Source organism: Lynx rufus, unplaced genomic scaffold (assembly GCF_022079265.1).
Source record: "Lynx rufus isolate CCGP_SWC_20201006 ecotype Redwood Valley unplaced genomic scaffold, mLynRuf1.p SCAF_21, whole genome shotgun sequence".
Taxonomy (NCBI): Eukaryota; Metazoa; Chordata; class Mammalia; order Carnivora; family Felidae; genus Lynx; species Lynx rufus.
The window spans coordinates 16,983,837-17,054,453 of NW_025814836.1; the positions used below are offsets into that span (position 1 = coordinate 16,983,837).

General features: G+C 49.7%; 1 protein-coding gene across 1 annotated transcript; it reads left to right on the forward strand.

Moving 5' to 3' along the window:
• Window positions 1-23,062: 23,062 nt before the first annotated feature.
• FAM174B (family with sequence similarity 174 member B) lies at window positions 23,063-45,723 on the forward strand. Its single transcript, XM_047086612.1, has 3 exons — window positions 23,063-23,424; window positions 45,140-45,271; window positions 45,453-45,723. Exons 1-3 carry the CDS (start codon window positions 23,063-23,065, stop codon window positions 45,721-45,723), a joined length of 765 nt encoding a protein of 254 aa, XP_046942568.1.
• The last annotated feature ends 24,894 nt before the right edge of the window (window positions 45,724-70,617 follow it).

Consider the following 70,617-nt stretch of genomic DNA (forward strand, 5'->3'; position numbering starts at 1 on the left):
GGCCTTTCCAGAACTAGACCATGTGCTCACATTTAAACCAATTGCTGGAAAAAGAGAATACTGGCCATGATTATTTTAGGAATGGACGTGTGACCTACGTTTATCTAATGAGATACAATTTGGGGACTTGTGTTAGAGCTCTTGGGTACTAAAGAATTGCTCTTCCCATTAGGGTTGCTGAGAGGGTAGGATCTCCCAGTTTGACGCTGGGGCTTTGGCCCACCATCTTGCCACCATGATATGCAGAGAGAACCTGCCAGAGAATGCATCCAGTGTGCAGGAAAGCAGAGGTAGGAGACAGAGTGGGATCTCAATGGTGACACGTTCCCTCCCTGAGCGAGGAAACTGCTGTCACTTGCTACTGGACTTCTCATAAAAGAAAACTGACTGTGGATATAATCCCATGCTAATGTAATCATAATTATTGCAATACAGGAGTATTGGAAATGAATATCTGTATTAGTTAGGATTCTTCTGAGAAATTAAGATGAGACATATCTTTCCTGTTGAATAGGGCAAGAGAGACAGATTTGTTGTAAGGAACTGGCTCATGACATTGTGGTGGCTGAAAAGTCTGACATTTGCAGGGCAAGCTGGAAGGCTGGGTGTTGAGGCAAGAGTTGATGTTGCAGTCTTGAGTCCAAGGCTGGAAACTCAGGGGGAATTTTTGTGTTGCACTCTGGAGGCAGAATTCCTTTTCTTTGGGGGACCTCAGTCTGGACTTAAGGTCTTCAACTGGTTGGATGAGGCCCACACTATAAAGGTTAATGCGTCTTACTCAAAATCTACTGATTTAAATGTTAATCTCACCTAGGGGTGCCTGGGTGGCTCAGTCGGTTAAGTATCCGACTTCAGCTCAGGTCATGATCTCACAGTTCGTGGGTTTGAGCTCTATGTTGGGCTCTGTGCTGACAGCTCAGAGCCTGGAGCCTGCTTCAGATTCTGTGTCTCACTCTCTCTCTGCCCCTCCCCCACTCACACCGTCTCTCAAAAATAAACATTAAAAAAAATAATAAATGTTAATCGCATCTAATACCTTCACAGCAACATCTACACCGATGTGTGGCCGAACAGCTGGACGCCATAGCCTAGTCAAGTTGATGCGTAAAAGTAACCATCATGGGGCACCTGGGTGGCTCAGTCAGTTCAGCGTCTGACTTTGGCTCAGGTCATGATCTCACGGTTAGTGAGTTCTAGCCCCGCATCAGGCTCTGTGCTGACAGCTCAGAGCCTGGAGCCTGCTTCGGATTCTGTCTTTCTCTCTCTCTCTCTCTGCCCCTCCCCTGCTCACGCTCTCTCTCTCTCTCAAAAATAAACGCTAACAAATCTTTTTAAAAAGTAATATAGGCTGTTATAGGCTGAGTTGTGTCCCTGCCCCTCCAGCCCCCAACTCATATGTTGAAGTCCTAACCTCCTGTACCTCATTATCTCCAACTGTACTTGGAAAGAATGTCTTTAAAGAGGTAATTTAGTTAAAATGAGGTCTTTAGGGTGGGTCCTAATTCATTATGACCGGTGTTGTTATGAGAGGATTTGGAAAAGACCTGTGCATGCACAGAGGAACAACTGAACCCCAAAGTGAATACAAAGTGAGGAGGCAGCCATCTGCCAGCGAAGGAGAGCAGCCTCAGAAGAAACCAGGCCTGCTGACACCTTGACCTTGGACTTCTGGCCTCCAGACTGTGAGACAGTACATTTCTGCTGTCGAAGCCTCCCACTCTGTGCTACTGTGATACAACAGTGAACTAATATAATATCAGACAGAACTGAGAAGAGCTGATCTTTTATGCAGGATTTCTTGGAGCAGCTATGAGGAGGTGAGGAGAACAGAAAATGGGGTTTGATATTCCAGACCCACTGGGTCCCCTCAGGGGTCCAGGTGACAGGAACTCTCTGCCAGGGAGGAGGGCTCACATTCTGGGGGTTCTGTGAATCCTGGCTGAATGGGAAGCCCCCTCCCACACACCCACCAGGTACTGGGAACCTGGGCTTGGAAAAATCTGGCGTCTCTGGGCTTAAGGCTGGGGCAGCCTCTTGCTTTCCAGAGTGGGAATTGCCTCTCCTTGCTGGGAGCTTAGGAGCAAGGGGCTTCTCCCCAGTCCAGGGCTGACCTTATGTGGGGAGGGACCCAGTAAATATTGCTCTCCCTGCCCACGTTTCCTGGGTGGGATTGGAGTCCACTAATTAGTTTCACATAGGTAAACAAGCATGGCAGACGTGTGTACGTTTGATTAGTCATTTACACCTTACTGAAATAAAAATGCAAATCTAGTTTGCTTAGTTACAACTAGCTAAAAAGTGCACAGGAAAGGAGGGCCTCACCTCCAATGGCCTTGTGATGGGAGAAGTCCCTATTCCTGAGGGGAGCATGCTGTCTCTCTGTGCAGCAACAGGGCCAGCCCTGGGCCCCACCATTCCCCAGCCTCAGCCTGACCCCTCTTGCTCTGTTCCCCAAGGTTCCCCATCTCCCCTTGTGCATCCTGTGGTGAGCTATTCAGAAATCTAGAGAACATTCAGGATGACCTTATATGGACGAAAAGAGGTTATGGGCTGAGGTTAAAAACCAAAGCCCAAAAAACATTCTCCTTCCCGGCTGGCCCAGAGCCCCCTGGGGGGATTTGTGGGAACTCTAATGGCGGCATGGAATGTTCCCTGAGCAGTCCTCAGGAAGGGGCATGTTCTGTGCCTCCTAGAGAGTTCTCATCTTGTTTAGTCTAAGAAACACCTCATGACAACAGCCTTCTTCTCTCTGTTCTGCATTAAGGAACCTGAAGCTCAGAGAGCCTGTGTTCAAGGTCAGTGCCTGGATCAGAATTCTCGGTCGGGTCTGCCCCCAAACCCTTCTGGGCTTCATCCTCTACCTAGAGTTGTTGTGAGAGGATCACAGAGCCACTGGAAGGTGGAGTCAGAGGATGGTAGACCTCAGGAAGGTGAGGTCTGGTGGGGATGGGTGGGGGGGGGAGGAGAGAGGGCTCAGTAGTGATGAAGTGACTTGGCCAAGGACCCATAGCTGTTAAGTGACAAAGTAGTCTCTACCTGTGTTGACAAAGCAGACTTGGAGCCCAGGCAGTGTCCCCCACTCCAAACTGCTGTTGCTGACCTCTGTATGACCAGGGCAGGACCTGACAGTGCCCCCAGATGATTCCGATCTGTCACCACAAGTTTCCAAACCAGGAAGGAAAAGATCATGGAGGACAGACAACAAAGACTGGAATGATTTTTGTCGTCTCTTAATTAGGTATAAAATAAAGCTAGATAAAACTGTTGATGCTTACAGCTCTTATACACCTGTAACCTCCCCCACCCCGCTCCAAAGTTATAAATTAAAAGCAAAAGGAAGTTCATAGGCACAACATCTAAATAAACGGTATTATTTTGATGGGATTTATGGTCAGGCTCTACTAAAAATAAATCACGATTGCTGGCTTAATAATGGAAAGACGTAGCCTCGGGTCTAGTTTCTGTATTTCCACTTCATATTCCCAATGCAGAGACTCTCTCTTCTCATAAGAATAGTCACAAATGGTATCAGTCGCACCCAAGCTGTATTTGCTAGTGCTGGTCAATCAGACACTGTATAACCACCAGTGAGCCAGTGAGCAATTCTCAACTGCTGATGGTAATGAGGTTTTAATGAAGTGAATCATTATTTTAATGATCTGTAGATCACTCACGTTCACTAAAAGATATGGTTAGCCTTACTAAAGTCTATTTTATTTTAGAGAGAGAGGGCATGAACTGGGGAGAGGGGCAGAGAGAGAGCATCTTAAGCAGGCTCCCTGCTCAGCTCGGAGCCTGATGTGGGGCTCGATCCCACGACCCTGGGATCATGAACTGAGCCGAAATCAAGAGTCAGATGCTCAACCCACTGAGCCACCCAGAAGCCCTAAAATCTACTTTAATTTTTTTTGACGTTTTTATTTATTTTTGAGACAGAGAGAGACAGAGCATGAGAGGGGGAGGGGCAGAGAGAGAGAGGGAGACACAGAATCTGAAACAGGCTCCAGGCTCTGAGCCATCAGCCCAGAGCCTGACGCAGGGCTCGAACTCACGGACTGTGAGATCGTGACCTGAGCCGAAGTCGGATGCTCAACCAACTGAGCCACCCAGGCGCCCCCCTAAAATCTACTTTAAATGGGAGGGGCGCCTGGGTGGCTCAGTCAGTTAAGCGTCTGACTTCGGCTCAGGTCACGATCTCACGGTTCATGGGGTCGAGCCCCACGTCAAGCTCTGGGCTGACGGCTCAGAGCCTGGAGCCTGCTTCAGATTCTGTTGTCTCCCTCTCTCTCTGCCCCGCCTCCACTCGTGCTCTGCCTGTCTCTCTCTTAAAAATAAACATTAATGAAAAAATTAAATGGGCTTTCTCTACCTAGGGTTTTGGATTGGGAAAAAAAAGTATCCTAAATGTATCTTCAGTGCTAATTAGCCGCTGCGAACATTACGAAAAGCCACACACAAACTGGCTTTGTTTCTACAGCTGATTTGACACTAAGGCTACTTCCTGGTCACTTTGAGTCTGTTTTGCTTCTACTGCCTGGTGCCATAGCAGGACGCAGTTTTCTGCCTTGCTCCCTCTGTTAAGACTATTCGGAATCTGTACGTGTGCATGGCCTTTATGTTACAAAGCACAAACCCGGGCACTCAGTTCCTGCAGTGGGTCTCTTAAGACGGGCCGACCAGAGGATGTGCAGTGGTCACATTTTAGATTATCAGCAAGTCGAAAAAGCCAACAAAGCTTTTCTCACGCCAAACTGGTTGGTCCCTGAGAAGATGTCTGTGGAGCCCCTTTTGAGAAATGCTGGCTGGAAAAGAAAACCATCTGTACCCTTAGGGTAGACACAGATAAAGTGACCTCTTTTCATTTCTTTCTGTTCCTGAGAGATCTTGAAGCTGTGAGGAGGCTGAGGGGAAGGGAGCAGCAGGGGCCAGGCCAAGGCTTTAGAACCAGGTAGGGTACCAGCCTGGGATGGGTAACAGGAGATGCCAACACCTGCTCCCCTCAGGTCAGCTGGAAATTCTCCAGTTCTTGCCCTGAGGACAAGGGAGGGGGACAAAGGGAATTAAGCCCTTTTGACTGCTGACAACAGCTACATTAGGGATAACTATTTGGAAAGACTCAGCCCAGCAATTAAGAGTTAAAGACTGAGGAACCTGGTGCCCTAAGGCAGAACTTCTCAACCTGGCCGCCTATTAGAATCTCCAGGGGAGCCCTTTAAAGGGGCTGATGTGCGGATTCATCACTGGAGATTTGAATTAATTGGTAAGGGGTTGGGCATCAGTCTTTGTAAAAGTTCCCTAGGGGGTCCTAATGTGCAGCCAAGGTGGCTGACCACTGTTTTAAGGGCTGCTTTTTTTTTCTGTGGCATAATTACACTTAAGGCCACCTGCATTCATTTATTTAATGGCAGGAAGGGAGCAGCCTTTATTGAACGCACTGTGTTAACTCTTTAAATAATAGTACATAGGACAATAGTAATAGCAGTTAGCATTTACTGAAAGCTTGTTATGTGCCGGGAGTTATTTGAACCACTTTACATCCATTTAATCTTTGCAACATCTCTATGAAATGGATATTATTATCTTCCATTGTACAAATGAGCAAACAGAGGCTCAGCGAGACCAAGAAATTTGCCTCGAATCATTTGGGGACAAACAAATAAATATATAAATGAAAGTAATAACTTGCCCAAGGTCATGCAGGAAGGGGGACAGGATTTGAGCCATGGCCAATAGCTCTTCTGCTGCCCCAATTAACTGTTATCTCAGTGAATACGTTTAGCAAATATTTATTGAATATGGACCATAAAATTATAAATGTGCCTGACACTAGTCTAGATGTTGGGGATATGAAGATAAGCAAGACAAAATTTGTGCTCTACAATCTTATCAGAAAGACAGCTAATTCCTAAACAATGTGATCGATGCTATCAGGGTGACCAAACGCCCCATTTGCGTAGGACTCTCTGGTTTTAGCACTAAAAGTCCTGCATTCTTCAAAACCCCTCAGTCCTGGGTGAGCTGGGAAGGTTGATCACCCTAACTGCCATAGAGGGGTGTAACTGGGCTGTAGTAAGTTTGCATGGGATGGTGGGGGGGGGGTGGTGTGTGAATGAGAGATGAGGAAAAGCTTCACAGAGGAGTCTATGTCTTATTTGTAGAATGATTAGGAGGGGAGAAGGGTAGAGAACATTTCTCCTAGAACTAGAGAATAGCTCAGACAATAGCCTGGAGGGGAGGGACAGCAAGTGGTTTAGTAGAGTTTAGGGTCCATGGGGTTGAGGGTAGATGAAGCTGGGGGTGGGAAAGCTGAGGCCAGGCTATGGGATTTGGTCTCTAGAGGCGGAGTTCACCTCCAGGGTTTCAGCAAAGGAGTATTATGCTCGATTTTGCATTTGTGAAGATAACTCTGGTTCTGAGAGTAGGGTTGAGGACTCACCTGAGGGGAGGAGTCTGGACTCTGAGGGACCAGTTTGGGAGATGATATGACACAGGTAGGATCTGAAGACAGGAAAGAATGACAACAATCATATCTAACGCCTACTGATGCCTTCACGTGTACCTGGCACCGGGATGAGCTCTTTACATGTGTTTTCTCATTTCATCCTGACAATGAACTCTTGAGTCATCTGCTATTTTTATGCCCACATTAGAGATCAGGAAATTCAGACTCAGGGTAAGTCAATTCAGTTTAAAAAGTCACACAAAGAGTAAATGGCAGAACCAAGACTCAAACTCTTGCCTTCTGAATTTAAATAGATATGCTTAACCACGGTGTTACCTGACATAAACTCAGTCATTATGTATTTGTTCATTCAGTGGAGTGACATTTACTGAATATTCACTCTGTGCCAGGCATATTTCTGTCTGGTGGGGATATAGCTGTGAACAAAACAGTCAGTTCTGATTTGATGGCTATTGCATTTGTGTGTGTGTGTGTGTGTGTGTTGGGAAGAGAGATAAGCAGATGAATGTGGGTGGCTTTGGAACTTCATTTTGAGGGAGTAGAGACAGGGTTTGGCAATGTGGCAGTGAGCAGGGGGAAGAGTATGGGAGCCCCCCAGGTTGCCAGTAGAGCTAGGGCGTTCCGGAGGCAGGAGAGGTTGGGGGTGGGAAGATGAGAATCCAATTTTGCACATTTTTGAGGTTTCTGGAATCAGAAGATCTTTTATTTTATTTTTTTAAGTTTAGTTATTTTGAGAGGGAGAGAGGGAGCATGAGCGAGGGGGGAGGGGCAGAGAGAGAGGGAGAGAGAGAGAATCTCAAAAAGACTCCACACCATCAGCTCGGAGCCCAACGTGGGACTTGAACTCATGAACTGCGAGATCATGACCTGAGCCCAAATCAAGAGTCAGACCCTTAACAGACTGAGTCACCCAGGTGCCCCTGGAATCAGAAGATCTTAAGAATGGTCATGGGGCACACGGAGAGGGTGGTTTAAAGCCGGGGCCATGGTTGAGGACCCGGGGAGAGGGTGCGGAATGAGGAGAGGTCTCGGGTGGAAGCCCTGAGGACTGGGCTACAGGCAGAGGTGCCAGATGCAGAGAGGGAGATGGAAGGTCACAGAGAAGATGGGACACCCGGAGAGAAAGAGGGCCAGGCCCTCCAGGGAGCAGAGACTTCCAAGGCAGGAAGCCCCAGCATCATTAAAGGCCACCTAGAGGTTCGGGGGAGGAATAGCAAGAGATATTGAGGGACGAAGGAGACAAGCAAAGTTCAGGGATTTTTTTTTTTTTTTTTTCGAAAGCAGGGGTGTCTAGCAGAGGACTGAAGATCCTGGAGAAAGTAGAGGCGGTTGGTGGAACAAAAGCCTTCGAGGACACAGAGGAGACGGGATCCAGGGTCAAGGTGGAGGCGGGCCACAGCCCTGAGACCCCAGGGGAGCCCGGAAAGGTGGAGAAGGATGCGGAGTAGCCCTTCTTGGGAAGCAGGTGGCAAAGTCATTTTGGAGAAAGAAGGGTCCAGAGTGGAGCCGGGGAGGCATCCACAGAGGGCTGCAGGTTGGGAATTCGCAGTGTGGGGTTTGGGAGAGATGCCACCTGGGTCCATCTCAAAACTTACCACTTCTCTGCCCCAGTCCTTCGAAGAGCTCTGCCTGGGAATCAAAACATGAACTTTTGCAAACGTGCAACCTAATTCGGGCCTCTGGCGGGAGGCTGATGATGCCAGTTGTGGGAATCACAGCAGGACAGGCCTGGAGGGGTGTCTCTGGACACAGGTGGGTGGGTTGGGGGGGGTGGCTCCCGCTTGGAAGTGCAGACCCTGAAACACCGAGACAATAGCTGATGTGTTCTCGTCAAGCAGGCTGGAGTTGGCCTCACGATGTTCGCTATTTATTTTATAAACAGCCCCCCAGAGGGTGAGCTGCCCCCCTCCTCACCCTCCACTTGGCTGGAGAAAGAAGTCTGTGGCTTGTTTAGTTCTGCCCAGCTGGTCTTCCCCTCTCAGAATCTTCATTTTGAGAAGAAAGCGAATGGATGTGACCTTGACGTGTATGAGACCAGCACGGCAGTGCAAGACGAGCCGTGGACAGACGGTGCAGCCCGGGCTCAGAGGTGGGGGCCCCCCCACATCACGCCCTTTGTGTCCTGTTGAAATCCCATAGAAAGTTCCTCACTGCGTGGTACCTTCTGTTGCAGCGTGATTGGCCGGGAAGGCGCCATCAGCCAATATTATGTCATCACTGGTTGTTGGGGGGTCTCCTAGGGGACACTGGAGAAACTTTGATAGAAATATTTCTCTTTGGCAACGGCCCACCGTTTCCATGGTTTGACAATACTAACCAGATGGAGGCCAGCAAAGGAGAAGCCGGCCTCGGGGAGAGAAGGCCCGCAGGCACTCGTGTCCAGCCCCGGGCAAGTTACATGACCTCATCAGGCCTCCGTTCTCTCTCTCTTTTTTTTACTGTTTATTTTTGAGAGAGAGAGAGAGACAGAGCACGAGTCGGGGAGGGGCAGAGAGAGAGGGAGACACAGAATCTGAAGCAGGCTCCAGGCTCTGAGCTGTCAGCATAGAACCTGACACAGGGCTTGAACTCACAATCTGTGACATCGTGAGCTGAGCCGAAGCCCGACGCTTAACCGACTGAACCAACCAGGCGCCCCTCTAATCTTTGAAATGGAACAACCACGAGAGCCCCACTTATCTTCCGGTGTTGTGAGAGTGAGTATTACAGAAGTTTGCACAATTTTGAGTTCTTTGGGTGAATCATGGTAAAGTCCCTTGGAGTATATATTTTAGGAACTAACGGAATAATAAACGAAGCAGAACTTAAATGTAATAATGTTAATTTTGCACGGGTCTCGTAAACTATCGTTGGCCGTTTGTAGAGGTCTAACTCATTTTAGTAAAGAGCCCTCTCACCTGATAGTAACAGCACATTTTTAAACATGCTATTAAAACATTTTTATCGCACGTCCTGGTAGCACAGACTGCTGTGTGGGGGAAAGTTGGATGTGAAATAACCTTTGCTTCATTCGTTTCCATCATACTTAATAGATCCAGGCCTATACTTTCATTTTCAAAATGTATCATTTTTATTGTTACAAGGCAATACATACCCATTTCAGAAAGATCAGAAAATGCAGACAAGAAACAAAGATACTTTTTTAAAAAAAATTATGTTTATTTATTTTTGAGAGAGAGAGAGAGAGAGAGACACACACACAGTGTGAGTGGGGGAAGGGCAGAGAGAGAGAGGGAGACACAGAATCCTAAGCAGGCTCCAGGCTCTGAGCTGTCAGCACAGAGCCCAACGTGGGGCGTGAACCCATGAACCGTGAGATCATGACTTGAGTCGAAGTCGGATGCTTCACTGACTGAGCCACCCAGGCACCCCAGCACTTTAGTATTTTAGATTGTTTTCTGTTTCTTTTTAAATAAAAGTGAGATCAAAACATGCATAGTTTGTAACCTGCTTTTAATATATTTATTATTTAATGTGTCCCTTAATATGTCAGGAACATATTTCAGGATAAAAGATTCCTCTACAGCATCATTTCGGGCACCTGGCTGGCTTCTGTTGGCAGAGCATGTGAGTCGTGACCTTGGGGTTGTGAGTTCAAGTCCCATTGGGTATAGCAATTACTTAAAAAAATAAAATCTTTAAAATTGTTACATATTATTCTACTGTCTGGACATTATTATTTATGTTCGCAAGCTGCTAGTGTTAGATATTTATGTTGTTTCTGTCTTTTTACAATCACTAACAATACTGCCACAGATGTTTTGGTTGCTAAATACCCAAGCTCATTCTTATTTCCTTACCACAAATTCCAAGAGGTGAAATCATGTAACATTTGAGATGTTTCACCTGTCGTCAGATTTAGAGACAATGGCTTCAGTAGGTATCCGTCAACTCAGTTGCTTTTTCGTGGTGCTGCGTTTCAGTCCTACCTAGTTGTGTGGATTAAACTTGATCAATGGAGCATATACCATGGGATGGAGTTTAATGGTTTGTACTCCTTTGGGCAGGCTCGAGAGTATCACCTTGCTGTAAAACACAGGATGGTGATTAGTACTTAACAAAACATTTTTAACTTATTTTTTGGAACAAGTAATAAACTCACATGGTTCAGTATTCCAAATGTGTGTAAGGGTATATCGTCACCGTTTTCTCTCTCGCCCAGGGTCCCAGTGATCCAGAGTCCCTCAGCATAGGTGGGATGTCCAACTGGTTCTGCTTTGCCTGGGACTTTCTGGCTTAGCCCTGAGAGTCCTGAGTTCCAGGAAAACCCTCAGTCACCAACCGAGTTGTTGGTTACCCTGTGTCACAGGCAACCAACATTATGAGTCTTTGTGTGTTCCCCTGAAGATAATATGGCAAGAGTAATCTTAGTATTTGAAAGATCATCACAGGTGGCAAAAATAAAGATCTTGTAAAAGACATGATGTCAAGGGGAAGGGAGGACCCATGGTCACACGGACGCCCAAATCTTATTGTCTGCCAGTTGTTTCTAAGCGTTTCCAACTCTGGAAATGCTGTCTCTGCAAAAGAACTCTCCCTGTCAGCCTTGGGAAAAAGGCTCACGTAAACATTAACAATCTGTGGCCCCGTTTTCCATAGCTGTGGCTGACCCTAGACTCCATTATCCTTTTGTTTATGATTTATTTTTTTTGTGGAGTTAAAAAAAGCATTTGTGTACCGGGGGCCTGGATTTTATAAATATGCTATTTGCCAAGTTGTCTTTTAGATTTCCCTCTGTGAATGTAACTGATTTGGGAAAGCCCGCATTCAGAGAAAGCATAACACTGCCCTTATCAAGTGTGAACTGAGAAAGACATCGGAAGGCCTTTTCCAGGCTAAAAATAGCCCCAGAACTCGGTGTATTTTAGCTTTGGGACTTTCACAAACTGTCTGGCAAACCAGCACATTATTATTTTATGAATAAGGCACCAACGTTCCTTTTAAATGTTCTGGCTTCAGGCTGTTTAACTTTTCGTGCAAAAAAAAAAGATGAATTATTTATAAAAATAGGCATGAATATCCTATGATAATATCCTCATTTCTAGCGGGGAGTAAAATGAGCTGCAGCTGGTGCTCTGTCAGCTCCCCCAGAGAGCTGAGTGGGGAGCAAGTCGAGGATGGGGACCGAGTGCCTGCTTCGGAAGGGGTTGCCCAGATGCAGCATGTTCTCCGGGAGGATGATCAAGTCTCCCAACTCACTCCTGCTCTCTCTCTCTTACCCTCCTTCGTCTCTCCATCTTTCTTACATCTGTTCTCCCCCTTCCTTCCCTCTTCTCTTCCCTCCCTTCCTTCTGTCCAAACTTCTTTCCTTTCCTTCCTTCCTCCCTCCCTCCCATGCTTCCTTCTCCCTCCCTCCCTCCCTCCCTCCCTTCCTCCCTCCCTCCCTCCCTCCCTTTCCTCCTTCCTTCCTTCCTTCCTTCCTTCCTTCCTTCCTTCCTTCCTTCCTAATTTCCTTCTTGAATCCTTCTTGACTTTCACCCTCCCTCCTTGTCACTCTGGCAAACTTCAGAAAGCAGAGTAAACTTGGTGGTGGGCAGAAGCTGTTTTATGGAGCTATTTGTATATGCGTTGTTTACCTGTCTCAACCTCAGTTTCCTCATCTGTGAAAGGAGGTGATCATTGTAATTTCTCCCTGGTCCTGTGCCGAGGTTTAAATGACACAACTACATTAAGTGCCTGAGCCCGAGGAAACAGTGATGAGGGTGTTAGCTGTTGGCAAAGCCTACCCTCTGGGGACCACACGGAATGGGGCATTCACGTGGCTGGGAAAGACAAGAGCAGGAGGTCACATTAGGAGAGGTTGGGTGAGGTGACCAACTTTTCTTGGTTTGTCCGGGACTAGCTTGACTTTAAAAGGCAAAATCCTGCCTGCTGAGTGCTCTCTGAGATGCTGGTGCCCTGGAGAGCTGGTCACCCTCCTGCGTTAGTTCGGATGCCCACTTTTATGTGCCCTCTCTTCTCAGCTGGAGTGTGGCAGTGCCAGAGCTGTGGCACGCATGCGGCCACCTGTCCTCCTGGTGACGAGGACACTGACTGCCCTGGCAAGTGGAGGGGAGGGGGAGAGCCACCTTGCATGCCCCTCCGTCCCTCCCGGCCACTTGGTTGTGGGGCACAGGGACAGAATGGCTGTGAAGCCAGCTCCCTGTCCCCCAGCAGGCCCTCCAGGCCTCCTAACCCACCCACGAGAAGCGGGAGGAAACCGTAAGAACTCAACGGTGAGAGAAGTATGATCCCTTTTATCACATGGGTGATGAAACTGTGCATAAAAGAGCTTATTGTTGACTCTGATTTGAGCGTGACATTTACTGGTATTCCAGGCGTGTGTTTTATACCATTGGCTGAGGCCTGTGCAACAGGGTTCCAGAAGCTTCTCCCACCACACCAGCATTACTCTCCTAAATGCACTCTGATACTCACAGCACGTTGGAGGCTCACAGGACATTTCTAATTGAGTAACAGACATCTGGAGGGGGTCTCAGACTTGATTAGGAGTCGGACAGACCGGGGGTAGGGATCGGGCTCTGCCCCTTGGTACCAACTGGTGTGGCTTCAGACAGTCGTCGGACCCCTCAGGGCTTCAGGTCCCCAGGGGGACCACAGGCCACAGAGGTTGCTGCGAGGATGGAAAGAGGGAGTGTGTGAAGTGGGTCTGGCACACAGCTAGCACTCTGTAAATGAGTTTCCTGTCCAAACTTCCCTAGCAGTGATTGTGTAGTACAGCCAAAACCTATTTATCGACTCTCCCTGACCCCTTTCTCTGAGGTCTGGAAACTTTGTTCACTAGTGATTAGATTAGTGGCCGATAGGTCTTGTCTGCGAATCGGAATGGCTTTCATTAAGGCCAAAGGCCACGTGTCCCATGCTTCTTCGCTCCCTGCAGCGCCTAGCTCATAACAGGAGCACACGCAAAAAAATCCATTGCCATGGAAAGAAGCTTCCAGATGACATGAGCTCTGCTGATGGAATAAGGAAAAGTGAAAGACTGGCCGAGACAGCACGGACTGCTCCCCTGGGTTTCTGGCCGAGGAGCGCCGGGCCTTCTCCAGTCCTTTGCTATGAGTGCCCTTCAGGAGGGTAGCTGGTCGCTGCTTCCCCAGCCTACAGGGGACCCCTCACCAGGCCAGACCTTTCTCCTACTGCCCGAGAACATGTGTCCCTCTCGAGTCCCTAAATTGAGAAGGCAGATGAGCCCCGGGTTCTTCATCTGTAAAACAGGGGCACCAATGCTTATTTACCCCTGGGGTTGGATGGTTCGGTGCAGCCATGCATGCAAAGCTCAATAAACAGTGGCCATTATTATCTGGAACTTCTTTATCCTCATGAAGTCTTTTGTTAAAAATTATTTTCAGTGCGCCTGGGTGGCTCAGTCTGTTAAGCATCTGACGTCGGCTCAGGTTGTGATCTCGTGGTTTGTGAGTTCAAGCCCCACGTCAGGCTGTCTGCTGTCAGCATAGAGCCCGCTTCTGATCCTCCGTCCACCCCTTCCTTGTCCCTCCTCTGCTCTCGCTCTTTCTCTCTCTCAAACATAAACATAAAAAAAATTATTTTCACTAACAGGCACCTGGCTGGCTCAGTCGGTGGAGCATGTGACTCTTAATCTCAGGGTTGTAAACTCAAGGCCCGTGTTGGGTATAGAGATTACCTAAAAATAAAACCTTGAAAAAAGAGAGAGAAAAATTATTTTCACTAAAGAGTGTTGGGGGTTGAGCAGCCCTGAGGTTCCCAAGCCCACCTTTCACGTTTTCCTCATACACACACTCTGAAGTGTGATCTCAGGTCATCTGCATACACGTGTTCCCAAAGTCATATTAAAAAGAATGATTGAGCTCAGGTCACGATCTCACGGTTTGTGAGTTCGAGCCCCGCGTCGGGCTCTGTGCTGACAGCTGGGAGCCTGGAGCCTGCTTTGGATTCTGTGACTCTCTCTTTCTCTCTGCCCCTCCCCTGCTCATGCTTTGTCTCTCTCTGTCTCTCAAAAAATAAATAAACGTTAAAAAAAAAAGAGTGATGTCTTGATCAGTTTTAGACAAAATCATTAAAATATATAGTGTATATTTTAAATGTAATAAATAATATATGAATACATAATTATATATTATTACACATAAAGATAACAAAATTAATATGTATTTATTTTAGAGACTAGAAAATTCTGGTACGGAAAGGAAGAAAATACAAACGCCCCACGACAACACCCTTAGGGATAGTTACTATTAATATGTTGGTTAAAAATTATATAGATGTATATTTTCCTTCAAACTTTTCTCTCTGGTGGCCTGAGGACTGAGATCTGTCTTCTGAAGGTTTAGGGTACTTGCCTGAGACTCACTGCCTCTGGGCTGATAGGGAAATAGGTGAGAGCAAATAGGTGAGACACGTCCAGAAGTTGTCTTGCTCTGAGGTCAAAGGTGGCATCCATGCTGTTACCTAAGGTAACTAGTTTTGCTTCTTAGCCCCTGACCCTGGAGGTGTCCCCAGCAGGAAATCAGAAACTCCCCTCCTTGGCTATTGGTGAGCCTTGAAGGTTGAGAAAACAATTTTCAGTTAAATATATTCTGCCATGTCAGCGCGCCTAGGTGGCTCAGTCGGTTAAGGGTCTGACTCTTGATTTCGTCTCAGGTAATGATCTCGAGGTTCCTGAGTTTGAACCCCACGTCAGGCTCTATACTGATAGTGTGGAGCCTTGGGATTCTCTCTCTCCCCCTCTCTCTGCCCCTTCCCTCTCTAAATAAATAAATAAACTTAAAAATTTAAAAATATTTTCTGCCATGTCAATGTTCCTTCTTCACTGCTCTGGTATTAATAATGAACATTTCTAGACATTGTGCTAAGCATGTTACAAATACTTTAGTCTCTGTAGTATTCTCATGAGGTAGGTTTTCTTATTATCCCTGTATTACAGATAGCAAACAGAGACATAGCAGGTTTAAGCAAGGGCACACAGCTAGTAAACAGTATACTGGAATTAAATGACTTCTCTTGTGCTTGCTATGAATAAATAAGTAAGTAAGTAAGCACAGCTTTGTATGTATATATAAAGTATGTGTATATAAATTTTTTTTTAACATTTATTTTTTTGAGACAGAGACAGAGCATGAACAGGGGAGGGACAGAGAGAGAGGGAGACACAGAATCCGAACCAGGCTCCAGGCTCTGAGCTGTCAGCACAGAGCCCGACGCGGGGCTCGAACTCACGGACTGTGAGATCATGACCTGAGCCGAAGTCGGATGCTCAACCGACTGAGCCACCCAGGCGCCCCAAAGTATGTGTATGTAAGAATCTCATCCGTGTCTGTCTGTCTGTCTGTCTGTCTCTCTATCCATCATCTGTCTACCTATCTATCCTTGTTTGATCTGAGTTATTTCCGAAGAATTTTCATCTGTTCAAAGGGAGTACTTCTCATTTTTGGCCACCTGCATCCAGATGTCCTTATTTGGGTGGCTTTCCTCCAGGGCTGTGAGTCTTGGTGGAAGGGCCACGCCTCTCCTGTGGGAGCTGAAGGGGGTGGGACATGCCCTCTCCTGCTCCTGACGGTGACATGCGGCTTAGGTAAACCAGTCTGATGCTCCAGCCCGGGACTTTGGATTCAAGTGATGCAACTCAAGGTCACTTTTGCAGCGGCGGTAATGGCAGTGGCATCTATGGTCCAGTGACAAAGGAGACAGTAGTTGTGGTGGAACCAGCAGAACATCTGCTGGACAGAGCCATTGGTTACTAGCTTGCTAGCTGGATCCTTCCTGGGGTCTGATTTTGACCTTGGCACTAGCAGCCCAGCCAGACTCACGTCTCTGTTTTCCTGCCCGTTGGAATGAGAGTTGCAGCCTGTGTGGCATCTACTTCTTCCCTTCCTCCTCTCTTAAGAACCTTCCCTCTCCTTTAGTTTTCCTCAAAGGGCTGCCCAGACCTCAGCTCCGAGGCAGGTCCAGTCAGATCAGTGCATGGCATTCCCCTGGTGGGTGCTAACTCATGATGGACTGGTCAGACCAACAGGAGGGTTTATATTCCGTGGGCAGCAGAAGGTTTTCTCTTTCTTGTTTCTTCTCTGCTGTATGTGGACAAGAAGACATGCCACTCTGATTGTCACTGTCATGATCTTGTGACCACCTTCCTAGGGTTGAAGCCAAAGCGGTGGGCAGCAGAGCAGAGGAGTGGAAGGGTCCAGGGTCCTTGATGTGATGTAGCTGCTGAGTCAACTCACCTTGGAGCAGCCCCATCTGGGACTTTCTTCATGTGAGAGAAGAGATTTACTTTTCCTTTAAATCAGTTCAAATTGAGTTTCTTTTCTTTAATGCTTATTTATTTTTGAGAGAGAGAGAGAGAAAGAGAGAGAGGGAGAGAGAAAGGGTATGATTGGGGGAGGGGCAGAGAGAGGGAGACAATATGAAGCAGGCTTTAGGCTCTCTCACTCTGATGCGGGGCTCAAACTCATGAACCGGGAGATCATGACCTGAGCCAAAGTCAGACACTTAACCAACTGAGCCACCCAGGTGCCCCCAAATGGAGTTTTCGGTTTCCCATAGCAGAAAGTATCCTAACTGATTCGCTTCTTTTCTCCTCCAGACCTGATTCTCTAAGCTCAGCATTTCTCAAATAGAGTTTTAGTCTCTGAATGTTTTGGTTCCTTCTTGATTTCTAGTCTTAATAAAGGTGAAGGACCTTAGAGAGTCTTTGTTCATGTAGGTTATACCTATTGATATTTACTGTATTAGAAGTTTATTGTTTAAACATTTTTAAGCAATTTGTTTTATGTTAAGTAATTTCTACCCCCAGCCTGGGGCTCGAACTCATGACCCGGAGACCAAGAATTGTACGCTCCACTGAGTGAGCCAGTCACATACCTCATTAGAAATTTAAAATGGAGAAAACTTAAAAATACTTATTAATTCATTTAAAAAATTTTAAAGTTTATTTATTTATTTTGAGAGAGACAGCGCAAGTGGGGGAGGGCCAGAGAGAAGGAGAGAGAAAGAATCCCATGCAGGCTCTGTCCTGTCAGCGCAGAACCTGATCTGGGGCTTGAACCCACGAAGCCGTAAGATCATGACATGAGCCAAAACCAAGAGTTGGACAGTTAACTGACTGAGCCACCCAAGTGCCCCTATTAACTCATTTCAAAAACAAAATTACAAATACATCAATATGTTAACATTGATAACACTGTTATGGAAAAATAACTGTTTTCTCAAAAGTTTTCTCAAAAAATAGAAGAGTGGCATTGTTTAACTTTTTGTTTTTTAATTTTTTTAATGTTTATTTTTATTATTTTTTTAAATTTTTTTTAACGTTTTATTTATTTTTGAGACAGAGAGAGACAGAGCATGAATGGAGGAGGGGCAGAGGGAGAGGGAGACACAGAATCAGAAGCAGGCTCCAGGCTCTGAGCCATCAGCCCAGAGCCCGACGCGGGGCTCGAACTCACGGACCGTGAGATCACGACCCGAGCCAAAGTTGGATGCTCAACCGACCAAGCCACCCAGGCGCCCCATTAATGCTTATTTTTAAAGGAGAGAGAGAGAGACAGAGTGTGAGCAGAGGAGGGACAGAGAGAGGGAGAGAAAGAATCCAAAGCAGGCTCCAGGCTCTGAGCTGTAAGCACAGAGCCTGATGCGGGCCTTGAACTCACAAACTGTGAGATCATGACCTGAGCCGAAGTCAGACGCTTAACCCACTGAGCCACCTAGGCGCCCCAACCTTTTTATTTTTGTAGATATTTTTAATATCTGACTCAATAGAAGATAAATGGATCTTTATATTTGCTTTTGCTTTCAATCTGTTGCGAATCTGAAGAATATGAAGGAAATCCAGCCTTACCCAGATACGTGCTCAGACAAGGGAGGAGAATTTTAATAGTCTTCAAATAGTATAGACATTCTTCTTTGATACTGCATCCGAACTTGCAACTAGTAGTTTTTTTTTAATGTTTATTTATTTACTTAGAAAGAGAGAGAGAGAGAGAGAGAGAGAGCGAGAGAGAGCGTGTGTGCACATAAGTGGGGCAGGGGCAGAAAGAGGGAGAGAGAACCCAAGCAGGCTGCACGCTGTCAGCACAGAGCCTGATGCTGGGCTCGATCTCACCAACCTCGAGGTCATGACCTGAGCTAACACCAAGAGTTGGACTCTCCACCGACTGAGCCACCCAGGCTCCCCACAACTAGTCGTTCTTAAACATCAGTTACAATGTGAAATCTAAAACCATGACAGTGGACTGCTGCACTTTGTTTCCTCAAAATCTGTTTGTTTACCTTGCACTTTGAATGGATCTGTTACCCACACGTGATTCCCCCACCCCCACCCCCACCCCATGCATGATTTTGTAACATTGCACATTGGCCGTTTAGAAAAATTGGTTTGCTGATTTATGCAGAGCTTCTAAATGTTGACATATATCATTATATAACATCTAAATTCGAAAGCTAATCAGAAAAGTCTTGAAGGATTGGGAAGTGGTCTAGCTCACTGCAGAGAGCATCCTAATTGACAAGTTTTCTAAGAATTCAAATTTTCACTCGAAGGTTTGAATTTTATCATTGGCTGCAATGCAGTCAGTTATTATCTGTGAAGTGACAGGCTCATCTCGTTCATTTTTGAGAAAATGCCTGCCAAAAACCAGGTTAAAAGCACTCTTTTGATTGGAAATGGTATTCCATGAAAAAAGTGGCTTGTTCAGTTTGCAACTCTAAGAATGGCACATGTGCTTTTTCTTAAGACAAACATCATGCTTCAGTGTGCAGCAGAAGTGACTTATTCATACTTTCCATTTCATCACATGTAATATTAAAATGTTCTGTTCCCAAGGGTCAAGATTGAATAATTTCATGGCTATAGCTTTTTTTTCCCCCTGTCGCGCATGGTTGTGAAGAATTCAATTACTATGGGTATAGTTTGTGTTGATACATGATAAGACACCATCAGTTGTCTTTTTTTTAAGTTTTTTAATTTTAGTTACTTGATGTGCAGTGTTCTATTAGTGTTATATGTACAATGTAGTGATTCAACAATTCCATACATTACTCCACGCTCATCATAATCAAAGTACTCTTACTCTTCCTCACTTATTTTACTCACCCCCCACCCACCTCCCTCTGGTAACCATCAGTTTGTTCCCTAGAGTTTTTTTTGGCTTGTCTCTTTTTTTTCCCCTTTGTTCATTTGTTTTGTTCCTTAAATTCCACATATGAGTGAAATCATATGGTATTTGTCTTTGACTGACTTATCTCACTTAGCATTGTACTCTCGAGCTCCATCCACGTCCTTGAAAATGGCAAGATTTCATTCCTTTTAATGGCTGAATAACATTTCACATCATATATATATAAAACATTCCATTATAATATTATATATATCACATCTTCTTTTATATATATATCACATCATCTTATACATATCACATCTTCTTGTGTGTGTGTGTGTGTGTGTGTGTATATATATATATATACACATAACATATATGTATGTAACATATATATACACACACACACACATGACTCACATCTTTATCCATTCATCAATTGATGGACATTTGGGCTGCTTCCATATCTTGGCTGTTATAGATAATGCTGCTATAAACATACGGGTCCATGTATCCCTTTAGTTAGTGTTTTTGTATTCTTTGGGTTAAAAAAAATAGTGTGATTGCTGAATCGTAGGGTAATTCTGTTTTTAACTTTTTGAGGAAACTCCACACTATTTTCCACAGTGGCTGAATTCCCACCAACAGTACTCAAGGGTTCCTCTCTCTCCACATCCTCACCAACGCTTGTCATTTCTTGTGTTGTTGACTTTAGCCATTCTGACCGGTGTGAAGTGATAGCTCATTGTAGTTTTGATTTGCATTTCCCTGATAAGTGAGGATGAGCATCTTTTTGTGTGTCTGTTGGCCATCTGGATGTCTTCTTTGGGGAAGTGATACACCATCGGTTTTTATCACCATTGTTTTTGCAATATTAGTGCAAATGTTAACTCAGTGAAAAAGTCAAATAATATTTTAGTATTATTATGGCATTAATCTTCACTCCATCAGTGAAATTCCTTGAAAGGATCTCAGAGACTTGAGGGGTCCACAGACCACACTTTTAGAACTTCTGCTCTAGTTACCAGTTGATTCTAGAAGCAACCCAACATGCTTCCAATAAACTCCCCTTTTCTGAAATCAGCCAGAGTTTTCTGTTGCCGGTCATCTGTGTTCCATGTTAAAAATGTCACTGTCTATGGATGGTTTAATCTAAATGTTTAAGGAACTCTAATTTAGGGCAATTTATAAATAAGTCCTTTGTTACGATGATTTGTGCAGCAAATAGGAGGAATGAAAGATTCTAAAGTTTCACTTTACTAAAAATATCTAACACTTATACTTTTTACATCCTTGGTGGTAAGTCAATGTTAAATAATCAAAATAAGTCTACACAGGTCCAGGAATTATAGCAAAAGAAGGATAAGGTACTAATATTTTCTCCTTTCTTATGGATACTTCCAGTGACCTTACTGAGTTAAGTATTATTGTCTTTATTGTACACATTAAAAATAACTTGGATTTGATGGTTAAACACCTTGATCGAGGCCACTCCGTGCTTAAACCTCTCATCCTGGCTGAGAGACTCCAGAGCTCAGGACCTCTCTGCTCCACTACACAGGAATTTCGGATAAGGACAAAAATATGAACGTGTGATGTCTAAGGTTTATGCCCTTGAACGCTGTGCTGTAAAGTCATGGGTGTCAGAGTAAGCCCTTTAAGGAACTTCTTTTTATAAATTCTGTCATGCTGATATGATAATGTTGGCTTTCTACCAAAGCAACATTTCTGACATGCCATAACGTGGCATTTTAGAGATGGAAGAGACCTGAATCATGTGATCTGTCCAAATTTATCACCACTGGGGCACGCCAAAATACTCAACATACATTTCAAATAGTATTTGCTGGGTGATAACCCGATTACTGTTCATCCCACTGAATCAAAATGTATCACATACAGTGGCAGGGATCTTCATGGATGGCCTCGATAATCCCTGCTTCCTGACTTTCACACCCCTGTGTAATCTCTTCCTCCTGAGTGTGGACAAGATTGGTAACTTGCCTGTAACCAACAGAATACAGCAAAGGTGCTGGGATGTTGCTTCTATGATAAGGTTTCATAAGATAGTGACTTCTGCCTTGGTAGTAGACTCCCATTGGCTTCCAAGCTTGTACATTTTGATGAAGCAAGCTGCCATACTGGAAGGGCCCACATGGTAAGGAACTGAGGGCAGCCTCAGGCCATCGTCAGTAGGGAACTGAGGCTGTCAGTCCAACAGTCTGTGAAGAGTTGCTTCTGGCCAACAACCACTGATGGAGCTTGGAAGAAGGTCCCTCTCCACTTGAGCCTTCAGATAAGACCCCAGCACCTGCTAACCTGCATATACCCCTGAGAGATCCTAAAACAGAGGTCTCTGTTAAGCTATGCTCAGATTCCTAGCCTACACAGACTGTGAGATAATACATGTGTGCTGTTTTAAGCCTCCAAGTTTTGAGGTAATTTGTGAGGTAGCAACAGCTAGCTGATACACTGTATTATCTTTATCTGTCTCTTTCTCTAGCAGGACCAGGAGAGAGCTGTTTAAGGTCAGTGAATCCTTGTCGTGTGTCCTTACCTGTTCAACTGCCATTAGAGAGTTTACTGCCACATTCGGTCCTCAAAGTGAAAGGTGGCAGGTCTTCAGTGTAGTTTCTAATGCTCCAGGAAAGCCCTCAGTTCCCACCTTTGGGCCTCACACTGGACCCTCCACAATGATCTTTCTCCACTTCCGCATCATGTAGCTTCCAAACCAGAGGCAGCCAATTACTTTTGGAGCCTAAAACTTTGGTCTCAGAGGAAGCCTGTCAATGCCCCCAACTACTGTTCCACAGCAAAGTTTTCAAGGCAGGAACGCACTTCCCAATCCAGTTCATAAGCAGAGATGCAAAATGTCTGAAAACTGGTAACATAAGAAACGAGACACAGAGGGAAATTGGGGAGATACTAAAATATACTGCAACGCATAGGGCATGGGGCAAACCCTTCACTCTGGAGGTCTGTTTCCTCATCTGTAAAATGGGGGTTTACCTCTACGTCCCATAGGCTTTGGTTCTTAGTCTGACAGAATCTGGGTTACTGTGAGCTGGCTCTCTGGGTCCTAAATCAACGATTAAATGAGGATAAAGAATTACCTGCCTCCTAAAGGGGCTTTAGGATTAAATGAAATAAATAAAACGAAAACTCCGAAGCACAGAGCCGGCGCAACAGTAAGCCTGACCGTGATTGTTTCCACGCAGGGGTCCCGGGCTCCCCGGGATGGGGTGGGGGGGGGATTGAAGCCGCCGGTGAGCGGGGCGCAGCCCGCACCGGGGCCCGGGTGGCCTGCTCCGCCCACGTGGGGCCGCGGCCCGTCGAATGACTCCGTGCAACGTGTTGGTGGCAGCGGCGGCGGCTGCGGCTCGGGCTCTTCCGGGCGCCGCAGCTTCCTGCCGAGCACCGCGCAGCCGCCTCCGCCGCGGAAGCCCCGGGTGCAGGCCTCGGCGCCGGTGCGGGACCCGGGCTCCGCCGCGCGCGCGCCCCGCGGGGCCCGGCGCCGCCCGACCGCACGATGCGCACCGCGCCGCCGCCCGCGCCGCTCCTGCCGCTGCTGCTGCTGCTGCTCGCGCTCCTGGCCGCGCCTGCCGCCCGCGCCCGCAGAGCCGAGTCCGCCCCGGCGCCGCAGCCCCAAGCCGAGCGCCAGCCGCGGCCGTCGCCCGGCCCGGGGCCCGGCAACGCCACCCGGACGGGGTCTGGGGCCGCGGCGGCGGCGGCGGCGGGCGGCGGCGGCGGCAGCTCCAACAGCAGCGGCGACGCCCTGGTGACCCGCATCTCCAGCCTGCTCCGCGACCTGCCCACCCTGAAGGCGGCCGTGATAGTGGCGTGCGCCTTCACCGCGCTGCTCATCGCCTGCCTGCTGCTGCGCGTCTTCAGGTGGGTCCGCACGCTCGCTGTCGTTCCCCCGCGGGCCAACCTGCCCCGCCAACCTGCTGTCACCGCGCGCCCGCCACCCCCGCGCGCACGGCTGCTCCGGGCGCGCGGCTCCGCTCGGGGCCTCGGTGCGCTCCAGCCAGCCCAGCCGAGCGTCTCCGGCCCTACCCGGCGGGCGTGCGCTCTGCCGACCGCCCCGCACCCCCCAAACGTTTTATAAATTTTCTCCCCCCTTTAACGATAGCTGTCGTGAATACTGGATTCCTTTGAACTCTCTGCTAGCGCTTAACGCAAACAGTAGCACTACCAATTCTGGTAATTAATTCAGTATTTATTTTTACACGGAATTTATTTTTACACCCATTTCACAGATGGGGGGAAAAAACCTCCAGAAAAGCGGGGTGGTTTATCCAAGTAAACTCAGTGGTGGAGGTAGAATTTGAGCCCAAGTCCGTCTGCCTTCAACTTTACCCATCTTGCTGTTCTTTCCTTTTTTTGCTTCGGAGGTTCCCCAGTGCTCCACCTGCCCTTTTCCTTTTCCTTCCTTGTGCTACCAAAAAGAAAAACAACAACGACAACAAAAGCATCGAGGATGGAATGCGCCCAGGGCGTGTGTTGGAGGTGACTTTGCACCAGGAATTGGAGCTGGGCACCAGGGTGGGTGCTTGGCGACCCTTGGTGGTCTGAGGGACTTTCTGTTGGGGGATACAAATGGCTCTCCTGTGCTCCTGCCTGACGGGGCTGCCCCAGTGAAGACTTACTAGGGCATGAGGGTCTGGGGGAGGCTTTTGTAGGTTGCTCAAGTTCAGGGGGAAAGTGTATGGGAAATAAGGAAGGAGGACCCTGGGTCCTTGGAGCAGAGATGGAGAAGACCACAGGGAATGCAACGGGGACATTTTCTCTGAATGCCTGGGAAATCCTGTTTTTGCAGGAAATGATGCAAATGTGTCCTGTTGCTCAGGCGGGCCACCTGGAAATCTGGGTGTGTGTGTGTGAGTTATTCCGTGCCCACCCCACCCCCCTTCCAAGTGTACACAGTGTGCTTTGCTGTTTGATCAGCTGTTGGAGGGTTGGGGCCAGGGGCCCTCCTCGGGGGGCTCGTTGGGGCTCTCCTCGGGGGAGCATTTTCAGCACAGGAGTGGAAACCAGACCTGGAAAGGCAGGGTCGGGCTGTCTGTCGAGGTTTGCTGTTGGTGCTGTGCAGCTCTGCGTCAAAGCGTTTCCTTGCGGGTCTGTAGGATTACATGCCAGTGGTCCTGAGAAAATGGAGAAAGGGGAATAGTGTTCCCACATCCACCCCCACTCTGTCCCCTGCCCTGGTCCCGGCCATGTTGTTCCTCACTGTTCTGGTCCCCTTGATGTACTTTGGTCATTGAATTGCCCCTCATCACCCCGTCCTTTCCACTGCCTTCGCTCCTCTGCTCACAAACTTCGGTGGCTCCCTGTACTGCTACCTGGGTGTGGCCTTCTGGGCTCTTACAGACTGGCCCCAGCCCACCCGGTGGCCATCAGCCAGCCCTTCTGAGCTTCTCTCCGTCCTTTGCTTATTTCCTTATGCTCCATGGTTGGCCTGTGCCTTCCCACTGCTGGGCCAGCTCCTGCGGCACACCTTCCAGGTCTGCATCAAGCTCCCATGCTCCTTCCTCTGAGTAGTTTTCTGGACATCCGAGTGAGGTCCACTTCCTTTTCTGGCTTCCCCCAGCGCTAGCCTTGCGCATCCTCCGTGCAAGCCTTCTTGCGCAGGGCTGGGTGGCTGGGTTTGCTGTCAAGCTCCCATTCTGAGCAGACAGGCCTGGGAGACAGGGATGTCCAGTCCCCCCTCGTATCTCAGTGCCGGATGCTGGCCTGGCATCCGGCGGGTGCACCAGAGTCCTTCACTGACTCCCTGATCTTTCAGTTGGAGTGAGCTGTTGATGCCCAGACCGGCTCTGAGCACAGAGGTTTGAAACATTTTGCTCAAAACAGGCCTCTGAGCCTACAAGGCAGTGTGCTTTTTAAGAAGGCATTTGAACTATTTTGCTAGTCTGCTCCTTATTACCAAGGCGTGGGGGAGAAAGGCAGTCAGCGTGTGGCCAGATGTGAGCTGCCTGTTGCTCAGGCCTCGTCTGCTTGTTTGCTTCGTGTAGGAAGAAGGTTCTGATTTTATAGAAGCTGGTCATATATGACTTGCCTCTTCGTCCACGGAAGGTGTCTTTCTTGGGGTGAGTTTGCAGGTGGACCACTGGCATCCCGGTTTCTGATGCCGACAGGAGCTTAAAGCATTTTACAGCTGGGAAGGGCCTTAGTGGTACACAGTCCCCATGTGGTCCTTTGCAGACGAGAAAGTCACATTCCAGGGGGTAGCGTGAGTTGCCCACTAGATTCTAGAATGTGCTATAAATCTGTGGCTGAGGCAGCGCCAGCGCCCCATCTTGCTCGTGGTCTAAACCGTGAGCTTTCCTCCTCTCTACAGCCCTTGGCAGGCTTGGTTCGTCAGGCCTCCCCAACCACCTGCTGTCCCGGCCGGGTGTCATGCTTTATGTGCTCCCTCTCTCAGATCCTTAGCGTGTAGTCACTGAGTCCTGGCCATTCCACCCTTCGAGTGACCCTGAGGCTATCTCGCCTGTGCCCACATCCCTTCTTCCCCCATGGAGCTTCTCCACCTGCCAGTACTACTACTTTTCCTTCTCCTTCTCCTTCTCCTCCTCCTCCTCCTCCTCCTCCTCCTCCTCCTTCCTCCTTCCTCTTCCTCTTCCTCTTCCTCTTCTTCTTCTTTTTTTAATGTTTATTTTTGAGAGAGAGAACGAGAGAGAGAGACAGAGCAAGCGGGGTAAGGGCAGAGAGAGGGGGACAAAGGATCCAAAGCAGGTTCTGTGCTGACAGCAGACAGCCCGATGTGGGGATTGAACTCACCAACTGTGAGATTATGACCTGAGCTTCATGACCTGAAGTCTAACGCTTAACCGACTGAGCCACCCAGGCGCCCCTTCCTGCCAGCACTTCCGCTGGGCTTGCCTCCCTACCTTGTCTCTAAGTCACAGCAGTAACCTTCACACTGGTGCCCCTGCTGCCAGCCTTGTCCCCGCCCCGTCCATCCTCCCTCTCTGGTCTTGTCCTTCCTCTGCCCACCTGTTCCCCCGCTCCCCCCCAAACAAGCTCCTTAGGCTGCAGACTATGTTGGCTCTTCATGAACAGGGCTCTGCCTGTCTCTTGAGTCCCTGTGTCAGCTGTGCCCACCGCTCCAGCCCCGTGGGGCCCCCAGAGGTTCTCCAGAGGTGCCACGTGGCCTGGGACCTGCATGCCTTGTTCCGCTCTGACCCTCTGCCTGGAGTCCCCTCTGCCACCGAGACTACACGGCCAGCTCATGGCTCTTTGCCCTCCTCTGTTGCCTCCTCTGAGAAACCTCCTCCAACAGGGCCCTCCAGGGCTCCCTGAGCACCTCTGGAGTTTGGAAATTCCTACATGGAGTCGAGACAGTCACTGAACGTGACCCTCTGCTTTCCAGCCTGGGGACTCCCAAGAGCAAGGCTGGCCCTTGATCGTCTGTGCCTCTCTGGCACCAGGTAGCCTCCAAGCACAAGCTGGCATCTAATGAAGATGTTGTTAGCAAATGAATGTTGAACTCCTCTAAGTATTTTATATTACTGCTGTTTCTCAAAATGTCCTCTGTGCCCAGATGCCTGGCTCATGCCAGAAGCCTGCGAGGTAGGAATATATTTGGATGGAGACTCTCCATTTCCTTAACAACGCAGACAAGGGAGGAAGAGTATAGTCAGGGTATTGCTTACCAAGCAGCAATGCTAGCCCCTTTGTGTTTTCCCTGAAGGAGCCACCTGGCCAGACAGCAGGAAAAATGTGGAGCCAAGGAAACTGTTAAAATGGAAAGCACAGAGGGGCACCTGGGTGGCTGAGTCTATTAAGCATCTGACTTCGGCTCAGGTCATGATCTCGTGGTTCGTGAGTTCGAACCCTGCCTCGGGCTCTGTGCTGACAGCTCAGAGCCCGGAGCCTGCTTCGGGTTCTGTGTCTCCCTCTCTCTCTGCCCCTCCCCTGCTTACTTACGCTGTCTCTCAAAAATGAGTAAACATTAAAAAAATTTAAAAAAAGAAAAGGAAAGCACAGAATGTATATTGTAGTGAAATATATAGATACCTTTAATGAAGCCATTCCATTCCCAGGGTACACACATTTTTCACTGTGATCCGTCTTTCTTCCAATTTTATTAATTAGAAGAAGCAGCAAAGGTCCATGGGCAGGAAGGTTCAGAGCAGTTCTGTTTGGTAGTAAAAGGATTTAAATAACCTCAGTATTTAACAACTGGGTCTTGGTTAAATAATTTATGGAACATGTGGAATACGGTACAGCTGTTAAAAATGATGGCATATTAAAAATTAAAAAAAAATTAAAAAAAAGGAAACAGGTGAAAAAAAATGATGGCATTGATTTAATAGCTATTATTGAGTGGGACGGGTTACAAAATAGTATGGATAGTACGATGGCATTTAAATCATAAATTATATACATACAATGAGTGTGCAAAGAAATCTGTGTGTGTGCACATTTATGGATGTGGGTGATTATTATTTTTCAGTTATGTTTTTACATAACCTGAAAAATAAAAATTTTTACATGCTCTGAGTTTCCTTACAACAGACATATGTTCTTTTCAGCTGTCCCTTGTCTGTGCACTCAGCTCGTTGCTGTGGCTTGGGACATGTCTTCTCGAGGACCTGTGTGGGGGCATCTGGGGTGTGCACATGGGGTTTCTGAGCCCCAGGGTGACTCATAGATGATTCTCTGGAGTATGTACCAGTTTGCCCTTCCGCCTGTAGTGCCTGAGGGTTCTGCCATCCTATCGAGTATTAGCACCATTTGGCTTTCTCACTGTTCCAATTAGGTGGGTGTAATTGGAATCTCATTGGTTTGTTTTGCATTTTTCCATTTTCTACTGAGGTTGAACAGCTCCCTCTTCCCGGACTTATGAATCGAGCCGATCCTGCCATCTGCAGAATCATTGACACCTTGTTCATGTGTTTGAATCATTAAGCAACACTGTTTTAAGATGAGACAAAATTGGAAGGAGAGAAAGGCAGTGTGGATGCAGGGTGCCTTCACTCTGTGTGTGTGTGTGTGTGTGTGTGTGTGTGTGTGTGTGTGTGTGTGTGTGTGTCCACACATGCAGTTCTGCCCAGCTGGTAGTGGGGCTGCCTCCCCAGGTCTCTTACTTGATCTGTTTCTGAGAGCTAGAAGAAAAGCAACAAGCAGGCTGTCTAGGAAGTAGAAAACGGCAATTCCTCTAACTTGTGGATGTTTGAAAAGATCTGGTGGGTTGCATGGAGTCAGGGATAACACAACTTAAGCCAGTATTGTGCCCCACATGCTCTCTCAGGTCTGACATTTACCCTTTGCAATCTGGGAGGAATCTGGCTCTCCTCTCCGGTGTCTTATGACCGGGGTGGAGATGAGGCAGAGAAACTACCACCTCAGCCATGACTTTCCTGTCCTCATGGGGATCCTTTCCCCATCTTGGCGAGTCTCCGAGCTCCACTGCCCAGGCCACATTTCTCCCAGATCTCTGCTGGCTGCATTCCCAGCCATTTCTTATTTCAAAAGCTTTGCAAAATCCTCTTATGTTGGAAGGAGGGTTTTGGTGCTTCCTGGAGGACGGGGGAGGAAGATGAATCCTTGGTGGTCTGACACTGCCCGGCTGTCACATTTGCCACAGTGGCAGAGGTGCGTGCCACCACGTCCTGAAGACGTTGGGACCCCAGAAGCTCCGTGAATTTACTAACCCAGGTAGGGGTGCCTGGGTGGCTTAGTCGGTTGAGGGTCCAACTTCAGCTCACGTCATGATCTCACAGTTCGTGGGTTCAAGCCTCGCGTCAGGCTCTGTGCTGGCAGCTGGGAGCCTGGAGCCTGCTTCGGATTCTGTGTCCCGCGCCCCCCCCCCCGGGCCCCAATCACACACTCTCTCTCTCAAAAATAAATAAACATTAAAAAATTAAAAAAAATCTAACCCAGGTCTTTGAAAAGGAATGAAGACTTTTCTGCTTACCCCAGATTCCCCAAATTTCCCATCGTCTGTGTATTTACATTTATAATAAGAACAAATGTTATTTAAGAGAAAACATAGCAGCTTCATACTTTTGGGATTTGGGGAAACTTAACCGTTCTGACATGTTTTTAGTTATTGCTCGTTAGCGTAGGAATATTCTTTTAATAAACTGGGGCTGTAGGCAGAGCATGGTTAGAAAGTTAAGCCCCTTTTTATGACTTTGAGAGAGATCATGCAGTTTGTTTTGCATCAGGTAATTTTTGATTGTTTGACCAAAGTTTTTGAATTGGGGGGAAAAGCTATAGAAGTGAAACATATTTATCCTAATTTAATCTTAATTTTTTACTGGATTTTCTGTTTCCTTTTCAGTTTCATTGTGATAAAATCGACATACAGCACTGTAAGCTGAGGGTATACAGCCGAATGGTTTGGATTACGTATATTGTGAAATGATTAGCACAATAAGTTTACTTACTCTCTATCACCTCACACAGATACCAAACAAAAAAAAAAAAGAAAAAAAAGGTTTTTGTTTTCTTCTTTATGATGAGAACTTTTGGGATCTACTCGCTTAGCCATTCTCAGAAGCACTGTACCACAGTGTGAGCCACGGTCATCATCAGGTTAACATTATACCTTCCAGAACTTGTCTTCTAACTGGAAGTTTGCATCCTTGGGCCATTTTCATCCAATCCCCCGCTCCCCCCTTCTCCCGTTTAATTTTATATACCACAGTGAAGAAAGAGTGTTAAATAATACAGCAAAAATTCAGATTAAATTTTTTTAAATGTTTATTTTTGAGAGAGAGAGACACACACACACACAGAGATAGTGTGAGCGGGGGAGGAGCAGAGAGAGAGGGAGACACAGAATCTGAAACAGGCTCCAGGCTCTGAGCTGTCAGCACAGAGCCTGATGTGGGGCTTGAACCCATGAACCGTGAGATCATGAGCTGAGCTGAAGTCTGGCACTTAACCATCTGAGCCACCCAGGTGCCCCTGGAGATATTTTTGATTGTCATGACTTGGGGAGAGGGATGCTAGTGTCATGTGGTATTTCGAGTCCAAGGATGTCCCAGAATCCTCCTATAGCACAGGACAGCCCCTTAACAAAGGATAGCCTGAGACTTCGGTAGTGCTGAGGTTCCCTGACAGTCTGGGCTGGGAGGCTGTTGGTCGCCTCACGTGAGCGGTTTACTGGGCCTTTCTGGGCATTCATTGGAGTACACGCCTCCAAGGCCTGTGGGGATATTTAGAATGACATCAAGTCGACCAAGTCCCTGGCTCCCCTTTCAATAGCAAAGTATCCTCTTGTATTTAAAAATCCGATTCTGAAAACAGATGTAATTTATATCCAACCTTTTGGTCCTGCTTCTGCCTGTAAATGAGGACACAGCCATATGGCCAAAGTAATCAGGCAGGTGCATCTGCCTCTGAGAGCCTCTTTCAGATGTAATTGGTGACTCTAACGTGCGTGAGCCTCCCTGGACACACAAGACCCTGAGTGGAGGAAGTGTCTCATGGCTGCTTATCCAATGTGTCTGTGAGGACTGGGCACCTGCCAATGATTTCTTCTCTCAAATCTGAAAGGGAGAAAAATCCCTCTTTAATTTAACCCTGAGCCCTTTGCCTTATATAACTTTACCTATAAACTTTCATGCGCACGTATGCATTGGTTGGGGGGCTGGGCTTTGCAAACTCAGGTCCCTCCTGACACATGAGGCAGGGGTGGGGTGGGTGGGGTCTCCAGTGTTAGTGTCTGTGTAGCACCCTCCTAGCTTTAAGCAGAGAACGCTTGAGGGGTTGAGCTGGTATTTTAGTTTTATGGCTGATGCTTTGGTGCTAACTATTTGCAGAGGTAATTTCTGCAACCATGCATTTGGAATCATGTTGTCATGGTTTCACTTAAAAAAAAATCCGTACTTAATCTAAGGGTGATCTGCCAGGAACCCAGACTTTATTTTCCTCAGGGTGCAGGGGACAGGAAATCCACGTTTATTGGCAGGTGTGGTGCAGGGGAGAGGCTGTGGCAACAGAGAGCTCCCTTGACCTCCCTCCCTTCATACGGATGAGAAAACTGAGGGCCACAAGAGGGGAGGGTTTATTGAGGTCATCCAGTGAGTCTGTAGGAAAAACGGAACTTAAGTGCAAGGAGTTCTGATGCCCAGCTTGGTCCTTTCTGGGCCTCCAGTCTGTGGTGGGCGGGGTTTTGCTCTGGTCCCGCTGTGTCTCCCCAGCATATTTGGCCAAGGACCCAGGAGAAACCATGGTTGAATGGATGGAGCATTCTTCTTCCCAGTGTATTTACCGAGGCCCACTGTCAGCATAGGGGGGACTTACTGTCCAAGGAGCTTCTAGTGCAATCCAGGAGATAGGCTGATGCTCCTGGATGATTCTACTGGGTAGAGAAGAAAGAATCCAGTTCAACTGAGGAATGATATAACAAAAGCCACACTCACAAGCAAAAGCATACACTGCAGAAGGTTGGCCCCAGGGGCTTTGGCCCCAGACTGAATGGTCTGGGAAGGCAAGTGGGGAGGAAGAGGATTTTGCCGTGGGGGGGGTGTGAGAAAACAATCACTTGGAAATCATGATGATGACAATAATAGTAGCAACTAATATCCATGAAGCCCTCACTGTGTGCCAGCCTCTGTGCTAAACATTTTCTGTGTTTCCTCATTCCTCCCATTGGTGTGAGGCCAGAGCGCCCAGTTTCCAGATGAGTAAATCGAGGCACAGAGTGATGTAGTCTTGCTCACGGCCATGCCGCTGGTGAAGGGCTGGAATCTGACTTCCGAGCCAGGGTTCTCTGCCCTTCCCTTCTCGCAGCCGGATTTTGGAAGACACCAATTCCAGCTGGAGGATTTGGGGAATTGTAGTGGATGGGAGAATCGTATGGAATGAAATGAAGTGCTGCTTTAATGCTGACCCAGGCTAGGTGCTTAGTAAGTATTTGCTGAGTGACTGAGTGAATAGTGACGTGGCTACAGTGGGGACTCAGGATGGTTGTGGAGACCTGTGGAAGGGGCTGGAAGGACCAGTAGGGAGGGCTGGAGGTCTGAGCCTATGAAGAGGAAGAGGGGGAGGAGAGTGTCAGGAGGCCCTGAAGGACCTGGAGAAAGGGGTCACGGCGGGGTCAGGCAGGGGAGAAGGGGAGAAAGAAGATGATGCAGGGGCACCTGGGTGGCTCAGTCGGTTAAGCATTTGACTCTTGATTTCCAGCTCAGGTCATGGTCTCATGGTTTGTGAGTTTGAACCCTGTGTTGGGCTTTGCACTGTGTCAGTGTGGAGCCTGCTTGGAACTCTCTTTCCCTCTCTCTCTGCCCCTACCCTACTTGCACACACACACACTCTTTCTCTCAAATAAATAAACTTAAAAAAAAAAAAAAAGAAGGTGCTGTATAGGTGACACTTGCTACAGAAATTCCATCCCACACATCTGGACATCTGGCCTGAGCTTCTGTGAGAAGTGACTGCCCCTGAAGTGAGGTGCGGGTGGCAAGGAGTGACATTCCCACGCCTCCCCTACCACGTGGCAGGGACAAGTGGGTGCTGAAAGGGTCACTCATGACATGTGTCCCAAAGCACAGTGACTTCACAGTTTCCAGGCTGTAGTTGGGTCCGCTGGGTCCATCAAAAGAGTCCCTCTCCGTCATCTCGCCACTGCCCTTGAAACCCATGGAGCCGCCCCTGGAGGCTGCCTGCGTCGCGTTTATGCCTCGCCTCCCTCACCTGGTACCTCGTATAAAAACAAGGTGGACCTAGGGGCACCTGGGTGGCTCAGTTGCCTAAGCAACTGACTTCAGCTCAGGTCATGATCTCACAGATCATGGGTTCGAGCCCCGCGTCGGGCTCTGTACTGACAGCTCCGAGCCTGGAGCCTGCTTCATATTCTGTGTCTCCCTCTCTCTCTCTTCCTCCCCTGCTCATTCTCTGTCTCTCTCTGTCTCTCAAAAATAAATAAACGTTAAAAAAAAATTTAAAAAAACAAGGCGGACCCAACCCTTTGCAAACACACCTGGCAGCTGGAGGAACAGGTCTTGCTTGGTGCGTTGGCTGTTGCCGTACCGCACGTGACTCCTCCAATTGGTTAAAGCCGGTGGTGTGCTTATTTTTTGTCTTGGAAGAATGAAAGTTGGAGACAGTCCCCAGGGAGCGACAGACAAACAAGTGTGGAGAGCAGACGGAGGCCAGAAGCTGTGGTGTTACGAAGAAAAGCCCTAAGGCTTGTGATCAAGCTCTTTGGGGTCCTGTGGCCCGTTTTGTATGATCGTGTTTATATGAACTGTACGCACCCCCGGGGCACAACGCGCAATGTGTGCCGGATGTAGGCATTGGGCTCCGTCAGAAATGACACCACTTCCATGAACCCCAAGGGGATGGTGCCCAAGAGGGAGGGAGGCAGCTAGGTTGTGTGAATAACAACTGAACTGCTGGGGAGCAGGTATGAGGAAGGCCTTGGTTGAACATGCGAGTCATTCCATCTTTCTGGGCTCATGATTTTTTCGTTGAGTTGTTGAGTATCACTCCTGCTTGGCATCCATGACCATGGCCAGGAGCTAGAGGTTGCAAACTGATGGTCCGCAGATACGTTTTTTGTTTTGTTTTGTTTTGATCTGCGCGGTATTTTTGACAACTGAGATGGTTGAGGACACTTACAAATTGGACGTCTTCATGTGAGAATCGAGGTCTGCTTTTCTCGACAGACGAGAATCCCTGGAAACATAGGGCCTCTGTTCCAGGTGACAGTCGCAGGTAGGCGCTGGGTTGCAGCCATCGCTCTCGGCCGGGGCTGTGAACACCTTGCGTCTCTGAGTCAAAGAGCGTTGGTCGCCGTTTGTCATCCCGTTCATTCCGATGTTGGTGTCGCACCAGGCCTGCTTCACTGGTTTCCTGTGCCTGCGGGGCTCTGTGGCATTTGCGTTTTTGACACGGTGCTTTGAGTCACTGCACTTGACCGGGAGCCGGGTGCCGGAGCCGAGGAGCCCTGGCATGGTGGGGAGGGTGCAGCCCAAGGACAGAGAAAGGCGTGGAGGTGCTTGCTTCTGGGTGCATCTGGAAGGCTCTCGAACACCAGTGTTCAGGAGGGCCTGACTGGAGCCATGGTAGAGCTGGGCCGCTGGAGACCTTGAGGCTCACACTGTGCTTGAGGAAAAGCTTTGTCTCATGGACCTGACCATCAGTCCCCAGGTGCCCACCCGGAGCTTAGCATGATGAGGTTCCTGTTGGAGCTTAGCGTGTTTACCTCCTTCAGTGGCTTGTTTCAACTGCTTTAAAAGGAAGGTTTTGGGTGGGGAGCAGGGGCCGGTCCCCAGGAAGGAGGGTTGTACTTGGGAATTGTATCCTGGCCACCGGCCTTAGTGAGCAGTGGCGCTGGCCTTGCCTCCTGAGCTGGGGGCTAATCCTAGACCTATTCTCCAGGGAGAGCACTGTTGTTCCTTCCTGCAGGGAAGCTTGAAGGTGGGTTTTGGAATTGAGTTCTTTCTTCAGATTTACTTAGTTTTCCTTTTTTTTTTTAATTTTTTAAAAATGTTTTTATTTATTTTTGAGAGAGAGAGAGAGAGAGCACGTGTACGTGTGCGAGCAGGGGAGGGGCAGAGAGAGAGGGAGATGCAGAATCCAAAGCAGGTTCCAGGCTCTGAGCTGTCAGCACAGAACCCAACACAGGGCTTGAACCCATGAACCATGAGATCATGACCTGAGCCAAAGTTGGAGGCTTAATCACCTGAGCCACCCAGGCGCCTTACTTTTCTTTATTTTAATAAAAAAAAAATATTTATTTATTTATTTATTTATTTATTTATTTATTTAATTTGAGAGAGAGAGAAGGGGAGAGGGGCAGAGAGAATCTTCCTGATGCAGGACTTGATCCCATGACCCTGGAATCATGACCTGAACCGAAATCAAGAGTCAGACGCTCAACTGACTGAGCCACCTGGGCACCCCGAGGTTACTTAGTTTTCTAGGGAAGGCTCAGTAGTTATGTCTTACGCTCTGAGGTTGGAGGTACAAGGTCAAGGTCAGAGGGAAAAGTGGGAAAAGCCCCTGACCCTAGAGCAGAAGCCCCACCAGGCATCTCAGCCAGCTCCCAGCACCTTTTTGGTTCTGTGTCCCCCACCCCATTTCGTTCTTATTTTCTTTATTAATTTTTTTTGTTTTTAAATATTTTATTTTTATTGAGGGAGAGAGGGTGCAGGTGGGCGAGGGTGGAGAGAGAGAGAGAATCCTACGATGGCGGGGGATGGGGAGTAGAGAGAGAGGGAGAGAGGGAGGGAGAGGGAGAGAGAAGTGGAATTCACCCAAAGTGGGGCTTGAGCTCACCTGAGGCAGGGCTCGTGCTCACTCCATGTGGGACTTGAAACCATGAACCATGAGATCATGACCTGAGCCAAAGTCGGACGCTCAACAGCTGAGCCACCCAGGGGCCCCTGTTAATTTTTCTAAATGTCAGAGGTGACATGCTCTTTGTGACAAGTAGTGTGGTTTCTGCAGCAAGCTGGTCCTTGAGCTACAGACCTACTTTAATGGGCTTAAAAATGAAATCAGCCAGGGTGGAGGAAAGGTTTGGTTGCTGGGTTTGGCTCCTAAAGTCCCCAGATGAGGGGAGGCAACATGAGGCCTCTGGGCGGAGCAGAGGGGCCCCTGGGCCAGCTCCAAGGGGAGAGCAGGCCTGATGCATTTAAAGTATTTTTTTAATTACTGACTTTGAATTTTACTTCCTCGTTTGTTCCTTTTAAAAATAGATCGTATGTTCACATGGTTCAAAATTCCTGAGGAGCCAAAGAATATATTGTGAATAATGTCCTTCTTACCTCTTGTCCCCTCAGCCACCACGCTTTCTTCTCTGCTTGCCATCAATTTCCTGTGTCTCTTTCCCGGGAGGTTTTAAAAGTAGAGAAATGAGTGTAATGTATGTACAGACACATGTAAATAAATACATATCTTTCCCTATTTTTAAAAAATGTTTATTTTTTGAGAGAGAGAGGGTGTGTGTGTGTGGTGGGGGAGGGACAGAGAGAGAGAGGGAGAGAGAGAATCCCAAGTGGGCTCCGTGCTGTCAGCTCAGAGCCTGATGTGGGGCTCAAACCCACAATCTGTGAGATCAAGACCTGAGCTGAAATCAGCAGTCAGATGCTTAACTGACTGACCCACCCAGGCACCCCATGTTTATGTTAAAAAAATTTTTTTAAATGTTTGCTTATTTTTGAGAGAGACAGAGAGTGTGCGAACCAGGGAGGGGCAGAGAGAGAGGGAGACACAGAATCTGAAGCAGGCTCCAGGCTCTGAGCTGTCAGCACAGAGCCAGACGTGGGGCTTGAACTCATGAACCGCAAGATTATAACCTGAGCTGAAGTCAGACTCTTAACCAACTGAGCCACCCAGGCGCCCCTGTCTTTCCCTGTCGTTAGTAACAGCTTTATAAGATAATTCTCATATCCCACAATTCACCCATTTAAAGTGTCCAATTCATGGTTTTTAGTGCATGCACAGACTTACGCACCATTACCCCAATCAATTTAGAAGATTTTCATCACCCCAGAAAGAAACTCTGAGCCCATTAGCAGAACCCCCATCTCCCTCCCAACCCCCAGGCTTAGGTAAACCCTATTTAGGATCAGGTTCCCTTCAACCTCCTCTTTTCCAGAATTTTCCTAGCTATTCTTGTTATCCATTTTTTCCCCCTTCTCTGAGCTTTGGGACTAACTCGTCTAGATCCCCCAACAAAAATCTGTCCGTATTTTATTGGATTTCGTTAAACTTGTAGATTAATATGAGAGGCATGACATTGGCGTGGACACTTTGTCGTCGGAAGCACGGCGCGCCCTCCCTTTGCTGGCACGGTCCTCCGTCGGTTGTTTTTCGGTGGTGGAGGAGGCAGGGGGCGACCACAAGAAATTGCAATTGCATTCTTGCTGTCTGACATTGTGGGGATCCCCGGTGTCCCCGGTGCGTCTCCTGCTCTCTGTTGGAGTGTGAAGAGCCTGGGTTCTGGAATGTGGTAGACGTAGCTTTGAGCCCCACTCGCGGGGCAGGTCGCTCAGTGCCTCCTGGCTTTTGTTTCCTTGACTCCACGATGGCCGGAGGCTCCACTAGGAGTACGCAGGTGATGCCTGGCACTGAGTGTTGCCCCGTTGTGGTGGCTGCTATTACTGTCACCCCAGCGGAACAGTGATGCAAGAGGGCCACACGTGGTTCAGAGTCACATGCGGATGGTGCCCCACAGCGGGGGCAGTGTCTGCGAGTGGAGATCACAGAAATCTGAGGCAGCAGGAAAGCTGACCTCTGTGGGGTGTCCTGGGAAGGCCTCGTGGGGGAAATGGGCGTGCTGTGGCCCATGGAGTGGGTGAGGCGGGAGGCACCATGAGGCTCCATCACCAGAACCCCAACTGAGCCTGGCCAGCGGTACCAATGGACATGAGGTTAAGATTCAGGGGCGCCTGCGTGGCTCAGTCAGTTAAGCATCTGACTTCGGCTCGGGTCATGATCTCTCCGTTCATGAGTTCGAGCCCCGCGTCGGGCTCTGTGCTGACGGCCCGGAGCCTGGAGCCTGCTGCGGATTCTGTGTCTCCCTCTCTCTCTCTGCCCCTCTCCTGCTTGCACTCTGTTTCTCTCTGTCTCCCCAAAATAAATAAACATTAAAGTTTAAATTTTTTTTTAAAGATTCAGGGGAGTGAGTCATCCGGAGGCACGTAACAGAGGAATTGGGGAGCCGAGGTCCAAACCCCATCTCTGGATGTGCAGTCTATGGATCTGACTGCTGCACCCCCAGCTGGATTTCTCATAACAAGCTAACCCTTAAGGGTTGGTTTAGTTTTGTTCCTCCTCGCGGGGAAGGGCAGGGACGGAAGGCCCCCCTCCACGTTGGCCCGCTGAGCCCCGATGCTCTGCTCCCCGGCCTCTGTGTTTGCATAAGCGGAACAGCCCCCCCTCACTGGGAAACCCGCTTCTGGGCAGCTGCTGACAGGGCCTCTGCGTAAACAAATCCTCTGGCTTTAGGATCACATTTCAGAGTAAAAGAATCTTGAACTTCTCCTCTGCCTTGTTAGAAATGTGTGTTTTGGCTCCTGTGGAAGGATCCTTTGTCTCTTAGAACTTCTCTGGTCTTGCCTCTTCCTGTGAAACACAATGTGAACATTTACTTAAAGCCACCGCTTGCCATCTCTTCGTTGAGGCCATCTGGTTCAAAGGGACCTTGTTCCACGGGCGCCTGGGTGGCTTAGTCAGTTAAGTGTCGAACTCCTGATTTCGGCTCAGGTCATGATCTCATGGTTCCAAGCCTCGGGTCGGGCTCTGCACTGACAGCACGGAGCCTGCTTGGGATTTTCTCTCCCCCCCTCTCTCTGCCCCTCCTCCAAGCACTCTGTCTCTGTCTCTCTTTCTCTCTCAAAAAACGGATAAATAAAAAAATAAAGGGACCTCATTCACCGAAGAGAAATGGTGTCAACGGGGCCATGCTGTAGAGCACAGGCCAGCTATATCTTTTCCCTTCTTGGATTCTCGAATCTTCTTTAGCTGGAAGCTGTATGCCTGACAGTTTTGGCAGGCTCCTCCCCTGCCTGCTCCGCCCCCCCCCCCCCCCCCCGCCCCTGTGTATGACTGTGGAAACAGGCCTGTGTATAGAATTGCTGGGTTATGAACTCAGATCTGACTCTGCACCTGGGCTCTAGAACCAGGTGTCTAGAACTTTCTTCCTCAGGTTGGTGACCGAGATGAGGGCTGTGCCCACAAGCTGACGCACTGTCCCCTGGAGAGACTCAGGGGACTTCAGAGTCTTTGTGGCCATGTGGCCTTGGCCTTTTTCGCAGGCCAGTGTGCTTATAAAACGTCCCTGTGGGGAAGGAGTCACCAGGATGTTTGTGTTCTCGGAAAACCTGTTCCCCGGTGGCTCTAAGCAGAAATGTTTAGGATATTGTCACTGAGGCACTTTGTATGTATGGGTTCTTTCTTTCGAGAGCAGGGATGAGTCCTGGGGTTTTGAAGGGTTAGAAGAAATGAAATTGTATGTACATGTGGAAGCTTTACCGTTAGCAGGTAGGAAAATCCCAAGATGGTTTGTATTGTTACAGCAATGGTTTCACTTCATGCTGTGCCTGCCTTCGTTCCGTCAGGATCTTGTGACTGTTTGGACTCTCCATGTGGTGTGTGACAGAAACCTCAGCCCAGGCTGGCTTTGGTAGCTGTCAAGGAGGGCTGGCTTTATTTTATTTATTTATTCATTTATTTGTAATTTTTTTAATGTTTATTTTTGAGAGAGAGATGGAGAGAGAGAGAGAGAGAGAGAGAGAGAGAGAGAGCGCACGCGTGCAAGTGGGGGAGGGCCAGAGAGAGAGGGAGACACAGAATCCGAAGCAGGCTCCAGGCTCTGAGCTGTCAGCACAGAGCCCGACGCGGGGCTCGAACTCATGAATGGTGAGATTGTTACTTGAGCTGAAGTTAGACGCTCAACCAGCTGACCCACCCAGGCGCCCCAAGGAGGGCTGGCTTTATAGTAGATTTGGAACTTGACCTCTCTCCCTCCCAATCTGCCTTCTGCCATATGGGCTTTATTTTCCATTTCTTTTTTTTCTTTTTAAGTTTATTTGTTTATTTTGAGAGACAGACAGAAAAAAAGCATGAATGGGGGAGGGGCAGAGAGAGAGAGAGAGAGAGAGAGAGAGAATCCCAAGCAGGCTCCACACTCTAAGTACAGATCCGGACGTGGGGCTTGACCCCTGAATTGTGAGATCATGACCTGAGCCACACTCTGACGCTTAACCAACTGAGCTGCCCAGGCACCCCTTTACTTTCCGTTTCCAGAAGGTGGCAAGATGGCTTGCTTCATTTGGGTCTCAAGACCAGTGGATGGAGCATTTTCTGCCCCCGGTCCAGCCTTCCTAGCAAAAGGCCATTGGCTCTGATTGGTCCCCAGTCCCGCCCCTCTTGCCGTGGCCTGGGGATTGCAACACACTGATTGGCTCGGGCTTCAGTCCCACAGCTACTCCTGGAACTGGGGGTGTGGTAGGTGACCAGGTCCCCTCAACCGCAGGGACTACGTGGGAAGGGACTCACCCAGGCCCCTGAAGATGTAGACGCTGAAAGGAGGGAGGAAACGGAAACTGGCCTGCTTTGAACCGACTCACGTCCTGAGGGTCCACGATTTAGAGCGAGTTCATTAGAAGTGTGTGCAGATCAATTTGGAGTAGGAATGTGCGAGCTCTGTTAAGTGGCAGGTTCTAGAAGGGCAGAGAGTTTCTTGGTGTTAACGTGGAGTGGGGGTGGAGTCTGGTGGGGGTGCGGAGTGGGCTTGCGTTTGAGAGTGAGCAGGAAGTATCTAGAGACAGCTGGCGCCTTGCCTCTTGGCAGGCACGGGTGGTTCAAGGTGACCGCCAGGGAGCTTTGTTCTGGGGCAGCCTTTGGCCTTGGCCGTGGGAACATCAACCTCTCTGAGCCCCCTTTTCCTCAGTTGTGAGGCAGGCGGCGGCACCTTATAGAGCGCTTGATAGGCTGTGACATGTGATCGTATGTGTAAACGACTTAGCCCAGCAAGAGCTCACCTGTTGTAGACTGGTATTAATTAGAAAAGACAGGTTAGAGTGTCCAAACTCAGAGAAGACAGAGCAGGACTGGGTGAAGTTATTCGGGCTGGAGAACTATCTGTTTTCTGTTTTCTCCCGTTCTCCCTCCTTGAAGCAGGATGACACTGTTCTCCAGCCCCAAGACCCTTGGAGTCTGCGGGAAATGCTCACTGACTGTTCACGCGTTTCCCTGCTTCTGACTTGGGCACTGCTAGGAAAGGAGGGGTTAGCCTCCTCTTGTGACAAATATGTGGGGAGCCTCCCATCCCGCCCCACCTGAATGCGTGCGTAGCTTGTGCATTGACTGTGACCGCCCCCCTCCGCCGAAGGCACTTGTCCCTGGAGGCCTCTGTCCATGCGTCTGGGTCTCTTCAACCTCTCACTGGGTCCCAGTTTCCCTGTTAACACATCCAGCCATGGAACAGTGACATTGCTCCTTGTTTGTGATGTTTCTGTGTCTCAGAGAGCTGATCATTTGAAATGGAATTTCTTCAGCTCATTACGTCAGAACTGGCATTTAAAGCACGCACGAGGGCCCTTGTTAGTGGCCTCTTGTCCCTAGTCAGGGTCCTCCTAGTGAAACAGGACCAAGAGGGTCGATGGATGGGTGGATGGATCGATCTATCTTTCTAAGAGCCATGGAACATATATCAATATGTAACACCTGAATTATATTATTAAAACATTAATCACTTGTATATAATCAGTCAATAGATTTATATATATATGTATATATACATGTATACATATACATATATATATATATATTTTTTTTTTTAAGTAATTGGCTTACAAGATTAAGGAGGCTGACAAGTTCCAAGATTTTCAAGGAGAACGTGCAATCTAGAAACCCAAGAGCTTGCAGTGGTGTAAGTTCCCGTCCCAAGGCTGGCAGGCCTGAAACCCAAGAAAAGTTAGCTTTTCAGCTTAATTGTCAACATAGGGAAGAAACAAACAAAAAACAATGTCCCAGCTCAAAGGCAGTCAGGCAGGGAGGTCAGTCTTTATGTTTTGGTCAGACCTTCAGCTGATTGGATGAGGCCCACCACACCACGGAGAGCAGTCTGTTACTTAGTCTGTCAATTCAGATGTTAATCTTATCCAGAAATACCCTCACAGAAACACCCAGAATTAATGTTTGATGAAATGCCTGAACGCCTTGTGGCAGTTGACATACAGAATTAACATATAGAATTAACCATTACACCTTTGGTGTAATCTTGGGGTTTAAAATTATTTGCTGAGGTCACATGGTTGGAATGGGTGGCATTAAACCAAGTAGGCCGTGACATTCTAGAAGCTGGTGGTGTTTTCCAGTTTCTCCCCTGGGTAACTGTTCAAGGGTCTTACTTTAAACTAGCTAAGTTAAGTTTCTCATGACGAGACTCTATAAACCATCAGGAAGAAGGGAGGTGATTTTAGGGGTGATAGGGATCCACTCCCATGAAGCAGAGCTAAAGTCAGAGCCTCCAGAACCTTCTTCCAGAGTCAGCAGTCAGTCCTGCTCCAGGGCCAATGACTAAATTAGGTTTCAAGTTCCGAGTGTACAACGAGGTTTTCAGATCAGATTTCGCATTTTCTAGGCTTCCTTGTACCCGAAAAAGAGCTACAAACAGCACTGTGATTCCTCAGCCCGAAACCATCAGGCTGTCAGTCTCTTTGGGCAAAAACCTTTGCAAAGCCAGGCTTTGCAGAGAGCTCTGAACAGCTGTGAGTCATCTGGGTGGAGATGTGGGGCTGTTTTCCTGACAAAGGTGTGGTGTGAGGGTCTGTGTAGATGGGGATGTTGGCCCGTCTTCAGGGCTTGGGGATGGGTGGTTCCTTGTGCCTTTGTCTTGGGTGGCTTGTGGCATTTGGAGCTGTTTCTAATCTTCCCTGTCCAGTATCGGAGATGGAGTTGGTCAAGGATTATGAGTCAGCTAGGGCAGAAGGCAGAGACTTACTTTACTCCTTTGGGGGGAGGTGGATAGAAAAGAAGAGTCTGTTGAGGGTTGAGAATGTAGGACTAGTGGTGTTTACAAGGTTAGTGTTTATACTCTTGCATAAAGCCTCCTTCTAAAATGCCATTGTCCAGGACTGCTGGGGAGGCGACTGGCTGTGCCCCTCTTACCCCCCAAGCTTGGTACTGGTACCATGCCTCATCTCACGTTTGAAATACAAGCAATCACACCCATGCCTCTGTGTGTGTGTGTGTCTGTCCAGGTAGGGCAGATAGCTTTATGGTAGGGTGTGGTGATCACCAGACTTTTTATTTTTAATGTTTCATATCTTTTTGAGAGAAGGCAAATGGAGGGGCAGAGAGAGAGAGGGGGTGGGGACAGAGGATTCGAAGTGGGCTCTGTGCTGACAGGCTGACAGCAGTGAGCCCGATGTGGGACTCAAACTCATGAACCACGAGATCATGACCTGAGCCAAAGTCGGAAGCTTAACCGACTGAGCCACCCAGGTGCCCCAATCATCAGAATTTATAGCTGGTTTCTCCCTGTCTCTCGAAGTCTCTCCCTGAAAAACCACAAGGAGCAGGTACTAGAGGTTGTATAGGGTGCTTTATGCCGAAGATACAGGTACACATACAGATAAATATCTACTTTTTCTACGTAAGTGACACTTTCATGTTTTTGGTAAATCATACCAGGTAAGACAAGAACAATTTTCTGTTGCTAAGAAATTATGAGAAACCTGACAGTTGGGGCGCCTGGGGGGGTTCAGTCAGTTAAGCATCTGACTTCGGCTCAGGTCATGATCTCATGGTTCGTGGGTTCGAGCCTCGTGTCGGGCTCTGTGCTGACCGCTGACAGCCTGGAGCCTGCTTCGGATTCTGTGTCTCCCTCTCTCTCTATTGCCCCTCCCCTGCTTGTGCTCTGTCTCTCTCAGTAATAAAGAAATAAACTTAAAAAATGATATACAAAAAAGAAACCTTAAAGTGAATTTCTTATTTCATCATTTTACAAACTGAGCAAAGAATTTCTGCATGTGGGGGACAAAGAGGTCTTGCGTGTATCCTGGATATGGTCACCACCTGGGAAGAGCTGACAGTCTGCAGGAGGAATGTGCAGAGTGTACGATTCTTCAGTGCCCCATTTATGATTATTTGCAGGGAGGAGGTTGTCTGGCTTCTCATAGACAGTATCAAATGTAGTCAAAACGGAGAGACACCGTAGAATACAAGGCATTTGGGAAAATAGTCAAGATAGTGGAGAAATAAATGCAAAGAGCATCAGTAGTCATGATAATAGTATTATTCCCAGTGGCATTATAAACTTCCAGCCCTGCCCTGATAAATGTAGCATCCTTCGTGCAGAGTGACTAACGCCAGAGACCAAAGGACGTGTCTTAGCACTTTCCCGGTGGCTCGCGGTGACCCTTTACCATCCCAGAGGTAAAAGCTTCGTGTTATAACTCACTGTCCCCATAAATCCTCACGCTGGAAATGATATTGACTTGTTTTTTTTTTACAAGCCCTTGTCATCTGAGAGAGGCTATAGCACTTCTGTTTGTTTATTATTTTTACTAACAGTAATTTTTGCTGAGAGCCTCCTGTGTGTAGGCTCCTTGAATTCACCATCTCATTTAATTCTCTCTTGGCTGTGAGGGGCAAATACTGTCTGTATCCTATTTTATTTAGGAGGAAACTGAGGCTTAGGGAGATTAACCGACTTGCCCGAGATCACACAGGTGGAGAGTGCCTGAGCCTTGACCCAGATCCCACCTGGTTGGCCTGTCAGTGCTACCTGTGACATCTATGCTTGGGGAGGTGGGGGGAGGGGGCAAGGGGACAGATGTGTCATGCCCATGCAAACCCAGGGCTGGATCCTGTCTTCATTGAACATTTTCAACTTTGGCTCATCGCAGATTTTCTTTGCATTAATTTTGCCCTTTTGAAAATATTGCATTGGGGTACTATTTATTTGCTCACTGGGCTTTTCAGTGCTCAGGGCAGGCATGATCATCTCCACTTTGCAGGTGAGGACCAAGAGGATTGGGGAGGTCCAGAATCTGTAAGAGTTCCCATGGCCGAAAGGGAGGGAGCTGGGATGTCTTCCAGGGCTGCCCGGAGCAAGCGGGAGGGGGCAACGTCACTTACCTCTGGGCATCATAGAGTTCTCAGGAACGTGCCTCCCTTCCTCCAGGTCGGGAAAGAGGTTGAAGAAGACCCGCAAGTATGACATCATCACTACTCCAGCCGAGCGAGTGGAAATGGCCCCGCTGAACGAAGAAGATGATGAGGATGAGGACTCCACAGTATTTGACATCAAATACAGGTACGGGGGTTGGGGGGGCAGCAGCTTCCTCCTTGGGCCCTTGGGTGTTAGGGTGGTGGACGGTTCACCTTGGAAAACAACGCAAAGCCAGGTGTGGCGTCCATGTGTCCTTGTTCTTTGGTTATGTGTTTGACCTTGGGGCGTTCTGCTTATGGGGGGAACCGCTTTGATCCCTTCCTAGAATGCACAGCACCCAGAAAGCTGGCAGAGAAATGGTTATTCCCACTTTCCCCAAATGCGAACGCTGGAGGAATCAGCTTTGCGTGAAGAAAAGGGGGACTGAATATCAGACAACGAGCTTGTCGCGCACTGCCTGCGGGGATCTGGTTCCGGCAGCTGCCTGTGCCACAGACTGCCCACAAATGGACACTTCTCTTTCAGCCACTCTAAAACTGATGGCTGAGAGCGTGGAGTGGGGCGAGGGTTACTCCTTGGCTGGAATTTACCGATGAGAAAGGGAGCCTGTAGGAAAGTCAGAATGACTTTGTGACTTCAGGATTGTAGTTTGCGTTTTGGATTCTTTTGGAGTGTGCTCTTTGGATGTATGAGATTCTCAATGTAGGGACGGGGGTGAGTGTAGATTAGAGATGAGGGCTCAAAGCCTCAGAGAAGAGGAAGTTGTTTGCTTAAGTTTCCATTTATTGCCGACAAAGGGGAACTACAGGTCCAGGCTGGACCCAATCCTGAGTTTTCCCTGGACAGCTCTCCAGAGAAACAGAACCAATAGGATATGTATCTACATAAAGAAAGATTTATTATAAAGGTCCAAGTCTGAAGGTCTGAGAACCAGGAGAGCCAGGGATGTAAGTCCTATTCCAAGTGAGGGAGGAGACCAGTGGCCCAGCTTGAAAACAGTCAGCAGGGAGAGTGAATTCCCTCTTACCCGCCTTTTGTTCTATTCCGGCCTCCAACTGATTGGACGAGGCCCACCCACATCAGACAAGGCAATCTACTTCATTTGATCTACTGATAAAGTTGTTAATCTCTAGAAACACCCTCACAGACACACTCAGAATGTTTGACCAAATGTTAGGGCACCTTGTGACTCTTGTCAAGTTGACATGTCAGATTAACCAGCACATGCAGCGTTTCCATTCCTGAGAAGGCCAGTCTTCCACAACCTCTCCTGACTTGTTCTTTGTCAGCACAGCTGTTCTTGGCCCTTCTTTATAAATCAGTTGTCAGATTCAACAAAAGCATGTTTGGGATTTTGACTCCGTGCATCAGTTTAGGGGGAAATCAGCCCCTTTGTGAGAATCCTTCCAATCCATGAATATGGGATGACTTTCCATTTACTTAGGTATTTAAAAAAAAATGTCAGTACTTTCAAAAATGTCTCCATAAATGTTTTATAAGTTTCTGTTACGTATATTGCCAGGTGTTTTACAAATATATGTATGTATTTTTAACTTAAAAAAATGCTATTTTCTTGGGGGTGCTTGGGTGGCTCAGCCGGTTTCTTAACTTTGGCTCTGACTTTGGCTCAGGTCACGATATCATGGTTTGTGAGTTTGACCCCTGCATCGGGCTGTCTGCCGTCAGCATGCATCCTGCTTCAGATCCTGTCTCCCCCTTTCTTTCTGCCCCTCCCCCACTCATGCTCACATTTCCCACCCCCCCAAATAAATAAACATTAAAAAAAAATCACACCTACATTTTATTAAGAATACACAAACATTAAAGCATGGATTAATTATAGTAGATAGCAGAGCAAAACCATTAGCTATAATTTGCATGTTAGGTAAATAGTAGCCCTTTGAGTAGAATGGGAACAGTCAGTGATGTTCATCCATACTATCACATAATATACATGTAAGAAAGTTCGTGGTCGTACTGGTTTTATTGCTTAGCCATTTCATCTGTCTCATGTTCAATGCACAGAAATAAAACATAACGTGAAGAAAACGCTGTCCTCGTTATTAGTCACAATGAAGAGGGTTTGCTGCGTCCTGCGGGCCTGGAAGTATTCTACAGTAGGGAGCCCTTGTGGGCTTACGGGGCTCAATGTACTGTTTTGATGCTGAGACACTTAAATAGAATCTCGTCCATACTTCATGACTGAACTAGCTGTGGAAGCCTTGCATCTCACTAAATAGGAAAAGACCCTAACAAAGAAATACATCAATCAATCTGTCCAGATAGTCTATCTTTAGGCTTGTACTTTAGTGTAAGGTAGGAAAAGGGGCCGTTTCTTTCTTTTATTTTTTTTAACATTTTTTAAAAATGTTTATTTTGAGAGAGAGAGAAGGAGAGGGTGAGCGGGCGAGGGGCAGAGAGAGAAGGAGAGACAGAGAATCCCAAGCAGGCTCTGCATTCTTAAGCGCAGACCCAATGTGGGGCTCGAACCCATGAACTGTGACATCATGACCTGAGCTGAAACCAAGAGTAGGATGCTTAACCACTGAGCCACCCAGGCATCCCCAAAGGGGCCCTTTCCTGAGCACATGGACACAAGTATTATTGTGGCTTAAAGACTGCTGGATTGGTATTGTGTCTGGTATCATGAAAAGAAGTATTGAAACCACTGTCAGATTAAGAAAATTCCACGGCTCATCTTAGTACTTCAAACAATGGAGCAAGTGCCTCTTCTAGGCTGACCGTACGCGCTGAATTGACGTTGGTACTTTGTTAGCAATTTCCAGGTACACCATAAGGCAGTGTTAGCCACAGCTATCCCCAGTACGTATTATCTCTTAACTGGATGCTTGCACCTTTTGACCATCTTCACCCGAGTCCCTCAACCCCAACCCTCCACCTCTGCTAACTACAAATCTGGTCTCTTTTTCTTATGAGTATGGTGTGTTTTTTTTTGAGATTCTACATACGAGTAAGATCATGTTGTATTCGTCTTTCGCTGTCTGGCATATTTCACTTAGCATAATGCCCTCAAGGTCCATCCATGTTGTTGCAAATGGCAGGATTTCCTTCTTTTTTATGCTGAATAATATTCCATTACATATATATATACCCACTACATTTTCTTTATCTTTTCATCTGTTGATGGACACTTTGGTTGTTTCCATGTCTCGGCTGTCATAAATAATGCTGCAGTAAACATAGGAAGGCAGGTATGTCTTCGGCATAGTGATTTTGTTTCTAAAAGCAGATGATTAAATTGAACCCCCTGGTAGGTGTTAGGTAACAGATAATACATTTTTTTTTAATGTTTATTTTTGAGAGAAAGAGCACGTGTGAGCAGGGGAGAGGGGCAGAGAGAGAGACACACACAGAACTTGAAGCAGACTCCAGGCTCCAAGCTGTGTGCACAGAGCCCGACGCGAGGTTCGAACTCAAGAACTATGAGATCATGACCTGAGCCGAAGTCGGATGCTCAACTGACTGAGCCACCCGGGAGCCTCACGTTTGCTTTTACGAAAGTCTGAGTATGCTCCCTGGTTTGTTTCAAGGGCAAGAACAGGTAAAAAACTGGGTCTCAGGGGTGCCTGGATGGCTCAGTCGGTTGAGCCTCCGACTTCGGCTCAGGTCATGATCTCCTTGTTCCTGAGTTCAAGCCCCACGTTGGGCTCTGTGCTGACAGCTCGGAGCCTGGAGCCTGCTTCGGATTCTGGGTCTCCCTCTCTCTCTCTGCCCCTCCCCAGCTCGTGCTCTCTCTCTCTCTCTCTCAAAAATAAACAAACATAAATAAAATTAAAAAAAAAAAAAGAAACAGGGTCTCAGAGCATATGCTCTGGAGTAGGTCATTGGCCACTTTCATAGTGGGTGACTCCAGCTCCACATGACACAGCAGTACTTGGGGCCCCTCAACACGTGGTGACTTTTTAAAAAGATACTTCTTTATTTATTTTGAGACAGAGAGCATGAGCAGGGGAGGGGCAGAGAGAGAGAGGGAGAGAGAGAATCCCAAGCACAGACCCCACTCGGGGCTTGGTCTCCTGAACTGTGAGATCACGACCTGAGCCAAAATCAAGAGTCAGACGCTTAACGGACTGAGCCACCCAGGCGCCTCTGCCTCTAAATCATTGTTAAATAGAAGCGATAGACATTCTGCCTTATTCTTGACCTTAAAGTGTGTGCTTTCCATGCTGGCCACTAAGAGTGCTGGTGGCCGTAGGGTTTCGTAGAATTTCTTTCCTGCAAAGGTTCCCTCTGTCCCTAGTTTGCTAATGTCAAATTTTATTTTAATGCCTTTTCTAGCTCTGTTGAGAGGGTCAGTCATACTGTTTATTAACCTTCCATCTGTTAAGGTGGTGAAATTGTGTTAGATTTTTCTGATATTAAACCAACTTTGCGTCTGTGCAACAAAAGGAGCGTGATTGTCATTGTGTTATCCTGTCATGCACGTCGCTGCCTCTACTTTGATGATAGTTATTTAGGGCTTTCTTTGGTTGTCTGAGTGACCAAGACTGCTTTGTCCTTTTCCTGCTTTGTGATATCTTTGTCAGGCTTTGGTAAATGTTTTACCAGTAAGACACGTTTTCCTTATAAAGCAAGGTAGGGTAGGTTCCTTATTTGCCGTGTCTCTGGAACAGTTTGTATCAGATTAGAATTATTTGTTTCCTAAATGTTTAGTAGAACATGCTGAAACTCATCGGATCCTGATGTTTTCTGTGTGCAAAGAGTAAAAAAAAAAACAAAAAAACAAAAAAAAACTATTGATGTTCAGTCCTTTGAACAGTGATAGGACTACATAGTCTTTGTTTCCTCTTGGGTTAGTTTTGATATGGGTCGTATTTCTGGGATTTTTTCCACTTCATCCAAGTTTTCAATTATTGTCCCAACGTTGCTCACAGCATTCTCTTACTATCTTTTTAATCTTTGAATCGTGTAGACATGGTCCCCTTTTCATTCTTTTCTTTCTTTCTTTTTTTTGTGTTTTTCAGCCCAACATGGGGCTTGAACACATGACCCTGAGATCAAGATCTTAGCTGAGATCAAGAGTCAGACATGCAACCAACTGAGCCACCCCGGCGCCCCAGTGTTTATTCTGTAACAATCTACTTTAGCTGCCTCCCACAGGCTTTCCTCATCACCAGGCACCATCCTCCTGTCTGTCGAACTTCAAGCAGCTCCTGGTTGTGTTGTTTGTGGTTGAAATGATACCAGGATGTGAGTGAACTGGAGCTGGGTCACCAGACACAAGACTGCTCTAGCCCTCAGGCCCAGAGATGACCGACCATTTAGGAAGACTGAGAGTGACAGCTTTCCTTATTACAGATGTCATGTATGCTATAGACATTACAGAGAAGAGAAAGGAAAAATCAAATTGCTGTAATCTCACTACTTAACGGTAACCACTAGAGTGTGTGGGAGTACATATCTGTGAATTTTCTTTTTTTGTAGAAGTAGGACCGTGTTACACGTGCTGCTTTGGAACAGTTTTCCACCTGGACGGAATGTTACAAACAACTTTATAGGTCAATAAGTTTGAAAGAACACGAATTTTAAGACCAGTTTTATGTTCGGGTTAGTGTTTTTTGAGAACTTCTCTGTCTGCCCCTGATAATCTCTTCACAGGTACTTGTCTTTCCTGTTTAGACCTAGCTCAGCGAAATATTGGGGTTCCCTCTGGGAAACAGACTGCATTTAAATCGATGCAGCCGAATTATGACCTTGGGTTATTTTATGAGTGACTGCAAAGAGGAAAATCGTGTTTTTGGTGCCCAGGGCGGTGAGGCAGTAACTTGGTCCATACTATTACACGTGCTGTTCTTTGATGACATTTTGGGACGCAGAGCCTGGCCGCATCAGCCAGGCAGGAAATGGAGAGAAGGTGGCCAGGGCTTCCTGACTTGTGTGCGTAGCCCTCTTTTTAGGCTCCTGGGCAACTGGTATGTTCAAGTCCATGAGATAAGACCTCCAACGTTTAGGGCCAGATGGGGCGGGGGCGTGGAGGGAAACAAAGTCTGTGGAAATGTGTTCCCCGTTCTGTCCTTAAAAAGGCTAATTAGAAGAAATAAATGTCGGCTAACCGGAGTACAGAGAACCCTGGGGTTTTGGAATGGTTCCATGTTTCCAAAGGCGTTTGAACCCCGGCTGTTTGTGCTTTGAGCGTGGTTGGCCTGGCGTGCGGCTGTGGCTGATGTTCTGGGTCTTCGTGCATCCCCGCTTTCCTACAGGAGACCCGTGTGACACCCGTTGGGCGTGTCCCCCGGTGGCGAGGCAGGTGCCACCCTTCCTCCCGGTTGTCTGTAGGTGGTAGTGGCGGCTGTGACACGTGGGGTGCAAAGGTGGGTGCTGGGAGCTGGGGAGACCCACTGCTCCTCCCGCCCAAGCTTGCGTGCTACGTCCCTCTGCTTCTTAGGTTTGGAAAAGATGTGGCCTGTGGGAATCCAGGCATGCATTCTACAAGTGCCCGCCTCCCACCCTCTTGTGAATAGAGCTTCCTGTGGGAATCTCATTAGAAAGCCATGAGCTTTCCGCTGGGATGCCAGGCGCTGTGCCTGGCATCTTGTCTTTGGAACAAAGGGCATTAGGTGGCTGTTTGCAGCAAGAGGCCCCTGGAGGCAAGGCTGGGAGCAGGAGAAAGCAGATTGACTTACTTGTGCTAGACTGAGCCCGGGGCTCAGAGTCCTGGGCACCTTATGGAAGTTGCTAAGCACAGAGTAGTGACTTAAAAAAAATGTTTTTTTTAATGTTTACTTATTTTTTTTTTTAACGTTTATTTTTATTTTTTTTGGGACAGAGAGAGACAGAGCATGAACGGGGGAGGGGCAGACAGAGAGGGAGACACAGAATCGGAAACAGGCTCCAGGCTCTGAGCCATCAGCCCAGAGCCCGACGCGGGGCTCGAACTCACGGACCGCGAGATCGTGACCTGGCTGAAGTCGGACGCTTAACCGACTGCGCCACCCAGGCGCCCCTAATGTTTACTTATTTTTGAGAGAGAGAGAGAGAGAGTTGGGGAAGGGCAGAGAGAGGGAGGGAGACAGAATCTGAAGCAGGCCCCAGGCTCCTAGCTGTCAGCACAGAGCCCGATGCGGGGCTTAAACTCATGGACCGTAAGATCATGGCCTGAGCTGAAGTCAGATGCTTAATGGACTGAACCACCCAGGTGCCCCAGAGCAGTGACTTCTTGAAGGTTGGGCTCAAATGGCCCTTCTGTTCCCTGCTTCCTCGTCTTCTGGAACGAAGGTTCTAGAGTGAGGAACGAAGCTGTTAGGAGCGTCAACATGTGGGCAGCTGTGGGGGCGATGGGGTATGGTGAGCTTCTGAGGCCGGGAAGGAATCGGCGACCCACAGGTTCCCCTGAGGATGCCAGAGTAACCTACCTGGGCCTCAGACAACAGCAGGGGTCACCCCCCTACCTGCTTGGACGATGCTCTGCCAGCCCTCTTCTGTACAGGCTGAGCCTCTGTCTGAAAGACGGGCATGTCAGGGGACGTTTCTGTTTCTTTGAAGCGCAGTATTGGCCATCTGGGGGCAGTCCTCCGCTAAGGTATCATGCACCGTAAAACTATTTGAGTTTTAGGTCTCTGAGCAGAGAACCTATACCAACAGGAATTTGCGTGGCGATGAAAATTTACCACGAAGTGAATGTGACTTGTCTCCTGCCTACACACATGTGCACACACACACACACATACACACACACACACACACACCAGAGCTTATAGGGCTACAGAAGAATCAAGTGAACAGAACAAAGGAAAAAAAAAACCCCACGAAACAACCCGAAACCTAGCACAAATAATCTTAGCAATGCTTTTGCAAAAGCTGGCCACGTTGTTTGGTTGCTCCTTACTGTGGTTGGTGTCCTGGATGAAAGCGGGAGCACGGTTGACATGCAATGGTGGTCCTCGCCTCACCTCCCTGAGGTGTCCTGGACCGCTGTGCGGAGAGGTCGGCTGCTAGGTGCTCACAGGTACAGAGATGCAACACCCTGTGTGTTGAGGGCTCTTCTTTTTTAAAATGTTATTTATTCTTGGGGGGGGGGCAGTGAGAGAGGGAGACACAGAGTCCGAAGCAGGCTCCAGGCCCTGAGCTGTCAGCACGGAGCCCCATGCAGGACTCGAACCCACAAACCCTGAGGTCATGACCTGAGCCGGAAGTCGGATGCTTCACTGGCTGAGCCACCCAGGCGCCCCAAGGGCTTTTTTCTGCTGACAGACAAAGCACGGGACACAGACAGGTTGGGACACGCCCTTCTCCTTCTCCAGGATGGTTATAACCCAGTGTCGTTGCACAGGACGCTTGGAGGTTTGAAAGGAATAAGCATGGGGTATGGAGCCCAAATGTGTCTTCACTTCTCAGAGAGCTGCCAGGGAGGGCGGGGGGCTCAGCTCTGAGACTCTCTCGGGTTTCTCTTCTTGATGAAGCAGGAGTGTTGTTAGCAGTTTGGCTGTTCTGGGGGAGAGAAAGAGGCTGAGAGGGTCCTTCTAGAAATCTCTGCGCATCCCCCACCTCTGTGTGTCCGGCTCGCGAGCCTGCTAATTCCATTCACTGTGAGTGAGGTTGGATGAACCTGGCCTGTGCCCCGGGAGCTTGTGCTGAGACCGGGGCAGGGGTTGGGGAGGGACAGCCAGAAACCTGGGAACCGCTGGGAGGAAAGAACGGGGTGCTGTGGACAGCCAGGAGGGTTACCTCGCCGGGGCAGGAAGCTCTTTCCAGAGGAGGTGAAGCTCATGGTGGGTTTGAAAGGAAGCACCCCAAGGCGGACTGAGGGGCGGGGAGGAGCGAGGGGGAGAGTCGACAGCATGTGTGATGTGTGTGGGTTTGAGCGAGTGGAGGGAGAGCCGGGGGAGCTGCAGCCGTGAGCCTGTCCCCCACCCCACGGGGCCCTCTGGGGGAGAACCCCAAATCTGCATGGCCTTGGGGAGGCAGGGAGATGAAACAGAGAGCCCTAGTGTCCGTGTCCACGGTCCCCTGGAGCTTCCTGAGTCACAGCGTCACCGGAGAGTCTGAAGCCAACCCCACGGCCCAGACTTGTGATGGGGCTCGCCTCCTTCTGGAGAGCTGGTGACCCCCCTGAGGGCGATCGCAGGCACCCAGGGTGACTGCTCCCCTCTGGAGGTGTGTGTAAACTCTTGTTTCCTTTCCCCCCTGTCCCACTGTGCTGTGGAGGAGCTGAGTAGTTGTGCAGAGCGTGGTGATTCATGGGGGGCCCCCTGTGCCCGCCCCGTCCCACTCCGTCCTTCGAGCACGTTTATTCTATAAGCATAGGGGTGGGTGTTCGCGGCTGCCCGGGGGCGTGGGCACAGACAGGGGCCTGGCGGACCACCCTGGGTGTGGTCTCGCGGCATCCCTGAGATGTATGTCCCCGGATCAGAAGGTGAGTCTCCGGCCTGTGCGCCCTACGTGAAGTCCGTGCCTCTGTGACTCCTCATGCTCTGCTCCTCCCAGATTCAGCAGGCCAGCGCCCAAGTCTGCTCCCCTTCCTAGGCACGGCCGCTTCGGTGGAGCCATTGGGAATCCAGTCCCTTCACTCGGGTCCCTTTCTTGGTCTTTGGAAGCTTTGAAAGCTCGGTCCCCAGTCCCTTGGCCCCCCTACATTGAACCCGCAGTGGATGTAGCCTGACTCTTGTGGGAGGGGGGCAGCCCTGGTGGGAGTCTTTACACCTGAGGTCCTCAGGCTGCATCTGTAGAGTGGGGGTGAGCATCTGGGCTCCGTGGATCTCAGTTGGGGGAGATTAGCCCCCACTCCCCAGCCCAAGGGAGGAGGGCGCATGTGGATGCTGGAAAAAAGCCACCCTGCGCAGATTGGACACGGCGGTGGCAACTTGTCTTTTCCGCCCACCAGTCTGCCGCGTAGGGTATCCTAGTGGCCAATATGAGTGTATCTTTGTGTTTTTTCTTTTTTTAAAAGTGTATTTTTTATTTGAGAGAGACAGTGGGGGTGAGGTAGAGAGAGAGAGGAGAGGGAGAATCCCAAGCAGGCTCTGTGCTGTCAGTACAGAGCCCAGTGTGGGGCTCAAAGTCGTGAACTGTGAGATCACAACCTGAGCTGAAATCAAGACTCAGATGCTTAACCGACTTAGCCACCCAGGAGCCCCTGCCTTTTTTTTTTTTTTCTTGAAAGTTTTTGTTAAATAATTTCAAGCCTAAAAGAAGTTGCAAAAACAAAAATAGCATACTCTTTTTTAAAACATTTTTTTGCTAATGTTTATTTTGGAGAGAGAGACAGAACTCAAGTGGGGGAGGGGCAGAGAGGAAGGGAGACAGAGAATCTGAAGCAGGCTCCAGGCTCTGAGCTGTCAGCACAGAGCCCAATGCGGGACTTGAAGTCTCTGTGAGATCATGACCGGAGCCGAAGTCGGATGCTCAACCGACTGAGCCACCCAGGTGCTCCCCAAAATAGTATACTCTTTACCCGAATTTTCCTGGTATAATGTTTCACCTCAGTCGCCTTATGATGGCTCTGTGTGTACATACAGATTTTTTTTTTTTCCTGAACCATTTGAGGGTAAGTTACATATATCATGTTCCTTTCTGGCAAATACTTAAGTGTGTATTTCCTAAAAATAGGATGTTTGTTATCTATTAGAAAATAGTTACCTGATGATGATGATAATATTTATATTTGGGGTCATGTAACATTATGAAAAGAAATTCGTTATTTTGTAATTTCTCCTAAATCCCCACTATTTTTACATGTATGATTTTTTGATGCCCATGATCAAAATTGAGCAGAGGACATTGGTGGCTCTGACCTCACAGATTTTCCCTCCTCTCCTGAGTCTCTTTGGATGATGTCTTGAGTGGATTTAGTTTCCAGGCTTTCTTTCACTCCTGGTATTGTGGTTGGTGCCGGGGGTTTAAAGATGAGTGAGCTCAGACATGGGTCTTGCCTACAAGGAGCCCCCAGCCTAAGCAAGAGCCAGACATGAATCAGATAATTGCATAAACCAGGGATTTGCAAACTGTGGCCCATGGGCTAAATATGGCTGTCTGCCTGGTTTTGGTACAGCTCGTGAGCCAAGAATGATTTTTACTGGTTGAAAAAGAATTAAAAGAAGGCTACCGTTTCATGACCTGTAAAAATTTGCAAATAAAATCTCAGTGTCCACAAATAAAGTTTTATTGGAACACAGCCATGCTCAAGCATGTTCCTATTATCCACAGTGGCTTTTGTTCCACAGGGGTGGAGTTGAGTAGTTGCCACAGAGAATGTAGGGCCCACAAAGTTGAAAATGTTTACTGTCTGGATTTCGACAGAAAATTTTGTGGAGCCCTGGAGTAAACACCAGTAGCACTGCTAGGAAGGAGACGTACAAGGAGAAAAGCAGCTCTGTACTAGGGGGTCTGCATGGGGAGCTAGGATCCTGAGCGAGGAGCTGAAGGGACAGAAGGAGTTACCTTCCAGATAGCATGTTCAAAGGTCCTGTGGTTGGGTGAGTGTGGCCTATGGGATGGAGACTGTGAGGGTCAGAATGGATGCAGGGTTCTGCCGAGGGCATTGACTGGTTCTTCTTTTTCTTTTAGGTAAAATCTATATCCAGCATGTTAGCATCCTGTGGAACGTTGGTCAGCTGCAGCCTGGGATGTGAAGGATCTGGAAGCTGTCTTGTCTGAGATGTTGAAACCAAAACAAACACTATGAAACTCTGGCACAGTTGTGTGTGTCGCACATCAGCTCAGAATATCACTGCAGGAGAGTCGCCTCTACTACCCTCTGGATGCCCCTTTAAAATGTCACCCTGTCTTCCTCAAGAGGGTTTTTGCCTTGCTACGGGGCAAGGGATAGAAACATTTTGACTTAAAAAAAGTAACTTTAAGGCAACCGTTCACAAAAGTAAAGAGATCAGAAGTTAACAGGAACCTAAAAAAAAAAAAAAAAAAAAGCCTAGAGGATATTCAGCTTCTAATTTCTGATATTCTGCTCTCCTGGATCTACGACATTCTAGACGTCTGACCCTTCAGTGGTCTTTTGGGCTTGGCCAAGTTCTGGCCTTTGGTGACAGCTATGTGAAAGTTCAAAGTTGAAATGTTTAGAGCCAGCCAGCCCTAGCAGAAATATACTGGTGTTTGTGGCTCCTTTTCTCTCCTTTTTCAAAAAAAGGGTCCAGCAGAATTAGACATAGCTAGTTCACAAAGAATTTTGTGTATCAGGGAAAAACCTATATGTATGTGCGTGTATGCCTACATGTGTGTGCACACGCGTGTGCACATGTGAAATAACTTCTCCCTTTCTGGGAGGAAAAGACAGCACGAGGCAGCCTTTGGTTAGTAACATCCTCCGTGTGTTTCTCTGCCGTGTTCTACACTGTTGGGGCTTGGAAATGTAATTTTAGAAAATCACTGTGGTGATTCAGAGGGATAGGGATTTGGTTGCCTGAAAAAGGCACAGTGTCGGGGACCACGTTTGAAGTTGTTCTAGGCCAGACTGGACCAGACACCCACCGGGACCCAGGATGTGACAGCAGGAAGGCCCCTCCTGAAGGTGTGGATCAGGGGTTTTGGGGGGGGCTGGCTCGTTTCAGAGCTGTGTGCCCAGACATGTGCTGGCTTCCGGAAACAGGGCCTTGGGCTGACCTCTCCAGTGGATGGAGACCTTCCGCCTTGCTCTTTTCCCGAGGTTGAGATTAGCTGCTTGAGCAGTGCCTTTGGGGCTCTGGGATTCTGTTCTCTCTGGAGAGGGGTTTTGCATTTTCTATCCCCTCTTTTCTGGCATTCTGCAGGGTTCGTGCACTTTGCCTGCTTATGGCCTGTACCACCGCTGTGGGTGAAAACTCTGTAGCCGTTTCTGACTCGCCTGTTCTCAGGTTATTCAGTTTCCGGAGAAGGGCTGTCAGTGCTGCCAGGTCCAAGGGTTCCCCAGGCCCTGGCTGTCAGGACAGTGCGATGGCCTCTGCAGGAGAGAGGGGGGCATCTGGGGAGACTGCTGGGGCAAGGGCGTGGTGCAGAGCCTGCCTGTACAACCAGCTGTGCCTCTGTTCCCTCTTTCGCACGTCCTTTGTTGACTTTCCTCCTGCTCTTCTCCGCCCTGTTTGTCCCTGGGGCGGGCCTGCTTTACCTCTCCCCCCACAGGGTACCCGAGGGCCAGAGCGGTGACTCAGTGGGACCGGCGCCTAGCAGCTGTGTGCCCTCTGAACCTTGGGACTGGAACCCTGTGCGGGGAAGCTGGATTCTTCCGCCTTACACAGAAACCCCGGTGCCGCCTTCCAGGTGCCTTCCACCGGGCCTGGCAGGCGTGGCCGCCAGGAATGACCTTCCAGATTCCAGAGCTGCAGCGCTGCGGGCTCTTAAATAAAAAAAAATTAAAAAAACAACAAACCAAAAAACGACCCTTTTGGCATGACCCATGCATGCGTCGGTTTGGATGTTTTCTAAGCCGGAGGCCAGCGAGGTGCCTTCTGGTGATCAGGGGCGCGGGCACAAGGCCTGGAGGAGGGCAGAGGCGGGGGGCTAAGGGGGAGGCACCTGGTCCTCGTGGTTTAGGGAAAAGCTGAGAACGGGAATGGTGCTGGGGGAGAGGCGGGCGTGCGGTGTTTGTGCACGTACGTGTAGGCACATCTGGTCATTTCCTGGGAGCTGCCGCGGGGATTTTGGAGAATCTTGGGGGTGTCTCCAGGGAAGAGAGTGTCAGAACGTGCTGGCTTGTTATTGCCTCCTACCTACCTGGCTTGGAGGGGCAGGAACGGGCCAAGTCCAGGCTGGGTCCGCCCGCCCGAGTGAGCGCCGGGAAGGAAAGCTGGCTATTTGCTTCCATCCTCACGTGGTGTCCTTAGACCTTCTGGAGAAGCTGGGGGGGGGGGCGGTCTGCCCTACTCTTCACGTCTCTTGCAGCTGCAGTCGTCCGGGGCGGTTCTTTCTCCCAGCAGGGCTGCAGGGAAGGTGCTGTGGCGGAGGGTCTCCTGTGGGGTAGGGTCCTGTGGGCACCCAGGGAGGGGCCGGGCTGGGGGTGCGGAGAGGAGGCGTGTTCCAGAGTCGGCAGGAGGCCCCCAGGGTTGGCCAACACCTCACCTAACCTTCTATTTTGGGGGTTCAGTTGGGGATCAACCCCCGCAGTGCGCCCCCTTCTACACAAAGCAAACCCGCCCTTCCCGGTGTGCCGTCAGTACCTACAGAAAGCATGAAGGGAAAGGAGACTCATAATTATCAACCCCTTCCCTCTACCGCCCATGTGTGCTGTCCTGAACGTAGTCATTATATGGCTGTTCTCACGTTGTGGCTGGGGCACGGGGGGGGGGGTGTGCGGGAAAGTTTGGGGCGTTGATACAAAATGACGTGTTGTAAGGAATTGGCACATTGTCCCTGAAAGTCTTGTCTCCCCTCCCTGCCCTGTTCAGTGGGATTCCTGTGTTTGGATACCGTTTAAGTGCGATCAGGGGGAGAGGATCCAGAAGAGAAAGATCCGAGGGAATAGGGTGTGCCCATGCCCCAGACCTGTGGTCAGACTGTGGCAACCATGTCGGCAGAGTGGACATTGGTGGTGTCATTTCCTGAAGAGGGAAGGGGAGGGGAGGAGAGAAGGGGAGGGAAAGGAGTTGGAGAAAAGGGGAGGGCAGGGCAGGGGAGGGGACTCGGCACCAGGCAGTCCTCCGTGATAGAGCCGCCTGCAGCCACTTCCCCCCTGCACACCTCTTCCCAGGGCCCAGGAACCGTGAATTTGCAGGACCCAGTATTCCGTACATTTCTCCCCACTAACAGTTCCCTGGGTCTTCTGAGGGCTCGGGGTTAGGTCTTGTCCTAGGCAATTAGGTGGTTTCATCCTGTGAAACCACCAGGGCCAGGAGTGAGTGAGCTCTGGGGCCTGGGGAGGTGTCTGCTGCAGCCCCCCCCCCCCCCCCACTGCAGACAAAGGGTCTCCCCCAGGAAGCCCCCCAGATGGCTCCTGCTGAGACAGGTGGGGGCCAGGGCTGACCTTGGGCCTGGTGGTGCTGGCATCTTGAAACGTTCTTGTGATTTTATGAGTGAATTCAAGAGCACTTGATGTGGACTCAAGGGCACACACACACAGTAGTGAAAACAGGGTCTATTTTGCATGATTTTGGGGAACCAGACAGACTCAGGTGGTTGTGAGCCATACCCTATATTGTTACCCGAGTCTTTGGTCCACCAAGTAGCCGGCTGTGGGTCTCCTTGTAAAGTATACTCAAAATGTGCGCCTGGTGAGGTGAAGGGCGCCCGGGTGGCTCGGTCGGTTAAACATCAGACTCTTGGTTTTGGCTCAGGTCATGATCTCACAGGTTCACGGGTTCGAGCCCCGCGTCTGGCTCTGCACTGACAGTGTGGAGCCTGCTTGGGACTCTCTCTCCTCTCTCTCTGCCCTCCCCCACTCGCGTGGTCTCCGTATCTCTCAAAATAAATAAACTTAAAAAAAACGTGCTGAGGTGAGACATTGTTGGATCTTTTCTGGGTGTGGTTGGTTGGCTTATCTGCAAGCTCCGTCCTCCTGGGGATGGGCTTTCCAGGAGCTTTGCACACAGGACAGGAGCACAGAGAGCTCTAGGGTGTTGGCAGAGCAGGGGGCCTGGAGTCTTGGCCGCGTTGTTTAACCTCCAGCCTGTCCTGGGAGCTGGGGGCAGGTAGGCGTGTGTGGGGTTCTCCTCAGAGTCTGCAGGAAGACCAGCTGAGGCGTTGAGTGTGGTGTGGCGGGGTTGGGGACTGGAAGGAGGATTGGGAGGCAGACGGACGCACCCGAGTGCGATTCCTGGCCTGGCTGCTGACCAGCTGGGGGATCCTGGCCTCACTCCTCTCAACGGCCATATGAGAGCAAAGCTCCTCTGATTGTTGTGATCAAAGGAACGATCTAGCAAAGCGCACGCTGCAGGTGCCTGGCACAGAGTCACTCAAGACAATGTCGCTGCTGCCAGCTACGTCACCAGAGGCGTTCGAGTCCCTCCTGTGGGCCAGGTGCGCTTGCATCCACTCTCTTGTTCAGTTCTTTGGAGAGTCCTTTCTGCAGGTGTCCTTCCTGGAACCCACTTGGGGTTCCGCTGTCCTTTGCACGGACCCTGGGCTGTTCCCATCCAGAGCCACACCTCCTCCTCCCGGGATCCCCGTTGGAAAATAAGTCTCCTGCTGGCCTAGTGCCTTAACAGCCTGGGAGTGCGGCCAACCACGTGGGGAGCCTGGGGATGGTCTTGGTCTTCTAGAGGACCAGGATCAGGAAGGTCTTGTCACTGCGGGGTCTGCTGGTTAAAGGGGACAGATCTTGGGCTGTGAGTCTCCTGGGCTCTCTAGCACTTTCCCCTGAGGGAAGGAGGCAGGGAGCTTCTCTTCAGAGGCCATTGCAGCTTACTCGCGGGATGGCCTAAGACGTCTGAGCTCTGGGTCAAGAACACTGGAAGGCACACGTCCCAGTAGGCACCCCACACTCTGGAAGGCCCCCTTCTGTCTGTGGCCTCTTCACGGGCCCATGACCTTCCCTTTTCAGATCTCACGGTTGAATTCTCTGCCTGAATGCCCCTGGCTTCCGGGCATCCTGCCTGGGCCCCTGGTGTGCCTACACCTTGGCTGAGCAGCTAGGGATGGGGATGTGCAGGCTGCAGTGTCCACAAGTGTGCACAGGGCCCCTCACGATGCGGACCAGGCGGGGATGCAAGAGAAGGGGAACAGGCTGGGGGCCGGGACCCTCTGCTGAAATCCTGACCTGGACGCAGCAGACGTCGGCAGCGGGTGGGCCCAGTCTGGGGGACTGACACCGGCTGCGCATCGGGGAAAACTGTGTGTGTGGTCTCCATCCTTGTTGTGAGCGTTGTTGTGCAGCATGAGAACCAATGGCGGGGAGACCAGCGGACGCCCACACGTGATGACGAGCCTGCTCTGGGTGCCCGTGCCGTTAGGATGCACCATTTGCTAGATTGGAGTCGGGTTTACAAGGGATCTTCCCAGTCTCCTTTTTTTTTTTTTTTTTTGGAAATCAAAGATGTAGTAGGGTTGTGCTTTGACATTACCACTGTTTTGAGATAGCGCTGTTTTTCTTTATAATGACTCTCTCACTATAAGATGTGAGACCGTTATTGATTCAGCTGGCCTTGACATCAGCCCTTGTTTTCTGATGCCCTCACTCTCCCTCCCAAGTCCCTCGAGGTCTTGGAGGGCAGCTGTGTACTTTTCTCTCCTTACTTTACTTGGAATCACTATCCGTGGAAATAATTGCTGGGCATGTTATGGAATAGAAAGTGAAGAACAACGGAGTTGTATGCTATAGAAATGGGATCATCTCATTTTCATTTGAAAGCTACCCCAGGGGCACATTGCTCTGCCTCGAGAATCCCTCCACGTTCACCCCTCGCTCGTGGAGAGGCTGCAGGGTCAGGCAGGCCAGCCTGGGGGTGCCCAGCACCTAGCTTGGACCCTTTGGCTGAGGCAGTTCTCAGCTGCCCACACCGTGTGTGTGTGGGGGGGGGGTGGGGGAGGGAGGGAGAGAGAGATTTGAATGAGATAAGGTGCATGTGGTGGGTGCCTGATAAATGTGTCATTGTATTACCTGTGCAGCGGGTGTTCAGGGAGCCACAAGGCACGATGGGGGGTCTGCTGGGCCACGGAGGTGAACGGTCCAGACATGCTTCTGCCTTGGAAGGCTGGTAGAGTAGAAGGAAGCAGTTGGCACACAGAGCCCCACCTTGGCCACCCTCTGCTTTACTGAGACATCTGCAACACCAGAGCATCAGCTACCGTTGGTCGTGCTTTAAACAGCTTCTAGACGCCGTCTTGCGAGCTCAGACTCTGGAGCCAGACTCGAGTCCTGGTTCTAATATTTACCAGCCACGGGACCTCGGGGGCACTGCTCTGACCTCCCCACGAGCCCCTCTGCTCATCTGTAAAAGGGGCACAGTAGCACCCGCCTCATCGGGGCGCTGCAAAGTGGGCGTGTCATCAGCACTAATGTGTTCATGTGTCTGGCACCACTCAAGTAGCTTCTGGTATCCTTTCTGCTCTACAAGCTAGGAACCCGAAGTATGGTAGTGGACGTGCCCAGGTCCAAAGCCCCGAGTGCTGTGCACAGTGCTGCGTCGCTACCCGGTGCTGGGTCTCGGTCCCAGCCCGGGAGGCCACGTTCCAACCAGGGCCTGCTGCCTGGAGGTCCCGCTGCAGCCACACGGTTCCAGAGGCCCAGAGAGGGTGCGGGCCCCTAGGGCTCTCCTGAGGCCGCTTTCCTTCCCCCTGGGCAGGGCGTTCGTGGCCACAGGTGCTCGTGCTTGGGACAGTGGGGTCCACAGGTGTAGCACCTGGGCAGAGGGGAGAAGGGAGGGTGGGGTGGGGACTGGAGGGTCTGTCTTTACTTGGAAAATCCAGCTCCTCCTCTGGGATGAGAGTGATTTCCTAAAAGCAGAATGAGTTCGGCCTTGGGGACACAAAGTAGGTTGGAAGGAAGATCAGACCCGGGTAGGGTGTCTTCTTCCTTAATGTCTCCCTCTCTCCATCCTTGCCATGGGCCTTTCAGAGCAGCCGACCTCAGGGTGAGACTGGCCCATCGTCCCAAGGGATCCCACAGCCCCCAGGGGTACTACTTTCTTTCTCGAGGGGCATGCCTATTCCTCAGATGTGGGGGTCTTGCCCAGAATCCAGCTACTCCGTTCCGTATCTTTTCTGAGCATTTGGGAACTTGTGGATCATGTGTTCCAGTATTGGCTCTGGAACGTGTGGCCACCATATAGACATCACCTAGCACCAGTGTCTTCTCGACTCACCTAAAATAGGACTTGGAATGTTATGAGAAAGCATTTCAGAATGACTTAAATAGAATTTTGATAAAAAGTAGATTTATTATAAAAGTGATTTTTTAAAAAAAAAATGGTGACATTTTGGAAGACAGGTAATTGAAAAGGAGGCAAAATAAGTTAGCCAGAGAATAGTAACCCTCGACATTTTGGTTGTGTTTTCCTCTGAATTTACCCCTGTCTCCTCCCCTCCCCCACTTCTTCCCTTCTCTCTTTCCCTTCCCTTCCTTCCCTTCCTCTACCCTCCTCTTCATTCCTTTCTGGCTCCTCCTCTCCCCTCCCTCCCTCCTCACTCCCCTCTTCCCTTTTCCTTCCTTCCTTCCTTCCTTCCTTCCTTCCTTCCTTCCTTCCCTCCATCCATCATTTATCCACTCATCATTTGCAAACATTTATTGAATGCCCATTTATGCCAGGCTCTGTGTTAGTTGGGAGGTTCAAGAAGTTGAGTCTAGAGAAAGACCAGATGTAGGACTTCCGGGATGATGGAGAAGAAAGGGCTGTGACAGGCACTGGGGGCTGGGGTGGGGACTCAGAAGCCCTGACAAGGGAGGGACCAGCTCTGCTTGGATGATGAGTGACCTCTGGACTTGTGTGGGGGTGACCTTCACATTCTTCTTTACAACATTGTGGCATAGCACTGGATTTTTGCACTCAGTATTATGAGCATTTTTGGTGCTGCTATTATGAGCATTTCTGGCATCCGTAAATATTTAAGACAATTATTTATTTAAAAAATGTTAATGTTTATTTTTGAGAGAGAGAGCGAGCATGTGCGCAAGAATGGGAGAGGGGCAGAGAGAGAGAGGGAGACATAGAATCGGAAGCAGCTCCAGGCTCCGAGCTGTCAGCACAGAGCCCGATGCAGGGCTTGAATTCACTTGACTGTGAGATCGTGACCTGAGCTGAAGTTGGACGCTCAACCGACTGAGCCACCCAGGTGCCCCTAGACTCAATATGATGAGTGTTTCCGGTGCGTCCGTAAATAGTTAAGACAATTCTTTAAATGGGAGCCTTAGAATTGGATTTTGTAGGATTGCCACCGAGTGACCCTGTCCCTAACCTCCATTGGCTGAGGAGGGAGAGGCCCCAGCACCAGGTACAGGGAGCGAGGCCTCTGGGGTCTGCACTGGCCCCCAAGTGGAGCCCAGATAATGGCTAGTTTCCTTTCCTCCTCCTCTTTCCTCCCCTTTATGCCCCTTCCAACTATTTCAGCCTGGCCAAGAGGAGGCGGAAGCCTGTGTGAGCGTGAAACTTGGCCCACCGCTGTCCGTCCTTACCTCTGCGTGACCAGGGGGCTTCGGCTCGCTGCCGGGCCCACAGTCACCACTGGGTTGTGTGTGGTCCTGACCCTCTTCTGTCCTTCCCCTGGTGGACGGCCACTCAGTGGCCATCTGTGCCTCACTGACCGGAGCCCGTGGAGGGTCAGCTGCCGGCCACGTGGAGCCTGCCCAGGGAGGGCTCTGTGGCCAAAGTGAGCTGAAGCCCCCCAACCCCTCAGAGCTCCGCCGGCCTCGTCCCCCTATAGGTATCGCCCCATGAGGAACGTGCGGTGGTTCTGATGTGCACGCTGGGTTCAGAACCACCAGTCTTCTTGGGCTCTGCCTGGCCCTGAAAACAGCTGTTGTGTGAGGTTGGGATTCCATCTTACCTGTTTTCCATCTAGTTGTCCCTCAGCCACTGACTTGAGACAGTCACTTCTGTGGTAGTATATACTAAGTTCTATGTCAAAGTTTTCTGTTGAAAGCTTTTGCTTAGCTTAGCTCCATGGTGTTGGTAATTGTCCTGGTACTAGGTCCTAGGTCCCACCTGAAGTCTGTGCTAGAGGGTCCCGCACTGCGGAACAGGAGGACATGGGGGGATTTGTCACTTGGGGTCATGGAGTCCAGTGTCCTCGTGCTACATACACTTGAGGAGACTTGGGGTCCTAGAGTTTATGGGAATTCCAACTCTTGCCTCCACAGGAGGGCAAGCTCCCTCTGAGGCCCGGCTACCTGCACCCAGAGCCCTAAGCAAGACTCAGCGGGAGGCCCCTCCTCTTCTTCCAGTTCTTTCTTCTATACCTGTGCCTCATTGTTTTCCCACCCTGTCCAGGCAAGGGTGCCAGGGTGTGTGTGTTGGGGGGGGGGCAGTCACAGTACACCTGACCCGTGTCCCGACTGGGAAGGGTGTGGCCACTGCACTCGGGGCAGAGAGTGGATATGGGCCCATCTATAAAGAACCTCAGATTCACAATGTGGGGCTACCAAAGGGAAGCACCATAAGGTGCTTCCTGAAAGCAGCTCGGTGACCCAAGGGACTCAGGAGTCTGAAAGCCTTGAACTTCGTCCTCAGGGGGACAGAGAAGGACTGGGGAGAGCGGTGGCCCCACCTCACTGGCTGTGGCCAACCATGGTTGTGGCTGCTGGGGCTTGGCGGTGTATCTCTCAGTCTGGGGGCTGTGCCGGAACGTGCCTGCCCTGGGAGGCGGCAGTGCTGGAGCTGGGTGCTCTGTGTGGGGGTGCCAGAGTCCCCAGAGCGGGGAGATGGCAGCCGGGCCCTGGACTGCCAACAGCCAGGCCAGTGGGCCCCCCGGGAGGCCCACTTGGGGACCACTGTGAGGTCCACCAAGGCCAAGGCCACACAGCCTTGAAGACGCGTGAGAACTCGCAGGCCTGTGGCCTGACTCTGCATTTCCAATAAGCTCCCCGGGGAGGCCGGAGATACCGGTCCAGGGAACCACGTCCTGAAGAGCAAGGGTTTAGCTTGCTTTTCTCCTGTACCCTGCTTCATTGTCACTCCTCGACTTTCTGAGGTCACCTCTGACCTGCCCCCTCTTCCACAATGGTCCCCAGAGACAACGATGCCCTCTGTATTAGAATCTCACGGAGGTCCTAGCCAGACGGTCCCACGTGCCGACTCCACGGACCATCCCTGATACCGAGGCCCGGCGCCCTGCAGGAGGGCCGGGAGCAGGGACTTGAATGGGGTGATGGCTTCCTTCCCATGCCCACGAGGGCCACCTTGTTTGGAGGAACGGGGTTTCCAGGATGGAAACCGTCCTGGATGGCTGGTGCCAGGAAGATGGCCCTGATGTCTGAGAAGCAGCCCAGTAGGAGGGTTGGTTGCCAAAGCACATGAACATGTGGCTTTTTTTCGTGAGCAGAAAAGACTTAAGAAACAAAACAAAGCCACTATACTACAGTTTCCTTTCCTTCTCAGCAACCTACAAGTGAAAAAAAAAAAAAAAAAAGCTCCCATTCGGAAGCGAGAAGGTCTAAGCCCTTGGGAGCCCATTGGACACTAAAGGTTGGGTTGTCACAGAGAAGATCTCACCTTGGCGTCCCAGCCGGGTCCCAGCACCCTCCCAAGTGTGACACAGGCAGGTGTCAGGCAAAACGGGCCACGGCTGGGACCTGCAGTCATCGGGTATGGCAGGGACAGATCAGCGCTTTTGTGGGGGCGGGGAATCTGTCAGCGCCGGGGGTGGGGGGAGGCTGGGCTGGGGGCAGGGGAGGATTCAAACATAAAAAGACGTTGCCAGAAGCTCGCTCGCCTCGGTGGCCGAAGAGCTCACTTTTGGGAGAGAAAGATGGCGAATGGGGCAGTTTCCCACTGTCCAGGGAAATGATGAGCATGGAGAGGAGGAATAGAGCAGAGTATTTGGAAACTAACCAGGCGGTGACACAAAGTGGCCCGAGGAAGAAATAGATGCAGAGGAAAGAGAAAGAGAAAGTGCCCGGAAAACTTCAGTCGCAGTAGATAAAAGGTTACAGGTTCGAACTTTGCAAGTGGAGGTAGAGGGTCAGGAGGCTCGTGTCAGAGGCTGGCAAACTTGTCTCTTTGGGAGATCTTCAACATTTTCAGCGTTTTGGTGGGGGGGGGGTGGTGGTGAGAATTTCAGACGTTTGCCCCTGGGGTACTGCAGATATATATGTTCAGGGCTTCCTTTGCGCCTGAGTGTCAGAGAAAAGGCAAATGGGCAGACAGTGGGGTCAGGAGGACAGCAGGGTGGTGGGCCCCCGGCCTGACCCCCAGAAGAAGTGAGCGACGAGGAGGGGAGGGCTGCCTGTTTCACCTGCCGGTGCTGCAGGCTGGGTGTGTGAGTGTGCCCAGTGGGCGTTTTGGGGCAGCGCATGTCTCTGTCCAGTGAGACGCAGATGCCTTTCCTAGGGCAGGAAGATGGCCTGAAGCCTCTGTGCACTTGAGAAGACAGAGAATGTGTTATGGAAGTCTGCATTTGAGAAAAGCAGTGTGAGTCAAGGTTTCCTTGCCTCCCTCCCTCCCTCCCTCCCTCCCTCCCGTGTGTGCTCACCTGGAGCATTTGCCAGCTGGTGCTCCCCAAGCCCCACCTGCATCTCGCCAGGGTCCCCCGGGGTTCCAGACCTCTCCCCAGCATCAAGGTCGTCCGCATCATCTTTGATTCAATGTCTGCCCTCCTCCCCTCCTCTTCCCTCCCTGCCTCCGACCAGCTGCTCGCTGTGGGTTCTCGGGTTCTCGTCACTTCCTCACCTCCCCTGCCATTGTTGGCCTTGGTGGCCCTCCTCCCCTCCAGGCCCTCCTTCCCACAGTGTGAGCTCCTGTGGAGTCTCCTAGCGGCTCTCTGAGAGACCCTGGGGCAGAGCCTGGGGGGCTAAAGCCCAAACACCACCCTTGGGGGGTGGTCTCAAGCACTCTCTGACCCAAGTGCCTCTGTGGTCAATAAAGCTTCACTGCCTCCCCATTGCCAACAGATTAAAAGTCCAAACTCTTTAACTTAGCTTAGGAGTCTCTCTGAAGGCTGCTCCGTCTTCTACCGTGACCCCCCTTGCCCCCGCCCCCTGCCTGTCCCTGAACAGCCCTTTCGTCAGTGCCCGTGTGCAGCTGTGTCCTCAGCGGTTCCGCGCCATGTCACCTGCATTGCCCTGCCCCCCAGTTCCAGTTCCAGCCCCACTTTTACGTGGTGCTGTGGCCTACCAACGCACGGCCCTGTCTCCCCAGAGCTTTATTCTCTGAGGTGTCCAGGCCCCGGTGAGATTTAAGATCTAAGGAGCTCAGGCAGGCACAATCCCACCGTCGTGGGCTTTCTTTGGAGGCCTGGGGGCCTGTGACCATGGGGTCGTCTTTGCCTCCTGATTTTTGCCTTCTGTACATCCGCGCTCCCCTCGCCACATCACCCTGGGTGTCAGGTGCAATCAAAACTCTATCACATAAGAGACGTGGAGGCAGCGTTTGGGTTTTCTGGAGGACGTGGGCATGTTCCTGAGAGGCCTTGCCTTGTGCACCGCAAACACATGCACACACTTTTACAAGGGTGCCTTGGACGTTCCTGCCTGTAAGCGTTCTTTCTGTCCCCCATCCCTGCCACTGGAATGTTCCCTTGGCCCCAGGCCAGCGGCGTCCAGCCTCCTACTCTTGCCAACGACACTCTTTTTACTTGCCCTCTTGCCTCGCCCTGCTTACTCCTCCCATCCCATCACCCCCCCACAACCCCCAACCAAAAAATCCCAAATCCCCCTGCTTGTCCTGTGCAGTAGTGGGTTCACCCTGTTCCCTGTGCCCTCAGGCTCTGGGGCCCTCACCTTCTACCACAAGGACTGATCAAATCCTTTCCCACGTGCCCCTCCCCCCGCCCATATCATTACTTCTCTAGGGAGGTGTCACAGCTATTCCTGCCCTCCTCCCCCCTCTTCCCTCCCCAGGCACTTGTTGATGTATCTGTGACGTCATCAGAGAACACTCACTGGCCCCGCCTTCCCCGTGAGGCTCCCTCCAGCTTCCAGGGGGACACAGACTGTTAATTCTCTTTGTGCTCAGTACGGGGTCTCCCACTGGGACCAGTGAGGCAGTGACCACTTTTGATAGCGACAATGACGGTAGTATGAGGACGTTGCCGGTAAATGAATTTGGGAGTGTTTTTAAAATGGAAAAGAGTCGAGCAGCACTGTCCTAGAAGAGTCTACTCTAAAAGCGCCGGAGGACACAGGCGCCTGAAAAGTCTCGTACAAAAGGAGGAGACAAAAGAAGAGGAAAATGAAGGGAGATAAGGAGAAGGGCTCCCAGTGTTCCTGGAGGAGGAGGAAGTCCGTCACTGAAGCAAAGGCCGGGGGAAGGCCTGTAGCTGGCTGTTCAGAGTCTCTGGGCTTCACAGGAAATGCTGTGATTTCATTCATTTGCTTGGGGAAAAAATTAAAATAAAAAACCCCCCACCAAAACAACAACAACAAAAAACCAAACGGCTGAGCCCTCCTCTGTGCTAGGCAGTGCTCTGGGAACTGTGAACACCCTCGTGGACATAACAGTCTTGGCTTTGGTGTCTGTGGAATTCGTACTAAGCGAAGTCAGACGTCAAGCGGATGAAAGTCCCCCGTTGTTGGGAGAGTTCTAAGGGGTGGGAGCGGTGGTGGGCCCTCAACTGGATCCGAAGGGGCAGGAAGGGATGGGGATGGGACAAGGGAGGCCTGGGAGTGAGCCTCAGGAGAAATGGCCAAGGGGTGGGATGTGTCCTGAGCCCATCGAAGAGGGGTACTTTCCTCTCAAAGAGGCCGAGCCCTTTTCCCGGTGTTAGACACCCTCCCCCGGCAGGGCCACCTGCTTCCCAAGAAACCCTCCTGGCTCCTTGCAGAGAACACTGGGGGAAAAGATGGTGATGGGTTTTAGTGGTTTCAGTTTTCTAAGTTTTTGCATTTCTCTTATGGAGAAGGGGCCTCCTTCATGCACACAGCTCTGAGGTCAAAGAGAACCTGCATCTGGGTCCAGCTTCATCCCAGAAAAGGGCGCAGTGGGGGCTCGTGACAGCATGGGGAGCGGTCAGGTATGTTTCTG

Excerpts from the sequence above, each read along its gene's own strand:
- FAM174B (XM_047086612.1), top strand. The coding sequence starts at position 23,063 with ATGCGCACCGCGCCGCCGCCCGCGCCGCTCCTGCCGCTGCTGCTGCTG. Across the intron at positions 23,425-45,139 it reads CTGCTGCTGCGCGTCTTCAG|GTCGGGAAAGAGGTTGAAGA; the intron begins GTGGGTCCGCAC and ends CCCTTCCTCCAG. Across the intron at positions 45,272-45,452 it reads GTATTTGACATCAAATACAG|AATGCACAGCACCCAGAAAG; the intron begins GTACGGGGGTTG and ends ATCCCTTCCTAG.